Here is a 68,169-nt window from a genome sequence, read left to right as displayed (position 1 = left end):
TAAACTTTAAGCTAAACCTCCAAAAAAGACTCTAACAATTTTCACAAAATTCTAAAAATAGTTAATTTTCTTTTAAATTTATGTAAGTCCAAAAAATTGCTACATTAACCATTTAAATAGATTTATTTTACTATTATTTAAGAATCTTCAAATTCAAGTGTTTTCTTATTTGTCTTTACATTCAAATTTATTTATTTCTTTAGATTTGTATAAGATTCTATTTGAATATTCGATAACACTTTAAAACATTTTATTTTCAACACATAAAGAGGCCTAAGTGTACCAGCCAGCCAGCATACATAAGCTCAAGTAGTTTCAAGTAATAGTTGTTGAATGATGACTGCAACATATTCTATACATTTTTTTTGAAATTGTTATTTTTTATCATTATTATTGTATATATGCAGTATATATACATAAATACATACACTACACACATGTGTTTTTTTTTTTCATAGTTTAAACACAATTCGTTTTCATTAAAGTACAAGAAGAAGAAGAAGCAGAAAATATATTAATTTAAATAAGACTACATACAGATAGTCATGAAATTTCAAATTACTTTAAGAGTTAAACATTTTAAATTGATGAGGTCATTTGCCTATTTCTATATCTATAAGACATACAACAACAACAAAAATGTGTAGAAAAATTATAATTATTATCGAAAAGTAAAGCAGTAAAGAGAACATTAAATGTAGACAAATTTATGTTTCCCAATGAAATTAATTTTATTTTGGAATTTTGCAGTTACGCCTTTAAATATTGAAGGTGGGAGTTGAAAAGTAATTGCGGTTTATAGGAAATAGACGAAAGCAAATTCTATGAAGATTTAAACAAAAATTCTGATTTTGTGCAAAAACTACAAACAATAAGTTTCTGTTTATTACTTTAGGTACAACAGTTTTTGTATAAAAACCGAGTTTTTGTGTTAAGTTTTTGTATTAATAATAAAATTTATCCCCCTGGTAAAGAATAATAAAAAAATTATTATGGAACACCCTTAAAACAGATAAAATTATGAAGACTATGCAACATATAAAAGTACAAACTGGTATCTTTGTAATTGTAACTTTATACAACCAAAGTATTAACAAAATAATTGTGTCATAAGTATCAAATTGATAACAAAAGAAAATGGTATAAATAAATATAAATTTAAAACCAACAGTTATGATTGACAAGAAATTAATAATAATAAATTAAAAATAAAAAAATTAAAACACTTTCTTAACACTTTTTCTAAAATATTGATTTAAAAAAAAATAGAATAATGAATACAATATAAAAATAACAACAATACCAAAACATAATTAGATAAAAATCTTTTAAAACATTTGTTTAACAAAAAAAAAACACCCTCCCTTACTTTTATCATATTAAACAATATGGTTATTTTCACCTCTCTACCACTTGAAAATGTTTTGAAAATCATGTTTTTGTTTTTGTTTTTAAAGAAGTAACGGAAATGGTTTACATTTCCAACATCCGGAAAATTTAAATTGTATATAAATATACACAACATATGAAAACTAATCAAACAAAAGGTATTGTCTTCTTTTTTTTAATATAAAACAGAAGATATATAGTTTTAAAAGGCAATAATGTTGTTGGTGTTGTTGAGGATGATGATGATGATGATGATGTCATATGTGTTAGATATCACGTGCCACGGTTTTATTAAAAAAAAAGAGCTGCTGCTGTTAGATTAATTTATACATTTACATATCATTTTTTGAAATATCTATTCAATATTATGGTAATATTTTACAAAAGTGTCCAAACTCACACCTATTTTTTTTTGGGGATTAGCAAAAGGTTACCGTTAGTCATATGGTATTTGATGATATTCTATTTCAGGCTTGGAAAATTATGTACTATTGAAGTTTTTTCTGTGCCACAATACAACGACGTCTAGTCAAAAGACCTATCGACAGACTGGTCAATAGACTAGTTCACAGTCTGTTTAACAGTCTAGTCCCTAGACTAGTTCAAATAGTCTATGGATTAGTCTATAGACGGGTTCACATACTACTCAAAAGATGACTTGTCAAAAGTCTAATCCAAAGACTAGTCAATAGACTACTCAATGGACGAGTAAATGGACTAATCTATTGACTGGCCAATAGGCTGTTTAATAGACCAGTCAAGTTACTAGTTAATAGACCTGTGAATAGTCTATTTTCTACACTAGTTAATAGCCAAGTCAAGTAATAAGTTAATTGTATAGTCCCAAGACTAAGCAAACCCCAAGACCTTTAAGTCACAACAGTTAGCAAATAGACAGATCCACAATTTGGTCAACAGACTGGTAGATAGACTAACTTACGGACTAGTCTATGTAGACTAGATAAATCCGTAGACTAGACCATATAATAGGCAATACACTAGTCGATATTATTACCTAATAGATTACTCAATAGACAAGTCAATGGACTTGTGAAAACACTAGTCACTAGGGTTCTATAGTTCAAACAAAGTCGACTTTTCGACTTTTTGCATTTTATGAAAAGTCGATTTTTCGACTTTTCAACTTTTTTCATTTAATTAAAAGCCGACTTTTAGACTTTTCGACTATAAGTATTTTATAAATAGTAGATTTTTCGATTTTTTTCGACTTTTCGACTTTTTCCGACTTTTTTTCGACTTTTTCGGACTTTTTGAATATTTTCGACTTTCTTCCGACTATTTTTTTACTTTTTTCGAGTTTTTTCGACTATTTTAGAGTTTTTGACTTTTTTTTCCACATTTTTAAAATGTTCGACTATTTTTGACTTCTTTCTACAATTTTCGAGTTTTTGACTTTTTCCGACTTTTTTTGACTTTTTCCGACTTTTCGACTTTATTCGACTTTTTACGACTTTTTTCGACTTTATTCGACTTATCGACTTTTTTCGACTTATCGACTTTTTTCGACTTATCGACTTTTTTCGACTTATCGACTTTTTCGACTTTTCGACTTTTTTCACAGACGATAGTCGAGTTATCGACTTTTTTGGAACAAAATAGTCAACTTCGACTTTTCGACAAAAAGTTGATTGTTCGATTATTCGAAAGTCGATTTATAGAACCCTACTAGTCACTATAAAGTAGTAAAATAAGACCATAGTCTAGTCAATGAACTGGCGAATACACTAGTGACTATAAAGTAGTGGAAATAGTCAATAGATTAGTAGTAAAGTAGTCAATAGACTAGACGCTAAAAAGTTGTAAAAATAGTCCATATTCTAGTCAATAGACTACTCAATAGAATAGTCAGTAGACTAGTCAATAGACTAGTCAGTAGACTAATCAGTAGACTAGACAACAATCTAGTCAGTAGAATAGTCAATAGAATAGTCAATAGACTAATCAGTAGACTAGTCAATAGATTAGTCAGTAGACTAGTCAATAGACAAGTCAGTAGACAAGTCAGTAGACTAGTCAATAGACTAGTCAATAGACTAGTCAATAGACTAGTCAATAGACTAGTCAATAGACTAATCAGTAGACTAGACAACAGACTAGTCAGTAGAATAGTCAATATACTAGTCAGTAAAATAGTCAATAAACTAGTCAGTAGAATAGTCAGTAGACTAGACACTAGTCACGCTAAAAAGTTGTAAAAATAGTCCATATTCTAGTCAATAGACTACTCAATAGACTAGTCAGTAGACTAGTCAATAGATTAGTCAGTAGACTAGTCAATATACAAATCAGTAGACTAGACAACAGACTAGTCAGTAGAATAGTCAATAGACTAGTCAGTAGAATAGTCAATAAACTAGTCAGTAGACTAGTCACTAGTGGACTAGTGAATACACTAGTCACTATAAATAGACTATTCAGTAGACTAGTCAATAGACTAGTCAGTATAATAGCCAATTGTCTACTAGCCATTGACTGGTCATTATACTGGTCCCTAAATTTGCCAATAGAGCAGAGAACTGACTGGTCATTATAAGCTAATATAAATAGTCTAGTCAATGGACCAGTTAATAGACTAGTAAATATAAACTAGCAACATAGTCCACAACCTAATAATTATACTAGTCAATACACCTGTCAAAAGACTAGTCCCAAAACTTGTTATTATAAAAGACAAAGACTAGTCAATAAACTTGTCAATAGACCATACTCTATATAAAGTCTGACGACTAGTCTATGGACTAGTTAAAAGATTAAAAAGAATTTCAATTTTCCAAGTCTGTTCTCTTCTATTTGGTCAATCCTTAACTATCCCATATTAATTATGTGATTCACGTTAAAGCTTTTTTGTTTGTTTGTTTGAAATGTGTAAAAACAAACAACAACAAAAAAGAAAAGAAATTTTGCCGGAAGAAAACCACAAAATTGTTCTAATACTTTAACGTATGTATGTATGTAAGTTGAAAAACACATTTATAATGTGTTTAGTATAAGAAAAATTTATGAATATGGATATATTGCACGCAAACGTTTAATGAATTTGTTATCGAAAGTAAATACTAAACTAGACGAAGACAAAAGACAACGACCACACCTTTCTTTAAAAAAAGAAAAAAAAAACTTTAGAAGCCTTTGGATAAATAAAAATTAAAGAAAACTAAATATAATTTATTTTAACTATAATTTAGTTACACTCTACAATAAACAAAAAGTATTAAAAGCGAAAAATAACTAACGCCCACAAAGTAACATATATTTTCTGTTTAAATAACATGCCAACATGAAATTGTAACCAATTTGTTGTTATTTTTGTTGTTGTTAAAGTATTCAAAATATGGTTATAAATAAAAGTAAATAAAATATGTAAAAGTACCTCGTCTCTACTTAGTGGTAGCTGCATTTATGTGCAGTATGAATATGTAAAAATGTTGCAAAACTTGTTTTTACCTTTAGTTGCAGCCGCAACAACAATTGCTATAAGCCTGCAACATACACATTATATTAAACTATAATGTAATACAATCTTATTTTGTTATAATTAATTATTATTCTTTATTATTTATATAATTTTTAATGATAATTTTATAAAAAAAAAACAAAAACAAAAAGGTTTGTTTAAAAAGTGAGCTCATTACATGTTTTTCTTTTAATTTGTGACAAGATAAAAAACCATTTCGAAATTGTAAAAAAAAATATTCGAATACAAAACAGTAAATGAGGTGAAATGTTGTTGCTGATAAGAAGATAATGAAAGAACTTTACGTTTTGAAAACATTGTATAAACCAGGCATGGCAAATTCGGTACTTTAGTACTTTTTTCAGTACATTTCGATATATGTATAGTCTATATGTAGTTTTTAGTCTAGTCTATAGTCTAGTCTATAGTCTAGTCTATAGTCTAGCCTATAGTCTAGTCTATAGTCTAGTCTATAGTCTAGTCTATAGTCTAGTCTATAGTCTAGTCTATAGTCTAGTCTATAGTCTAGTCTATAGTCTAGTCTATAGTCTAGTCTATAGTCTAGTCTATAGTCTAGTCTATAGTCTAGTCTATAGTCTAGTCTATAGTCTAGTCTATAGTCTAGTCTATAGTCTAGTCTATAGTCTAGTCTAGTCTAGTCTAGTCTAGTCTATAGTCTAGTCTATAGTCTAGTCTATAGTCTAGTCTATAGTCTAGTCTATAGTCTAGTCTATAGTCTAGTCTATAGTCTAGTCTATAGTCTAGTCTATAGTCTAGTCTATAGTCTATAGTCTAGTCTATAGTCTAGTCTATAGTCTAGTCTATAGTCTGTCTATAGTCTAGTCTATAGTCCTAGTCTATAGTCTAGTCTATAGTCTAGTCTATAGTCTAGTCTATAGTCTAGTCTATAGTCTAGTCTATAGTCTAGTCTATAGTCTAGTCTATAGTCTAGTCTATAGTCTAGTCTATAGTCTAGTCTATAGTCTAGTCTATAGTCTAGTCTATAGTCTAGTCTATAGTCTAGTCTATAGTCTAGTCCTATAGTCTAGTCTATAGTCTAGTCTATAGTCTAGTCTATAGTCTAGTCTATAGTCTAGTCTATAGTCTAGTCTATAGTCTAGTCTATAGTCTAGTCTATAGTCTAGTCTATAGTCTAGTCTATAGTCTAGTCTATAGTCTAGTCTATAGTCCTAGTCTATAGTCTAGTCTATAGTCTAGTCTATAGTCTAGTCTATATGTCTAGTCTATAGTCTAGTCTATAGTCTAGTCTATAGTCTAGTCTATAGTCTAGTCTATAGTCTAGTCTATAGTCTAGTCTATAGTCTAGTCTATAGTCTAGTCTATAGTCTAGTCTATAGTCTAGTCTATAGTCTAGTCTATAGTCTAGTCTATAGTCTAGTCTATAGTCTATAGTCTAGTCTATAGTCTAGTCTAGTCTATAGTCTAGTCTAGTCTATAGTCTAGTCTAGTCTATAGTCTAGTCTAGTCTCTAGTCTAGTCTATAGTCTAGTCTATAGTCTATGTCTAGTCTAGTCTGTAGTCTAGTCTGTAGTCTAGTCTATAGTCTAGTCTATAGTCTAGTCTATAGTCTAGTCTATAGTCTAGTCTATAGTCTAGTCTATAGTCTAGTCTATAGTCTAGTCTATAGTCTAGTCTATAGTCTAGTCTAGTCTATAGTCTAGTCTAGTCTAGTCTATAGTCTAGTCTAGTCTATAGTCTAGTCTATAGTCTAGTCTATAGTCTAGTCTATAGTCTAGTCTATAGTCTAGTCTATAGTCTAGTCTATAGTCTAGTCTATAGTCTTCTATAGTCTAGTCTATAGTCTAGTCTATAGTCTATAGTCTAGTCTATAGTAGTCTAGTCTATAGTCTAGTCTAGTCTAGTAGTCTAGTCTATAGTCTAGTCTAGTCTATAGTCTAGTCTATAGTCTAGTCTAGTCTAGTCTATAGTCTAGTCTATAGTCTAGTCTATAGTCTAGTCTATAGTCTAGTCTATAGTCTAGTCTATAGTCTAGTCTATAGTCTAGTCTATAGTCTAGTCTATAGTCTAGTCTAGTCTAGTCTAGTCTAGTCTATAGTCTAGTCTAGTAGTCTAGTCTATAGTCTAGGTCTATAGTCTAGTCTATAGTCTAGTCTATAGTCTAGTCTATAGTCTAGTCTATAGTCTAGTCTATAGTCTAGTCTATAGTCTAGTCTATAGTCTAGTCTATAGTCTAGTCTATAGTCTAGTCTATAGTCTAGTCTATAGTCTAGTCTATAGTCTAGTCTATAGTCTAGTCTATAGTCTAGTCTATAGTCTAGTCTATAGTCTAGTCTATAGTCTAGTCTATAGTCTAGTCTATAGTCTAGTCTATAGTCTAGTCTATAGTCTAGTCTATAGTCTAGTCTATAGTCTAGTCTATAGTCTAGTCTATAGTCTAGTCTATAGTCTAGTCTATAGTCTAGTCTATAGTCTAGTCTATAGTCTAGTCTATAGTCTAGTCTATAGTCTAGTCTATAGTCTAGTCTATAGTCTAGTCTATAGTCTAGTCTATAGTCTAGTCTATAGTCTAGTCTATAGTCTAGTCTATAGTCTAGTCTATAGTCTAGTCTATAGTCTAGTCTATAGTCTAGTCTATAGTCTAGTCTATAGTCTAGTCTATAGTCTAGTCTATAGTCTCTAGTCTATAGTCTAGTCTATAGTCTATCTATAGTCTAGTCTATAGTCTAGTCTATAGTCTAGTCTATAGTCTAGTCTATAGTCTAGTCTATAGTCTAGTCTATAGTCTAGTCTATAGTCTAGTCTATAGTCTAGTCTATAGTCTAGTCTATAGTCTAGTCTATAGTCTAGTCTATAGTCTAGTCTATAGTCTAGTCTATAGTCTAGTCTATAGTCTAGTCTATAGTCTAGTCTATAGTCTAGTCTATAGTCTAGTCTATAGTCTAGTCTATAGTCTAGTCTATAGTCTAGTCTATAGTCTAGTCTATAGTCTAGTCTATAGTCTAGTCTATAGTCTAGTCTATAGTCTAGTCTATAGTCTAGTCCATAGTCTAGTCTATAGTCTAGTCCATAGTCTAGTTTATAGTCTAGTCTATAGTCTAGTCTATAGTCTAGTCTATAGTCTAGTCTATAGTCTAGTCCATAGTCTAGTCTATAGTCTAGTCTATAGTCTAGTCTATAGTCTAGTCTATAGTCTAGTCTATAGTCTAGTCTATAGTCTAGTCTATAGTCTAATCTATAGTCTAGTCTATAGTCTAGTCTATAGTCTAGTCTATAGTCTAGTCTATAGTCTAGTCTATAGTCTAGTCTATAGTCTAGTCTATAGTCTAGTCTATAGTCTAGTCTATAGTCTAGTCTATAGTCTAGTCTATAGTCTAGTCTATAGTCTAGCTGAAAATTGCTTTAGTACTGTAAAAACTAAAAAAGTACTACTTTGTGTTATAAGTTACTATTATTTTAAAATTACAATTTTCCAAACCTGGTATAAACAAAAATTATATAAAATTTTTTATTTAGAAATCGAAATTTGTTTTATTATTATATGTGGCGCATTAAATGAAAATACGATAAGAACTATTGGAAAAGTGAAGTCATTGATAGGGCAAAAAATGAGTAATATTATGTTATTCAGAAATGGTATCTTAATAGTAGTCAGGTTTGATTTTAACTGTATTAAAGCAACCAGTCTTCGCCTGTTTTATTATAATAACGAATGCGATTTTATTATTTTCGAAATTTGTATATTCGAAATTATAAATCCCGACAAATTCACCAAACACTTAAAATTCCATAATATTTAAATCAAATCATTTTGGAAAAAACTTACCTTTCTATATGCAAACAATTCCTTTTGTAAACGTTGCCTTTCAGCCGAAGGTTGTTGTCCTTTGCCACGTATAAATTTCAACATGTTGTCAGTTCCAGTTCTATTAATAAAATATTATAACTTTTGGTTGTTGTTCTTTTTTTTTTTTTGTTTTTAATCTCAATAAGAGATTTTCTAAAATAATGGCAGTGTTAACTATTAATACTAAAAATAGAAAAAAAGAAAAATACAAATATTAGTCATTTTATAGAAAATTATTTTTAATTTAAGGAATAATTTACTAAAACAACAAACAAACAAACAAAATCTGTAGGATGAAAAAAAAATATATAACAAGTAATATTATTACAAATAAATCTGTAGGCGTTAAATGTATTTTATAGCAAGTAGTTACTGTTTTTAAAACTAAATGTAGCATAAATTGTATAGCAGCAGCAACAGCAGTCGTAGTCTTAAACCACAGCCATATTAAACAATATGTTGGTATGGGTATCAAAAGAACCACTAAAAAAGAAGTAAGTAAATCCCAAATACTATTTTCTATTCAATTGAGTTTTTTCTTTACTTTTTTTTATTTAATCTATTCAAAGAAACTGGTTTTTTGCAAAACTTGTCTATGCTATCGAATTTACTTGTTACATACACCTTTATTCTGTTTTTTTTTATATTTTTTCTATATTGTTTCTTGAGTTGACTTATTGGTGGTTAACTATTTATGTACCACTCTAACATTATATATAGTGTCTTTATTTCTTTAATATAATTTTATACAATCTTTTTTTTATTGTGCAGATGAAAAAAAAACACAACCAAAATTGTGTTATAATGTGGTTTTATTGTATAATATTATGTAGATATTCAAAATGCCTTAATATGTCAATTGTAAGTTAGATAAAATAAAGTTTATAGTTACAAGAAAATGTCTTTTAGTTTGCTGTGTAATATTTCAATTAAGAATGTTAATTATTTGTGTAGTTTAATTGATACATTTGTTAAATTTTGAAATAAAATTTCAAAATTTTTAATTTGAGATTAAGGAATGGCTAAAATAGTCCAAATTTTTTGATAGAAAAATTAATTTGGAACAAATTTTTCTATACAAAATTTTATTTGGGACAGATTATTCTATAGACAAATTCATTTGGGATAGATTTTTTTGCAGAAAAACTAATTTGGGACAAATTTTTCTAAGGAAAAATTCATTTGGAACAAAATTTTCTATAGAAACATTTATTTGGGAAAATTTTCTATAAAAAATATCATTTGGGACAAATTTTCTATAAAAAATATAATTTGGGACAAACTTTTCTATAAAAAAAATCATTTGGGACATATTTTTCTATAGAAAAATTAATTTGGGACAAATTTTTCTATAGAAAAATTCATTTGGGACAAATCTTTATATATAAAAATTCATTTGGGACAAATTTTTCTATAGAAAAATTCATTTGGGACAAATTTTGCTATAGAAAAATTCATTTGAGACAAATTTTTCTATAGAAAAATTCATTTGAGACAAATTTTTCTATAGAAAAATTCATTTGGGACAAATCCTTATATAGAAAAATTCATTTGGGACAAATTTTTCTATAGAAAAATTCATTTGGGACAAATTTTTCTATAGAAAAATTCATTTGGGACAAATTTTTCTATAGAAAAATTCATTTGGGACAAATTTTTCTATAGAAAAATTCATTTGGGACAAATTTTTCTATAGAAAAATTCATTTGGGACAAATTTTTCTATAGAAAAATTCATTTGGGACAAATTTTTCTATAGAAAAATTCATTTGGGACAAATTTTTCTATAGAAAAATTCATATGGGACAAATTTTTCTATAAAAAAATTAATTTTGGACAAATTTTTCTATAAAAAATTAATTTGAGACAAATTTTTCTATAGAAAAATTCATTTGGGACAAATTTTTCTATAGAAAAATTCATATGGGACAAATTTTTCTATAAAAAAATTAATTTTGGACAAATTTTTCTATAAAAAATTAATTTGAGACAAATTTTTCTATAGAAAAATTCTTTTGAGACAAATTTTTCTATAGAAAAATTCATTTGAGACAAATTTTTCTATAGAAAAATTCATTTGGGACAAATTTATCTATAGAAAAATTCATTTGGGACAAATTTTTCTATAGAAAAATTCATTTGGGACAAATTTTTCTATAGAAAAATTCATTTGGGAGAAATTTTTCTATAGAAAAATTCATTTGGCACAAATCTTTCTATATAAAAATTCATTTGGGACAAATTTTTCTATAGAAAAATTAATTTGGGACAAATTTTTCTATAGAAAAATTAATTTGGGACAAATTTTTCTATAGAAAAATTAATTTGGGACAAATTTTTCTATAGAAAAAAATAATTTGGGACAAATTTTTCTATAGCAAAATTAATTTGGTACAAATTTTTCTATAGAAAAATTAATTTGGGACAAATTTTTCTATAGAAAAATTAATTTGGGACAAATTTTTCTATAGAAAAATTAATTTGGGACAAATTTTTCTATAGAAAAATTAATTTGGGACAAATTTTCTATAGCAAAATTAATTTGGTACAAATTTTTCTATAGAAAAATTCATTTGGGACAAATTTTTCTATAGAAAAATTCATTTGGGACAAATTTTTCTATAGAAAAATTCATTTGGGACAAATTTTTCTATACAAAAAATCATTTGGGACAAATTTATCTATAGAAAAATTCATTTGGCACAAATCTTTCTATAGAAAAATTCATTTGGGACAAATTTTTCTATAGAAAAATTCATTTGGGACAAATTTTTCTATAGAAAAATTCATTTGGGACAAATTTTACTATAAAACAAATTCATTTTGGACCAATTTTTCTATAAAAATTCCTTTGAGACAAATTTTTCTATAGAAGAATTCATTTGGGACAAATTTTTCTATAATAAAATTCTTTTTGAACAAATTTTTCTATAAAAAATTCATTTGAGACAAATTTTTCTATAAAAAATTCATTTGGAACAAATTTTTCTATAGAAAAATTCATTTGAGACCAATATTTCTATAGAAAAATTCATTTGGGACAAATTTTTCTATAGAAAAATTCATTTGGGACAAATTTTTCTATAGAAAAATTCATTTGGGACAAATTTTTTTATAGAAAAATTCATTTGGGACAAATTTTTCTATAGAAAAATTAATTTGGGGCAAATTTATTTTCTCTATAGAAAAATTAATTTGGGAAAAGTATTTTTTTCTAATGAAAAATTAATTTTAGTCCCAATTTTCTATAGAAAAATTTACTCGTTTCAAAGTTTTCTATAGACACTTTTAGTTCAGACTAATTTTTTTATAAAACAATTTATTTAAAGCAATTTTATTTAAAAAAAATTGATTTTGGAACTTTTTTCTATAAAAAATTTTATTTATGAACAATTTTTCTATAGAAAATTTTTGTGGTATGAAATTTTCCTATAGAAAATTTTATTTGTGTCACATTTATTTATAGAAATTTAGTATAAATTTTTTATAGAAAATTTCATTTGGGACTAAGTTTTCTTTAGAAAAAAATTATTTCTGGTGGATTTCTCTATAGAAAATTTCATTTGGCACAAATTTTCTGTAGAAAAGTTTACTTTTATTCTTTCTGGGGATAAAATTTTCTAGGAAAAATTCATTCATTGAATGGCAAACATACAACAAATATCAAAAACTAATCATTCCATTAACAAACAAAAACATCAATAAATCTCCGCCATTCTTAATCAGCTGGAAGTTTTGCCCCAACTTCAGCAACAACAATGTATACAAGTAAGAATGATGTATCCCAACTGAATGAATGCAATGCCCGCAAGTCAGAAACTATTGAAACAACCAACTAATTTATTTACCTCTAGATTAGAATATTTATATAATAAGCATGATGCACTTTCTTTGTAAATAAGTTTACAGTTTGTTGTTGCATTTTCAAAATGTATTTAAATTTTAAATAATAACTAAACTTTAAAGCAAGAAAGGTGTAAAAATACTACAACAAACGTTTTTGTTTTGCATTTAAAAGGTTTCTTTTTTAAAAATGCCGGTTAGCAAACGTTTAGCAATCAATACTATAATATAAACAAAATAATTAAGTGCTTTTTGCATTAAATTAAAACTTGTCCATATAAAAAAGGAAAACATTGATTTAATCTATAGATAGTTAAAGCCTACAACTTGTAAAAATTCTCAGAATTAATCCTAAACACATTACTTTACGTGTCAATAATTAAAATGTTGTTATTTCAATGCTACTTGCTAATTATTAAAATAGTTCTTGTCTGACAGTTTAAACAGTTGGAAAAACAACAATAACAAATCTTTTTCATAATGACCTTGACTTATGAATAAGTATGTATTTTTAGTAGTAGGATTTAGAGAACAAATGTGTAGACCTTTTTTTGGAAAAGTAAGTAAAGAACACGTAAAAGTAGTTACGGCACAAGGTAATGTGTAATAAAAAACAAAAATAAACAAAACCAAAATAAGCAGTCAGCAACAGGTGCCCAAAGAAGTAAAAGGGAAAAAAGTACCAAAAAAAACAAACTATAATGATGAAGACGAATAAGGTAAGAAAACAAAATGTAACAAAATAATGACAAGTAGAAGTGTATGCATATTTGTTTTTGTACAAGAATGTTTTTAACACGCAGCTAATATTACATATGCATTTTTCACGTACCTTTTAGAAATATTATATATTTTATACTATTTTAAGGTAAATTCTTTAATTTCCGCTTTCTAAACTATTCAGCACTAAAAAAATAACAAAAAAAAAATTATAAACATGAAGACCACACCCACTTTTAGAATTAACATAATAACAAAATTGACATTACTAATATGGGCAATATTGTAATAATATTAAATGCAAATAAAAAAAAAAAAACAACAAAATAAACATAAAAAACTTTTTATATTTATTTTAACAAATTCTGTAATAATATTTGCATATATAAGAAAAAAATAATAAAAAAATTTAATGTTATTATTCTTTCACGCACTGAAATGGAAAAATGCAAATGCATTTACATTGAAAAAAAAAACCGACACACACATACACTCAGTAAACACCCTGTAGTTGTTGTAATAATAAACGAAACGAACTTTATTGTTTTAATGAAATGCACCAACAACAAAAGCGAAAACAAAAAAAAAAAGAAGACCCAGCAAAAGAAAAGGCCGAAAAAACACTGAAAATTTATAAGAACAGCATCGGCGACGCTTTCAATACAACTTAAAATAAATATAAAAAAAATAATAAATAGCAGCATATTGGTCGATGACGTTTACTTTTAAATTGTTTTTTTTTAATGAGTCACAAGATATTCTTATTTAGTTTTGCAAAAATAACTATAAAAAACCAACCACTGGCTTATTTTAAAACAAACACTTTAATTATGCAAAAATATTCATGGCACACAACTTTTTTTTTCTGTTACAAGCGCGCTTTTTCTTTAAGGCTCACATTTCTTTTATCACTAAAACTCAAAATTAAATAACTTGGTCTTTTATTTCCTCTAATTACCATTTAATTTAAAAGTTTTTTGTTTATTTTCCAACAATATTTGTTAATTACACTTTAATTTTATCGGCCGCGGCTATAATTGTTTGTTTTATTCACTAAACTCGTTTTTTTCACAGCGTTCTTGCCAAAGCCACTTTTTATTTGATCTTTTTCCTCGTAGTTTTCGTTTTGAACTGAAAATTTTCTTTGGGTTAAAAATGAAGTAATAAAAAAAAAGCCGATAGTTACGGTGTAGCAACGGCCCAAGTGATGACAACATAAACAAAGAATGTTAATGTTATGGGAATTTTATGCCGGTCGAGTTTTTTATAAAAACAAATTTTTTATGCATATATTGTTATAAACATTTATTTAATATTTAATTTTAACATTCTCATTTTGTTTGAAATTGTTTAATAATAAAAAATGTGTAAAAATTCCTTAACATTTATATTGGCGTTTTTATAGTGCTGCCAAGTTTAATATGCATTAGGTTTGGGTGTCAAATAGCAGAAAGTAATGCCAGATGTACAAAAACAATTGTCAGTAGGGTTCTATAAATTGACTTTCGAATAATCGAACAATCGACTTTTTGTCGAAAAAAGTCGAAAAGTCGAAGTCGACTATTTTGTTCCAAAAAAGTCGATAGCTCGACTATCGTCTGTGAAAAAAGTCGAAAAGTCGTCTTTGTGAATAAAAGTCGAAAAAAGTCGAGAAGTCGAAAAAAGTCGAAAAAAGTCGAAGAAAGTCGAAAAAAGTCTAGAAGTCGTAAAAAGTCGAAAAAAGTCGAAAAGTCGGAAAAAGTCGAAAAGTCGGAAAAGGTCGAAAAATCGAAAATTGTAGAAACAAGTCAAAAATAGTCAAAAATTTAAAAAAAGTGGAAAAAAAAGTCAAAAACTCTAAAATAGTCGGAAAAACTCGAAAAAAGTCAAAAAATATTTGGAAAAAAGTAGAAAGAAGTCGAAAATAGTCAAAAAGTCGAAAAGTCGAAAAAAGTCGGAAAAAAGTCGGAAAAAGTCGAAAAAAGTCGAAAAGTCGGAAAAAGTCGGAAAAAGTCGAAAAGTCTAAAAGTCGACTTTTATTTAAGTGAAAAAAGTCGAAAAGTCGAAAAATCGACTTTTCATAAAATGCAAAAAGTCGAAAAGTCGACTTTTAACTAAATGAAAAAAGTCGAAAAGTCGACTTTTCAGTCAGTATTATGTCATGTTCACACGAACACTTATACTGGCCGTTGAATTACAATAGCCAATTAACCCATTTTTACAACACATTTGAAAATTGTTTTGACAGTTCATCGCCATGTTGTTTTTTCTTTCCATATTTCGTTATATTTTGGAATACATGTGTGTGCCTAATAAAAAATACCTTTCGTTACGTTATTTAAACAAATATGAATGTATAGTCGGTCTTGGCCGACCATATGATACCCTACACTATTGAGTATGTTAAAAATGTGGATTATTTTTTTAAATAATAAAGCATTTAATTTGTTTTTTACTCTAATTCGAAAATATAAGATAGATTTTCTACAAGGATAAATATGAGTCTATTCTTCTATATTTTGGTAGTCGAATTTACGTCTACATTGAAGTTATTTATGCAGAATTCCATCGTGTTTTTAGTGTTTGTAAGTGAATTTAGACCTTCAAGTCATTTTCAGAAGGAGAGTTTATATAAAGGCTTAGGTCATCATTGGGTCAAAAAAAGAGTATGGCAATTATATTGATAATTGTGAATTGTGGCGGACACACAATCCATGTAAACAATTGAAAAAAAAAAAAAAACAGCTGATTATGATAAATACCCGATAATAATTAGAGATGACACCCATTCATTCATAATTCGTGAACTACGTACAGTTTGTGTAATTCTCAGTTGAAGTTTTGTATAGCGAATCAGTAATTCGGTTCGTAATTGGTGGTTGAATGACTAATGAGAGCATGAATGACGAATAATTGCTTCATGTGACGAAAGCTTCAATATCGAATTTTATAACAAAATACTTAAAAATTTTTAAAATTTTGACAGCTGTGGCCATCTGACTAAAATGTCAAGAAATTAGTAAAATTAATAACAATTTTCAAATTTAAAACTTAATAATTTTTCAGAAAAACATAAGAATTTTTTATTTCGACCAACATCACATCGAAATATTGATCATGGACTCACAAAGTTATATGTATTCTTAATATTCTTAATTAATTCCTGTCTGTTGAAAGCACAATAAAAAGGATAGAGCTATAGAGTTAAAAATTTTTATATTGCTTTTAAAAGTGGTCAATATCTGTCCACTTTTTTGATTAAAAATATATATATACAACTGAAATTCAATATAAATAAGTTCTTTACAACCCAATTTTTTCAATTAATATCTAAAACTTGAAGGTATTTTACATTACGCGATTTTGTATTAATACAAAGTATTATTTGAAAATGTATTGTAATCTGAAAATCTAAAAAGTTTTTTTCCATTTTCTTAAACCTAAAAGTAACGAAAATAACATCTGGTAACACTAAACTTATAAAATATATAAAAAGTGCTACCAAGTTTAATGTTGCTCAATGCCATTTAAATATAACTGTCAAAGAACAAAAAGGTAAACAACAGCTGTTTTTATTTATCTGTTTTAAGCAATTGACAGTTACGTTTAAAAAGTAGAAAACAACATGAAATAGTATGTATGCTTAACAATCAAATATTATTGAATTAAGGAAACATTTGTACAGCAATAATTAATTTATATGTATTATTTATATTGTGTTGAAAAATTAAATGATTTCTTCTTAACCTAAGAAAATTATGTATCAACAAATGTTGATAGCAATTGTTTAAGATCTGGCAACATATACTTTTAACCAGGGGCGTGTGGATTTGTATTTATTGTGAAAAAATGTTTTAACATTAAAAGTACCACAACCTATATATAGTAATAGCAATTAACATATATAAATTACGTGAATTTATCAATTATTTTGTGGCAACTACAATACAAAAAACAAATTCGGGGCATACGATATAGCTTTTTGCAATTTTTATTTAAAAATTAAGTTAATTTCTGAAATGTTTTACAGAGTATTTTCTTAAGGTACATTTTTGTACCATTAGTACTAAATACATGGACAAAAAGTATCTCTTAACTGAAAGAAACTTAGTTTGCAACTAGTTTGAGATACTTTAACTTATTGAACACAGAACTCAGTTACTACTCAGCAATGATCGCGTAACGTTTTATATGATCGTGTCGGCTTTTATTAACGGAAAATCTCTACCATATATGAATGCGTAAAAGGTGAATAAGAAAAAAAAAAATTATATTAAATAAAGAGTAAAGAGCGCAATTCAATCCCGATTGAGGTTTGAACAACTACATTCAAACACGATTTTATATATACCAACAATAACAAAAAAATACACAAAAATAACAAAAACATAAATGCAAAGATACATACTAAAGGTACATACACACAACCGGAGCGAATAAATAACGTCTGCAAAAACTAAAGTAAACAGAATAATAAATAATTTTTGTTTAATTTTTTTTTTTGTGAAATTGAAAAAATTCCTGATTGGTGCTATATTTAGAACACCAGAAGATTTTTTTTTTATTTCAAAAACAAGATCCAATTGAAAAGTGCGTTCGCCTGTCAATTGGAGTAATTAGAAAAATAACAAACAAAAATAAATAAATAAAAAACTAAATACAAACACGTACTTACTTTGTTTATAATTACTTTGCAATTGCGTGGTAAAGTTCGGTGTATCTGTGTATCTGTAGAGTGAAATATCCATCCATTCTTTAAACATTTCGGAATGTTGATGCTTATTATTGTAGCCGTTGTTGTTGTTTTTGTAGTTGCTTAATATTTGTACGTGAGATGATCGTGTTCAGTTGATCTTGTGTAAAATGTTTATGATCGCTGTGCGTGTTTAAGTGTTAGTGCAAATATTGTGGTGGCCAAAATAGTTTCCTGTTTAAGTAGAATAATCTGTTTTGTTAATAATTTTAAAAATTATAAATAAATATTATATTAAACAAAGTGGCATTTATTTAAAGAACGAAAATATAAAGTGTATCCCAAAAAAAAAAAAAACCTTGAAAACGAGTAAAAGAAAATTCCTTAAATCTAGAAAAATTTCAAAACTTCTTAAAAAACGAAGCAAGGATTGTGTTGGCATTGAAAAAAAGGCTTGAAAAACGAGCAAACAAGCGAGCGATCTGTAAAGAACATGAAACAAAAGAGTGAGTTAGAGTAGAGAAGCGCAGGAGCAGTGCAGGGTACCATAAAATTCCAAATTACTTGTTATACAAGCAGATCACATAAAAGAAGTATTCTACAAAATTCTACAACTACAATAACAACGTTGTAATCATCATCATCATCATCATCGTCATTGTGCAGCACCTAGTTAAGGGATCTCTCTGGGAAAACGACCAGGAATTTCGTTAATTTTGTTCTTGTTTTTAGTTTTTTGTGTGTTGTTGTTGTTCTTTTTTTATTTAAACAGGTAAGCCAGTTTAGTTATTATGTATTATTTTTTGGTTTTTCTTTAAAGTTAATTTTAAAAAAGTGATTTTGTGTGAAAATTTTTAGTGAATGGACAGTTTTTTTGAATGTTTAAGGACATCGAATTACACAGGCCTATGGAATGTAGTGCACATAGTAATGAACGGACCAGTTTGTAGTCTATTATAATCTATAGTAAAGTCTAATCTATTGACTAGTTTATAGTATAGTCTATGGTCTAGTCTATTAACTAGTCTATAGTCTAGTCTATAGTCTATTGACTAGTCTATAGTCTATTCTATAGTCTAGTCTGTAGTCTAGTCTATAATCTAGTCTATAGTTTAGTCAATGGTCTACTCTATAGTCTAGTCAATAGTCTTGTCCATAGTCTTGTCTACAGTCTGGTGTATAGTCACGTCTATAGTATAGTCTGTAGTGTAGTTTTTTTAGTGTATAGTCTAGTCTATAGTTTACTCTATAGTCTAGTCTATAATCTAGTCTATAGTCTAGCCTATAGTCTAGTCTATAATCTAGTCTATAATCTAGTCTATAGTCTAGTCTATAATCTAGTCTATAGTCTAGTCTATAATCTAGTCTATAGTCTAGTCTATAGTCTAGTCTATAGTCTAGTCTAGTCTATAGTCTAGTCTATAGTCTAGTCTATAGTCTGGTCTATAGTCTGGTCTATAGTCTAGTCTATAGTCTAGTCTATAGTCTAGTCTATAGTCTAGTCTATAGTCTAGTCTATAGTCTAGTCTATAGTCTAGTCTATAGTCTAGTCTATGGTCTAGTCTATAGTCTAATCTATAGTCTAGTCTATAGTCTAGTCTATAGTCTAGTCTATAGTCTAGTCTATAGTCTAGTCTATAGTCTAGTCTATAGTCTAGTCTATAGTCTAGTCTATAGTCTAGTCTATGGTCTAGTCTATAGTCTAATCTATAGTCTAGTCTATAGTCTAGTCTATAGTCTAGTCTATAGTCTAGTCTATAGTCTAGTCTATAGTCTAGTCTATAGTCTAGTCTATAGTCTAGTCTATAGTCTAGTCTATAGTCTAGTCTATAGTCTAGTCTATAGTCTAGTCTATAGTCTAGTCTATAGTCTAGTCTATAGTCTAGTCTATAGTCTAGTCTATAGTCTAGTCTATAGTCTAGTCTATAGTCTAGTCTATAGTCTAGTCTATAGTCTAGTCTATAGTCTAGTCTATAGTCTAGTCTATAGTCTAGTCTATAGTCTAGTCTATAGTCTAGTCTATAGTCTAGTCTATAGTCTAGTCTATAGTCTAGTCTATAGTCTAGTCTATAGTCTAGTCTATAGTCTAGTCTATAGTCTAGTCTATAGTCTAGTCTATAGTCTAGTCTATAGTCTAGTCTATAGTCTAGTCTATAGTCTAGTCTATAGTCTAGTCTATAGTCTAGTCTATAGTCTAGTCTATAGTCTAGTCTATAGTCTAGTCTATAGTCTAGTCTATAGTCTAGTCTATAGTCTAGTCTATAGTCTAGTCTATAGTCTAGTCTATAGTCTAGTCTATAGTCTAGTCTATAGTCTAGTCTATAGTCTAGTCTATAGTCTAGTCTATAGTCTAGTCTATAGTCTATTCTATAGTCTAGTCTATAGTCTAGTCTATAGTCTAGTCTATAGTCTAGTCTATAGTCTAGTCTATAGTCTAGTCTATAGTCTAGTCTATAGTCTAGTCTATAGTCTAGTCTATAGTCTAGTCTATAGTCTAGTCTATAGTCTAGTCTATAGTCTAGTCTATAGTCTAGTCTATAGTCTAGTCTATAGTCTAGTCTATAGTCTAGTCTATAGTCTAGTCTATAGTCTAGTCTATAGTCTAGTCTATAGTCTAGTCTATAGTCTAGTCTATAGTCTAGTCTATAGTCTAGTCTATAGTCTAGTCTATAGTCTAGTCTATAGTCTAGTCTATAGTCATATAGTCTATAGTCTAGTCTATAGTCTAGTCTATAGTCTAGTCTATAGTCTAGTCTATAGTCTAGTCTATAGTCTAGTCTATAGTCTAATCTATAGTCTAGTCTATAGTCTAATCTATAGTCTAGTCTATAGTCTAGTCTATAGTCTAGTCTATAGTCTAGTCTATAGTCTAGTCTATAGTCTAGTCTATAGTCTAGTCTATAGTCTAGTCTATAGTCTAGTCTATAGTCTAGTCTATAGTCTAGTCTATAGTCTAGTCTTAGTCTAGTCTATAGTCTAGTCTATAGTCTAGTCTAGTCTATAGTCTAGTCCTATAGTCTAGTCTATAGTCTAGTCTATAGTCTAGTCTATAGTCTAGTCTATAGTCTAGTCTATAGTCTAGTCTATAGTCTAGTCTATAGTCTAGTCTATAGTCTAGTCTATAGTCTAGTCTATAGTCTAGTCTAGTCTATAGTCTAGTCTATAGTCTAGTCTATAGTCTAGTCTATAGTCTAGTCTATAGTCTAGTCTATAGTCTAGTCTATAGTCTAGTCTATAGTCTAGTCTAGTCTATAGTCTAGTCTATAGTCTAGTCTATAGTCTATTTTACAGTCTTGTCTATAGTTCAGTCTGTGGTCTAGTTTATAGGGAGTCATTACAAATCATCTCCTCTTACTTTGTTTATCTTTGACTTCACCCAGATTCCATACTGACAAAAATATTTTCTGATTCAAGCTATTCCTTCCTTTTTTCGGGAAATCTACTAAAGATAAAACTCCGAAATCTATGTGATGATTTCAGCTCTTTTATGAATGTTGTTCTGAACAGTATATGCAGTTTAGCTTCGATCTTGTGTTGCCTTTCAGCGAAAACAAATGCAGTCTCGGCATATTCGCTTTTAAGACATTTAGCGATTTTTTTTATCAAATACTATGCACTGATCTCAGGACTAACCTGGACTTGTCTATGTAGTAGACGACATACAGAATCTATATATTTAAAAATTATACCCTATTTTTGATTTAAATGCGGCGAATTTTGACTGATTTAATTCAAAAGGTAAATTTGATTAATTTCTTTCCGCTAAATTAAAATAAAATCCCAAAAAGAAAAACAATTCGGAAATAAATTGTACATCTCTTTTCTCCTCTAAACTTCCATGTGTTTAATTAGTTTCTTTTCATCATTTGAAATTCCAAAAAAAAAAAACTGCAACAACCTGTTAAAAAGTCACAGCAACACCCAATGCAGCAACATGTAACCAGAGTATGAATGCATCAGCAGCAGCAAAATTGCTGCTACTGCTATCAAACACTATAAATAACAAGCCCTTTCTTTCTTCATACTATGTACATGTGAATCTCCATGTCATCATGCAAAGCCATAAAGTCCACGCACTTCAAAAGCCCAACAACAGCAGAAGCATCATCAACCACATTTCACATCAGTGCTCTGCGTCTTTGAAAATAACAAAAATTCGAAATTTCTTGTTTTTTTTTTTTCAGTTATTTTTATTTTATTTCAGCTTGATATGCAAAGTTCGTTGCCGTTTGATTTGATTATTGTAATGTTGTTTCTGTTATTGTATTTAAATGTTTATTTCTTCATACCGGCACCAAAAACCGTAGGGAATAAGTATATAGTTATAGATTTATTTTGTCATTTCGTTTGTAACACCTTTCACTGTTGAATTTGCCGCATGGGTTAAAGAAAATTTCAATAGGTTTTTTTTCCTCTAATTTACATAGAATTTACATTAATTTCAATTTGGGTAGGTGGTAGGTAGGTGTAGCTATGTAGTTAACTTCTCTTTTCCAGAAATATATACATACATATGTATATGTAATGTTGGAATGTGATTAACATACATATATCAGAGGAAATTTTTCGTATTTGGAGATTTGTTTCTTAAAGAAGTCAATGTTCTTTCAATGTATCATCCTTCGATTTTCTGCTCACAATTTTCTTTCAAAATTTAATTGTAGCAAAAGAAAATGGCATTCAATTGATTGGTCTTACTTTATTTAGGGAACAAAATATTGCCTATAGACTAGACTGAAGACCATAATATAGACTATTAAGGCTATACACTGAAGAATAGACTATAGACTGGATTATAGACTAGACTATACTCTAGACTATAGATTAGACTATAGACTAGACTACAGACTAGACTATAGACTAGACTATAGACTAGACTATAGACTAGACTATAGACTAGACTATAGACTAGACTATAGACTAGACTATAGACTAGACTATAGACTAGACTATAGACTAGACTATAGACTAGACTATAGACTAGACTATAGACTAGACTATAGACTAGACTATAGACTAGACTATAGACTAGACTATAGACTAGACTATAGACTAGACTATAGACTAGACTATAGACTAGACTATAGACTAGACTATAGACTAGACTATAGACTAGACTATAGACTAGACTATAGACTAGACTATAGACTAGACTATAGACTAGACTATAGACTAGACTATAGACTAGACTATAGACTAGACTATAGACTAGACTATAGACTAGACTGTAGACTAGACTATAGACTAGACTATAGACTAGACTATAGACTAGACTATAGACTAAACTATAGACTAGACTATAGACTAGACTATAGACTAGACTATAGACTAGACTATAGACTAGACTATAGACTTGACTATAGACTAGACTATAGACTAGACTATAGACTAGACTATAGACTAGACTATAGACTAGACTATAGACTAGACTATAGACTAGACTATAGACTAGACTATAGACTAGACTATAGACTAGACTATAGACTAGACTATAGACTAGACTATAGACTAGACTATAGACTAGACTATAGACTAGACTATAGACTAGACTATAGACTAGACTATAGACTAGACTATAGACTAGACTATAGACTAGACTATAGACTAGACTATAGACTAGACTATAGACTAGACTATAGACTAGACTATAGACTAGACTATAGACTAGACTATAGACTAGACTATAGACTAGACTATAGACTAGACTATAGACTAGACTATAGACTAGACTATAGACTAGACTATAGACTAGACTATAGACTAGACTATAGACTAGACTATAGACTAGACTATAGACTAGACTATAGACTAGACTATAGACTAGACTATAGACTAGACTATAGACTAGACTATAGACTAGACTATAGACTAGACTATAGACTAGACTATAGACTAGACTATAGACTAGACTATAGACTAGACTATAGACTAGACTATAGACTAAACTATAGACTAGATTATAGACTAAACTATATACTAGACTATAGACTAGACTATAGACTAGACTATAGACTAGACTATAGACTAGACTATAAACTAGACTATAGACTAGACTATAGACTAGACTATAGACTAGACTAGACTATAGACTAGACTATAAACTAGACTATAGACTAGACTATAGACTAGACTATAGACTAGACTATAGACTAGACTATAGACTAGACTATAGACTAGACTATAGACTAGACTATAGACTAGACTATAGACTAGACTATAGACTAGACTATAGACTAGACTATAGACTAGACTATAGACTAGACTATAGACTAGACTATAGACTAGACTATAGACTAGACTATAGACTAGACTATAAACTAGACTATAGACTAGACTATAGACTAGACTATAGACTAGACTATAGACTAGACTATAGACTAGACTATAGACTAGACTATAGACTAGACTATAGACTAGACTATAGACTAGACTATAGACTAACTATAGACTAGACTATAGACTAGACTATAGACTAGACTATAGACTAGACTATAGACTAGACTATAGACTAGACTATAGACTAGACTATAGACTAGACTATAGACTAGACTATAGACTAGACTATAGACTAGACTATAGACTAGACTATAGACTAGACTATAGACTAGACTATAGACTAGACTATAGACTAGACTATAGACTAGACTATAGACTAGACTATAGACTAGACTATAGACTAGACTATAGACTAGACTATAGACTAGACTATAGACTAGACTATAGACTAGACTATAGACTAGACTATAGACTAGACTATAGACTAGACTATAGACTAGACTATAGACTAGACTATAGACTAGACTATAGACTATAGACTAGACTATAGACTAGACTATAGACTAAACTATAGACTAGATTATAGACTAAACTATATACTAGACTATAGACTAGACTATAGACTAGACTATAGACTAGACTATAGACTAGACTATAAACTAGACTATAGACTAGACTATAGACTAGACTATAGACTAGACTAGACTATAGACTAGACTATAAACTAGACTATAGACTAGACTATAGACTAGACTATAGACTAGACTATAGACTAGACTATAGACTAGACTATAGACTAGACTATAGACTAGACTATAGACTAGACTATAGACTAGACTATAGACTAGACTATAGACTAGACTATAGACTAGACTATAGACTAGACTATAGACTAGACTATAGACTAGACTATAGACTAGACTAGACTAGACTATAGACTAGACTATAGACTAGACTATAGACTAGACTATAGACTAGACTATAGACTAGACTATAGACTAGACTATAGACTAGACTATAGACTAGACTATAGACTAGACTATAGACTAGACTATAGACTAGACTATAGACTAGACTATAGACTAGACTATAGACTAGACTATAGACTAGACTATAGACTAGACTATAGACTAGACTATAGACTAGACTATAGACTAGACTATAGACTAGACTATAGACTAGACTAGACTATAGACTAGACTATAGACTAGACTATAGACTAGACTATAGACTAGACTATAGACTAGACTATAGACTAAACTATAGACTAGACTATAGACTAGACTATAGACTAGACTATAGACTAGACTATAGACTAGACTATAGACTAGACTATAGACTAGACTATAGACTAGACTATAGACTAGACTATATACTAGACTATAGACTAGACTATATACTAGACTATAGACTAGACTACATACTAGACTATAGACTAGACTATAGACTAGACTATAGACTAGACTATAGACCAGACTATAGACTAGACTAGACTATAGACTAGACTAGACTATAGACTAGACTATAGATTAGACTATAGACTAGACTATAGACTAGACTATAGACTAGACTAGACTAGACTATAGACTAGACTATAGACTAGACTATGGACTAGACTATAGACTAGACTATAGACTAGACTATAGACTAGACTATAGACTAGACTATAGACTAGACTATAGACTAGACTATAGACTAGACTATATACTAGACTATAGACTAGACTATAGACTAGACTATAGACTAGACTATAGACTAGACTATAGACTAGACTATAGACTAGACTATAGACTAGACTATAGACTAGACTATAGACTAGACTATAGACTAGACTATAGACTAGACTATAGACTAGACTATAGACTAGACTATAGACTAGACTATAGACTAGACTATAGACTAGACTATAGACTAGACTATAGACTAGACTATAGACTAGACTATAGACTAGACTATAGACTAGACTATAGACTAGACTATAGACTAGACTATAGACTAGCCTATAGACTAGACTAGACTATAGACAAGACTATAGACTAGACTATAGACTAGACTATAGACTAGACTATAGACTTCATTATAAGATAGATTATAGCATTTTAAAGAATTACCAGTTATTTACTGCAGGGTATTACAGAAGTCAGCTTAAACCGTATAACATACGATTACTAATTGTTTTTGCTTTTTAACCTTCTTTTATCTTTAACTATCTTGTTTGTTTGCTGCTGCTGTTGCTGCGTTTCTAGCTGGATTTGTCAATGAAATAATAGTTAACTTTCTTTTCTGCTCACATGCATAGTACTGGTACACAAAGCTCTTAATACAAAGTTTTCAAAAGTTCAAATTTCAAAAAAAAAAAAAAAAAAATTTAATTGTTTTCTTTAAAATTACAAATATAAGATATTTATTTAAGCTAAACATAATTTATACAGAAAATGTGTATTTAATGAATAAAAGTCGCAGAAAAATTAGCTTATTTAATTAAGTCAAAAAGAAATTTAAATTTTTTAAATATTCAGCAAATTCTTTAAAAATTCCCCACAATAAACTTGTTTTTTTTTTTTTTTTTGTAAAATAAACTTAATTTTCTAACGTTTTTATGATAAGTTAAACGCATGACATTTAAAATGCTAGAAATTAGTTCCAAAAACAACTAAGCTGATGGATTAGCTTATGACTTACATTGGAACCATTTATTTGTTTACGCCAAATGTGTCATATGGTGTTGGTGTTCCAATGTTAAGCAATGTTTTGATGCCAAATGAAATCAAAATACAAACAAAAAACCATGATTTCCTCCACTTATGACAGCAACAGCCACCATGTACTTTCTAATTTCTAAAGTTTTTGCCTCTCGAAACAAAAAAAAAAAAAAAAAAAAACAAGTTCCTCAGTTTTTGTGCTGAAATCTTCTAACATTAAACTCTAAGTTGAGTTTATGTAGAACAATTTCTCAACAACAAACCGCTTTGTTTTTTTATTATTTTATGTTGTTTCTTTTTTATGTTTTTATTATTACTATTTTGTTTTTTTTTTATTAATCTAACATTTTGCTGCGCTGATGTTGTTTTTTTTTTTGTATTTTTGCTATTGTCGTTTGTTAGGAATCTAAAAGATATAGAAGAGATCCATACATTTATAAAGACATATTACGAGCATATCAATAGAAAAAAACCCCGGTTTAAAAATACATAATAACAACAATAGCGCAGTAACGGAAGCATCGTACACCTTTAACACTTTTTACAGTATTTATATACTAGACTATACTTTGTGTTAGAGCCACGTTTGGAGAGTTTAAATTGTAAGAAATTTTTAATTCTTTTGTTTTGTAATTAGATCTTTAGAGGAAGAGAAACAAAGAGGAGGAAAATGTTAATCAATTATGTGTTTTAAAATTAGTATTTATGGTTTTAAATTGTAATAAGTATATACTAAACTAGTATCTGGAACAAACATGGAAAATATAAACTTTAAAATGTGTTTTAACGTATAAAAAACCGAACTTTTTTAAGTTTTAAAGAACTTAACTAGACTAGACAATAGACAAGACTATAGACTAGACTATAGGGTAGACTATAGAATAGACTTAAGTAGATTCTAGAACTAGACTATAGACTAGACTATAGACTAGACTATAGATAGACTATAGACTAGACTATAGACTAGACTATAGGACTAGACTATAGACTAGACTATTAGACTAGACTATAGACTAGACTATAGACTAGACTATAGACTAGACTATAGACTAGACTATAGACTAGACTATAGACTAGACTATAGGACTAGATACTAGACTAGACTATAGACTAGACTATAGACTAGACTATAGACTAGACTATAGACTAGACTATGACTAGACTATAGACTAGGACTATAGACTAGACTATAGACTAGACTATAGACTAGACTATAGACTAGACTATAGACTAGACTATAGACTAGACTATAGACTAGACTATAGACTAGACTATAGACTAGACTATAGACTATAGACTAGACTATAGACTAGACTATAGAACTTAGACTATAGACTAGACTACTAGACTAGACTATAGACGACTATAGACTAGACTATAACTAGACTATAGACTAGACTATAGACTAGACTATAGACTAGACTATAGACTAGACTATAGACTAGACTATAGACTAGACTATAGACTAGACTATAGACTAGACTATAGACTAGACTATAGAACTAGACTATAGACTAGACTATAGACTAGACTATAGACTAGACTATAGACTAGACTATAGACTAGACTATAGACTAACTATAGCTAGACTATAGACTAGGACTATAGAATAAGACTATAGACTAGACTATAGACTAGACTATAGACTAGACTATAGACTAGTACTATAGACTAGACTATAGACTAGACTATAGACTAGACTATAGACTAGACTATAGACTAGACTATAGACTAGACTATAGACTAGACTATAGACTAGACTATAGACTAGACTATAGACTAGACTATAGACTAGACTATAGACTAGACTATAGACTAGACTATAGACTAGACTATAGACTAGACTATAGACTAGACTATAGACTAGACTATAGACTAGACTATAGACTAGACTAGACTAGACTATAGACTAGACTATAGACTAGACTATAGACTAGACTATAGACTAGACTATAGACTAGACTATAGACTAGACTATAGACTAGACTAGACTAGACTATAGACTAGACTATAGACTGACTATAGACTAGACTATAGACTAGACTATAGACTAGACTATAGACTAGACTATAGACTAGACTATAGACTAGACTATAGACTAGACTATAGACTAGACTATAGACTAGACTATAGACTAGACTATAGACTAGACTATAGACTAGACTATAGACTAGACTATAGACTAGACTATAGACTAGACTATAGACTAGACTATAGACTAGACTATAGACTAGACTATAGACTAGACTATAGACTAGACTATAGACTAGACTATAGACTAGACTATAGACTAGACTATAGACTAGACTATAGACTAGACTATAGACTAGACTATAGACTAGACTATAGACTAGACTATAGACTAGACTATAGACTAGACTATAGACTAGACTATAGACTAGACTATAGACTAGACTATAGACTAGACTATAGACTAGACTATAGACTAGACTATAGACTAGACTATAGACTAGACTATAGACTAGACTATAGACTAGACTATAGACTAGACTATAGACTAGACTATAGACTAGACTATAGACTAGACTATAGACTAGACTATAGACTAGACTATAGACTATAGACTAGACTATAGACTAGACTATAGACTAGACTATAGACTAGACTATAGACTAGACTATAGACTAGACTATAGACTAGACTATAGACTAGACTATAGACTAGACTATAGACTAGACTATAGACTAGACTATAGACTAGACTATAGACTAGACTATAGACTAGACTATAGACTAGACTATAGACTAGACTATAGACTGGACTATAGACTGGACTATAGACTAGACTATAGACTAGACTATAGACTAGACTATAGACTAGACTATAGACTAGACTATAGACTAGACTATAGACTAGACTATAGACTAGACTATAGACTAGACTATAGACTAGACTATAGACTAGACTATAGACTAGACTATAGACTAGACTATAGACTAGACTATAGACTAGACTATAGACTAGACTATAGACTAGACTATAGACTAGACTATAGACTAGACTATAGACTAGACTATAGACTAGACTATAGACTAGACTATAGACTAGACTATAGACTAGACTATAGACTAGACTATAGACTAGACTATAGACTAGACTATAGACTAGACTATAGACTAGACTATAGACTAGACTATAGACTAGACTATAGACTAGACTATAGACTAGACTATAGACTAGACTATAGACTAGACTATAGACTAGACTATAGACTAGACTATAGACTAGACTATAGACTAGACTATAGACTAGACTATAGACTAGACTATAGACTAGACTATAGACTAGACTATAGACTAGACTATAGACTAGACTATAGACTAGACTATAGACTAGACTATAGACTAGACTATAGACTAGACTATAGACTAGACTATAGACTAGACTATAGACTAGACTATAGACTAGACTATAGACTAGACTATAGACTAGACTATAGACTAGACTATAGACTAGACTATAGACTAGACTATAGACTAGACTATAGACTAGACTATAGACTAGACTATAGACTAGACTATAGACTAGACTATAGACTAGACTATAGACTAGACTATAGACTAGACTATAGACTAGACTATAGACTAGACTATAGACTAGACTATAGACTAGACTATAGACTAGACTATAGACTAGACTATAGACTAGACTATAGACTAGACTATAGACTAGACTATAGACTAGACTATAGACTAGACTATAGACTAGACTATAGACTAGACTATAGACTAGTCTATAGACTAGACTATAGACTAGACTATAGACTAGACTATAGACTAGACTATAGACTAGACTATAGACTAGACTATAGACTAGACTATAGACTAGACTATAGACTAGACTATAGACTAGACTATAGACTAGACTATAGACTAGACTATAGACTAGACTATAGACTAGACTATAGACTAGACTATAGACTAGACTATAGACTAGTTCAACGAATTACCGACTTCTGTCAAATTTTTATTTAACTTCGGAAGAGAATATCAAAGAAATCTTCTTTTTATTCTCTCATATTGTTAAGAAACCTGGAAGAGATTATAAATATGTATATGTTATGACTCATGGCTCATATGTACATAATACTGAGTGATACAATTAATTTTTACATTTGTTCCCTTTTTTTTAAACGGAAGAATTATTGGCATTTATTTTAAGTCTATTATTTGAAATAATCTGCTTGTATTTCCGCCAATTAAGAAAAGTGTTTTTAATGTTATGTACGATTATAAGAAATAACATAAACGTTCGAATACGATACAATATATGCATGTAATGCGAAATATATTACGTATTAACAAATATATCTAGAAAATAGAATCAATTTGAGAATTTGTATCAGTTTTATATAACTGTTAAAATGTACGTTTGCTTCAACAATTTTTTCAATTAAAATCTAAACGAAATTTATGATAGCTACATAATTTAAAATTTTATAACTTTTTTTGTCAATTTTCTTTTATAACATAACATAGCCTTTGTCTATTTTTCTTTTCAATAAAACATAAAATATTCCTATAAAATGAGATATGATGGACGTAAAAATATATATTTATGTAGATTGTAATTTGGAAAACAAAACTCCCACTAGCGCCGGAAATGTGACACTAAGTCTTTCCACCTACACTCTCTCACCAACTAACACACACACATAGAGATTTACGGGTACATCATATTTGTATAAGTATGTACTTTGATCAGTTTCCTTAATGCTCCATTAACTCTTTGTTTTGATCATATTGAATCTGTATTATTTTTTTTTTTTTTTTGAAAATTGTATGCATCATACGAAACATTACAAAAGCTTTAGTTTTTTTTTGTAAGATTCGAAACAAAAGACAATATGTCACTCAGATATTCAGTCAGTCAGAGAGAGAGAAGGATTTGAAGCATAATAATGTATAAAACAGAGAAGTACCCAACAGTTTTACAAGGAGTCAAGGTATACTTTTTTGAGAGTATTGGTAAGAAATCTTAATCGGCTTTAATGTTTTCAGTAATCTAGGTTAGTGTCATTTCAAATCAGGAATGGCAAATGGATTCCCAAATTTGTATAAAAAAGCATTAGTTTTCTGATTCTGATTGTATCAAACCATTTTTTCCTAACTTATAGCAATCCACTAATCCATTTATGATTTGTGAATATATTAATCAGTAAACTAGTTAACGGACCTGTCCAGAAATCCATTAATGTAGCATCGACTAGTCTATAGAAGTCAATAAACTGGTCTATAGACTCGTAAATAAACTAATCTATGGACGAGTTCCACGAATAAACTGTACTAGTCCCAAGACTAGTCAATACACTAACCCCAAGACTAGTCAATAGACTAGTGCCAAGACTAGCCATTATACCGTTCCCAAGGCCAGTCAATATACTAGTCCCAGGACTAGTCAATGTACAAGTCTCAAGAGTAGTGAAAAAACTAGTCTCAAGACCAGTCAATAGACTAGTATTTAGCCTAAGCCATAGACTATTCCCAAGAATAGTCAATACACTAGAATAGACTGGACTAGCCAACAAACTAGTCCCAAGTATAGTAAAAAAAAACTCGTTCCAAGAATAACCAAAAGACTATTCAATAGACTAGTCCCAATATTAGTCAATAGACTGGTCCAAAGACTAGTCAATAGACTCGTTTAAAGGATAGTCCACAAGTTACATAATAAACTTGATCTTCGACTAGTTAAAAGTTTAAACTAGACTAGTTTCAAGAATAGTCAATAGACTATTTCTAAGAATAGCTCCAAGACTAAACCCAAGACAAGTCAACAGACTAGTACCAAGACTAGTTCACAGACTAGTCCCAGGACTAGATAAATGCACTCTTCTGGAATTACACTCTATATAAATATTGATCGCTGCTTGCTTTATTTACCTAAACTAAGAATACTTTGAATCTGCTTCTCTATTCCATTTATCTCCTTTCAGAATTACTCTCACTATTCCCGATAAGTGATCGATCTCTTGTTATTTTAGTGTCCTGATGTAAGTCTGATGTAACTCTTTGAATCTGTTTCTATATTAAAATTCTTTTGTTATTCACGATAACTGAACGATCCAAGAATTTTCGATAAATATTTAGTCCAAACTTTACGGCATTGTCGTTAGAAAGATTTTGATAAGTAATTGCAGGGAATCTACGTTTCCCGGTAAAATATATCACTTCTCGCTACGGTCCCCTTTTGGAGCTCAACAATCCTTACATATATGCTTTTTAGTAGTTGTTTCATCACTCATCGAAATATAGTACATAATGACTACTAATAGTTTTTAAATCGGTTGTTCTATTTCAATACTTTGTTCCAGAATTACTCTCGATATTCAAAATAATTCAGCGATCTTCCATTACGACACTAATGTGGATCAAAATTAAGAGATCTTTAAATGTAGTACAAACCTTATAGTGTTTTCTTTGGAACACCAATGAAAAACGAACTGCAGGGTAATAACTATACACAGTCATACGATCGTTATACAAAACATTCCTTGTTGGTGTTTGTTGCTGTTGTATATTATTGTGTTTGTTGCCTTCATGGTTCGATCAAATGACAAATGATACAAGACGGTGTTGACTTTGTATGACAATCGTGATGAGGATGACGGTGATGATTCAGTTAAAACGATATATAATAGTATAACATTTCATGAATGAAACCCAACAATCCATAAGAAAACACAAAAACAACTAAACAAACGAACGAACAAACATACATAAATGAAACATAATTAAATGAAGGAAAAAGTATTGTTGCTGTTTTGAAAGTTATAAAGCGAATACAAAAAAAAAAAAAAAGACTCATATTACTTTTTTTAAGCCTTTTAGGCGTTTTTTTGCCTTATTTTGTGTTGGTAAATTATATAAATAATTCTTTACTTTTTCAAAATCAAACAACTTTGAGTCAGAAATTCTCCATGACTTAAAACGATTATAAACATTTATCATTATGTTGTAGGTTTAAAAAGTCATTCATTCCTTTCATTAGAAAAAACTAAAGCAAACAAGCTGATTAGTTTAAGTTGCACGTGACATTTAAAGAACCCACAAAAAAAAAAAAAAAACATATGGTCAAAATGTTTGTTCAAATATTTTGTTATTAATTAGTTAAAAGAAATTTAAATATATGTTATATTTATAAAAAAAAAATCGTTTACGCACAGATCTTGCTGAAAGTCTAAATAAAGCACACTTAGCCATGAGACCGGAACAAGCCCATAAAAACAAACTACTAACTAAACAAAAAAGAATCATTTGTTTTAGCAAAGTAGAAGAAGAAAAAAAGTAGTTTTAAAAAATACAGCAGACAATTAATCATTTACATAATACGAAATGAGAAGAAAACGTATTAAAAAAAAATCACATACACACATACCGCTATAAAAGTCAAAACCGGCAAATTGTTAAAAAAAAAATTATCTTAAATGAAATTGCGAAAAACACCCAGGCACAATATAACATGCATGCTAGAACAATCAAAAGTTTATTAAGCGATTAAAGTCGACTTATAGGCACTACATAGTTACCGGTTAATAACTACTGTTGTAGTGAATACAGAGATTTTTGGGATCAGAAACGTTTCCTTATCGTTTTTAAATACAGAATTTCCATTGCAGACGAAATGTTTATTTAAATTCTATTTCAAATTTCGACCGAATACCCTTATTAGCATTAAAATTGCCTGTATCGATCTTGATCAAGGTATGACTAGATCGTGAATACTCTAGAAAGTCCACAAATAACCGACTCTTGTTGCGAAATAAGAGTGATCACAAATCGAGTTTCTATTCTCGATTATAAACTAAGGGTTATATTCCTAAATCAAAAGGTTCATGAATAAGGCCCTAAGTATTTGGCAAATTTATTGACGTTCTAGAAGTTTTTAGTTATTTCATGGATTAAGCCTATATCTACTTAGTCAACACTGATCACAGATTTTGATTTTTTTCTCAATTGGAGCGTTATTTAAGAATCTAAGCCCGGTTTTAGTTTTTTCATACAAAAATTGATATTTGGTGGGAAATATGAGTGATCAGTTAATTTTCGAAGTATGATAAATCATTAATTCTTTAGCATTAAGAAAATCGTATCCAAGTATTAAAGATCGTAGATCAAATCCTTTTTTCCTATCTGAGGATTATATTAAAAATTGTAAAGAAGCACAATTTTTCGGGTTTTCTATTAAATAACTTTTATACTAATACTATTCAAAGGTCTAATAAATGATTAAGTCCGAGTAACTTTTACTTTTCTTTATTCTTTAAAAACATCATAGATCAAACCTTTTTTCCCTAGCACAGTTTCTAATTCAATGATCGTGTTCGAGTTACTTCGTTTTTTTAATTCTTAAAAAAACATCATAGATCAAACTCTATTTCGAATGTTCACATATCATATTCTATGTTAGAGATCGGGTTATTTCAATGTTTTTAACTGTTAGTTAGAAAATTTAAGTGATTGATTAACTTTGGAAGAGCACTAGATAAAGATCATCTTTCAATTAAACACGTATTTAGAAAGTTTATGTAGACTAAAGACGCTTTGAGTTTTTTTGCTTTTTTTTCTCGATAAGTTTTTAATCGACTAAATCCATTGTGTATTTATATGTATGTAAAAGGGGCAACTGAATCGGAACTACTTGTGTGTACAGTAGTTTAAAGGTGGAGACCGCTACCAGTCTTAATATTTTAATTGAGGCAGTCTTTCTACCATCTTCACTGGACTATTGGCAGGTCTATTCACTAGTCTATGGACTGCTCTTTATGCAAGTATATTATCTAGCCTATTTATGAAACTATGGACTAATCTATTGACTAGTATATAGACTAGTTGACTATTATATTAAGTAATAATTCTATGAACTAGTATATTGATTAGTGTATTGAGAAGTCTTTTGACTTCTTATAGTTTATTGACTAGGGTATGGACTAGTCAATTGACTTTAACTGTTCTTTTTACGAGTCTATGGACTAGTCTTCGCACTAGACTATGGACTGATCTATTGACTAGTCAATTTGCAAGCCCATTCGAAAGTCTATGGATTAGTCTATGGACTAGTCTATTGACTATTATATAGTATATGGACTAGTATATAGACTAGACTATGGACTCGTATATAGACTATTCTATGGACTCGTATATAGACTAGCCTATGGACTAGCATATAGACTAGTCTATGGACTAAACTCTTGACTAGTGTGTGCACTAACCTATTGACTAGAGTATGGACTAGTTGACTATAATATTAACTATTTTATGAACTAGTCTATTGATTAGTATATTGGTTAGAATTTTCACTAGTCAGGACCAATTGACTAGCGTTTAGATTGGTCTATGCACTACTCTTTTGATTACTCAATTTACGAGTTTATGGATTAATCTCTTGATTATACTATGGACTGATCTGTGGACTAGTTTATGTGCAAGACCATGGACTAGTGTATATGCTAGTCTATGGACTATTTTTTCGACCTGTGTTTACACTATTCTTTTAACTAGTCTATGGACTAAACTATCTGGTATATGGACTAGTTGACTTTATTATTCTACTATAGTAGAATCAAAGAATAACTAGTGCTCTTAGGTCGTACTTTAGAATCACAAGAACGTAAAGTGATTCATTTTGGCACAAGTTCAGTAAGAACTCCATTTTAAACAAATTCTTCAATTCTTCTTTTGATACATATTAGCCCTAGGAAAGAAAATAATCCTTCCGAATTATAAATTATATTCTTGGAAGTTTAGTTGTATGGCCAGATAGGTACTGCAAAAATTTAAATTATAAAACAGAACTAATTTCCAAATGAGTCCCACCAATCGACTATGCCAACGAAAAACTACACTGTACCAACTAAATGGCAAAACAATTTTAAATCTCCAACTACTGGTTTACAAAATCGAAAGTTACCACATACAAATAATATTAGTACTTATAAATGTACAGATATATGTATATACTTACATTCATATACATATGTACATATGTATATGCTGTATGTATAGGTAAATATATACAATATAAATTGACTAAGAAGTACTTAGACAAAAAATTATAAAACACATACATACATACATACATATGTATGTACTTATGTACGTATAAATAATGATGTATGGATACAGATTTGAAGTTTAATATATACATAAGAGTTTATACGTTTAAATTTATCTTATATGTTCAATTACTTAGTCTATTCAATTATAGAATCTATTGGTTTATAAGCCAAGAGATGGCGCCCACTTTACTTTTGAATTTTTAATTAAATCTACTTTTTTTCCTCCATAATTATTGACTGAAAGATAAATATCAAATTTATTGTACGCTTTTCGCCAACATTATTTTTGGTAATAAAAAGTTTTAAGATAATTTCTTAAATTTTACTTTTATTTCATAAAAATTCCATGTACCCTACACATTGGGGGCAAACGATCCTCCTCTTAGTGATCATAGAGAAAAATTATTATATTCATAGGTTTTCTAAAGTAACAAGGACTTACATCTTTCACTAACGTATTTCTTAAAATTTTAAAATTTTCTTCAACATTGAAAGATCAGTGATCATTGCATTCGACAGCTCTGCAATTTAATCTGTTAATTTTCTTACTCGTTGATCGTTAAACGCTGTTAAGCATTGAAAGTATCTCTACACTTTTTATCGGTTTAGACAATCTACGTTGTATATATGTATTAATTTAAAAAAAATTCTCAGTTTAATTAACGAGGAAGCCCTATAATGTATTATGACTTTGATATTTATATGATTGCTTTGTTAGTAATTTATTTTTCTTTAATAATTCATTTATTCCATTATTTATTATTATTTTTTGTTACTTACAATAAACCGGCATAAAAAATTGTACGATAAAAAAAAAAAAAAAAAAAAAAAAAATTAAACTTAAAAACGTTCAACCTTGAACATTATAAAAAATAAATATTGTTTTTGTAATAAAAACGCATGTGTGTTTTGAACGTCATGTCGTTTTTCCTTAATTAAAATCTTCTCTTTTAATGGGTTGTTGTTTCGTTAGAAGCCATTATAAAATTTATAAACAATTATGTATTTTCGTTATTAAATTTTGTTCACAAAAAAATGGGAGTTAAAGTGTCAAAATGAACAGCAGTCAAATTAGTCGTCTGTCTGATTTTAATTGAAATTATTTAAAGACAAGGTTCAGGGCTATTACCCTTCAAAACAAATTGCAAGGAAAATTTTTTTAGTGCCTTTCTACTAGACTAGTCTATAGTCTACTCTATTGACTAGTCTATAGCTTAGTCTATTGACTAGTCTATAGCCTAGTCCATAGTCTACTCTATCCTACTATCTATCTAGCCTAGTCTATAGTCTAGTCTATAGTCTAGTCTATAGTCTAGTCTATAGTCTAGTCTATAGTCTAGTCTATAGTCCTAGTCTATAGTCTAGTCTATAGTCTAGTCTATGTCTAGTCTATAGTCTAGTCTATAGTCTAGTCTATAGTCTAGTCTATAGTCTAGTCTATAGTCTAGTCTATAGTCTAGTCTATAGTCTAGTCTATAGTCTAGTCTATAGTCTAGTCTATAGTCTAGTCTATAGTCTAGTCTATAGTCTAGTCTATAGTCTAGTCTATAGTCTAGTCTATAGTCTAGTCTATAGTCTAGTCTATAGTCTAGTCTATAGTCTAGTCTATAGTCTAGTCTATAGTCTAGTCTATAGTAGTCTATAGTCTAGTCTATAGTCTAGTCTATAGTCTAGTCTATAGTCTAGTCTATAGTCTAGTCTATAGTCTAGTCTATAGTCTAGTCTATAGTCTAGTCTATAGTCTAGTCTATAGTCTAGTCTATAGTCTAGTCTATAGTCTAGTCTAGTCTAGTCTAGTCTATAGTCTAGTCTATAGTCTAGCCTATAGTCTAGTCTATAGTCTAGTCTATAGTCTAGTCTATAGTCTAGTCTATAGTATAGTCTATAGTCTAGTCTATAGTCTAGTCTATAGTCTAGTCTATAGTCAAGTCTATAGTCTAGTCTATAATCTAGTCTATAGTCTAGTCTATAATCTAGTCTATAGTCTAGTCTATAATCTAGTCTATAGTCTATAGTCTAGTCTATAGTCTAGTCTATAGTCTAGTCTATAGTCTAGTCTATAGTCTAATCTATAGTCTAGTCTATAGTCTAGTCTATAGTCTAGTCTAGTCTAGTCTATAGTCTAGTCTATAATCTAGTCTATAGTCTAGTCTATAATCTATAGTCTATAGTCTAGTCTGTAGTAGTCTATAGTCTAGTCTATAGTATAGTCTATAGTCTAGTCTATAGTCTAGTCTATAGTCTAGTCTAGTCTATAGTCTAGTCAAGTCTAGTCTAGTCTAGTCTAGTCTAGTCTAGTCTAGTCTAGTCTATAGTCTAGTCTATAGTCTAGTCTATAGTCTAGTCTATAGTCTAGTCTAGTCTATAGTCTAGTCAAGTCTAGTCTAGTCTATAGTCTAGTCTATAGTCTAGTCTATAGTCTAGTCTATAGTCTAGTCTATAGTCTAGTCTATAGTCTAGTCTATAGTCTAGTCTATAGTCTAGTCTATAGTCTAGTCTATAGTCTAGTCTATAGTCTAGTCTATAGTCTAGTCTATAGTCTAGTCTATAGTCTAGTCTATAGTCTAGTCTATAGTCTAGTCTATAGTCTAGTCTATAGTCTAGTCTATAGTCTAGTCTATAGTCTAGTCTATAGTCTAGTCTATAGTCTAGTCTATAGTCTAGTCTATAGTCTAGTCTATAGTCTAGTCTATAGTCTAGTCTATAGTCTAGTCTATAGTCTAGTCTATAGTCTAGTCTATAGTCTAGTCTATAGTCTAGTCTATAGTCTAGTCTATAGTCTAGTCTATAGTCTAGTCTATAGTCTAGTCTATAGTCTAGTCTATAGTCTAGTCTATAGTCTAGTCTATAGTCTAGTCTATAGTCTAGTCTATAGTCTAGTCTATAGTCTAGTCTATAGTCTAGTCTATAGTCTAGTCTATAGTCTAGTCTATAGTCTAGTCTATAGTCTAGTCTATAGTCTAGTCTATAGTCTAGTCTATAGTCTAGTCTATAGTCTAGTCTATAGTCTAGTCTATAGTCTAGTCTATAGTCTAGTCTATAGTCTAGTCTATAGTCTAGTCTATAGTCTAGTCTATAGTCTAGTCTATAGTCTAGTCTATAGTCTAGTCTATAGTCTAGTCTATAGTCTAGTCTATAGTCTAGTCTATAGTCTAGTCTATAGTCTAGTCTATAGTCTAGTCTATAGTCTAGTCTATAGTCTAGTCTATAGTCTAGTCTATAGTCTAGTCTATAGTCTAGTCTATAGTCTAGTCTATAGTCTAGTCTATAGTCTAGTCTAAAGTCTAGTCTATAGTCTAGTCTATAGTCTAGTCTATAGTCTAGTCTATAGTCTAGTCTATAGTCTAGTCTATAGTCTAGTCTATAGTCTAGTCTATAGTCTAGTCTATAGTCTAGTCTATAGTCTAGTCTATAGTCTAGTCTATAGTCTAGTCTATAGTCTAGTCTATAGTCTAGTCTATAGTCTAGTCTATAGTCTAGTCTATAGTCTAGTCTATAGTCTAGTCTATAGTCTAGGCTATAGTCTAGTCTATAGTCTAGTCTATAGTCTAGTCTATAGTCTAGTCTATAGTCTAGTCTATAGTCTAGTCTATAGTCTAGTCTATAGTCTAGTCTATAGTCTAGTCTATAGTCTACTCTATAGTCTAGTCTATAGTCTAGTCTATAGTCTAGTCTATAGTCTAGTCTATAGTCTAGTCTATAGTCTAGTCTATAGTATAGTCTATAATCCAGTCTATAGTCTAGTCTATAATCCAGTCTATAGTCTAGTCTATAGTCTAGTCTATAGTCTAGTCTATAGTCTAGTCTATAGTCTAGTCTATAGTCTAGTCTATAGTCTAGTCTATAGTCTAGTCTATAGTCTAGTCTATAGTCTAGTCTATAGTCTAGTCTATAGTCTAGTCTATAGTCTAGTCTATAGTCTAGTCTATAGTCTAGTCTATAGTCTAGTCTATAGTCTAGTCTATAGTCTAGTCTATAGTCTAGTCTATAGTCTAGTCTATAGTCTAGTCTATAGTCCAGTCTATAGTCTAGTCTATAGTCTAGTCTATAGTCTAGTCTATAGTCTAGTCTATAGTCTAGTCTATAGTCTAGTCTATAGTCTAGTCTATAGTCTAGTCTATAGTATAAGTCTATAGTCTAGTCTATAGTCTAGTCTATAGTCTAGTCTATAGTCTAGTCTATAGTCTAGTCTATAGTCTAGTCTATAGTCTAGTCTATAGTCTAGTCTATAGTCTAGTCTAAAGTCTAGTCTGTAGTCTAGTCTATAGTCTAGTCTATAGTCTAGTCTATAGTCTAATCTATAGTGTAGTCTACAGTCTAGTCTATAGTCTATAGTCTAGTCTATAGTCTAGTCTATAGTCTAATCTATAGTCTAGTCTACAGTCTAGTCTATAGTCTAGTCTATAGTCTAGTCTATGGTCTAGTCTATAGTCTAGTCTATGGTCTAGTCTATAGTCTAGTCTATAGTCTAGTCTATAGTCTAGTCTATAGTCTAGTCTATAGTCTAGTCTATAGTCTAGTCTATAGTCTAGTCTATAGTCTAGTCTATAGTCTAGTCTATAGTCTAGTCTATAGTCTAGTCTATAGTCTAGTCTATAGTCTAGTCTATAGTCTAGTCTATAGTCTAGTCTATAGTCTAGTCTATAGTCTAGTCTATAGTCTAGTCTATAGTCTAGTCTATAGTCTAGTCTATAGTCTAGTCTATAGTCTAGTCTTTAATCTAGTCTATAGTCTAGTCTATAGTCTGGTCTTTAGTCTAGTCTATAGTCTAGTCTATATTCTCGAAAATGGTTAAAACTACGTACCTAGACAATGAATTGTAGGGCCAGATAGACATAAATTATAAGAAAACATACCATTCATGGAAAAATGTATTTCCTTTTCATGTAAAAAATAAGACTAAAAATGTATACAACTATGAGAATTGCAAGTAAAAATTGAATAACTCTTCTCCCCCGTTTGTTATAAGATCTTTCATATAAATAACAGACCAATCGCAATCATTATTAATAAAACAACAACGAAAACAAACAAACAAATAATAATACTAAAAAATCCCACTCAATAAGAACCATCATGAATCAAAGAATTTCAGACACGTTAAAATACTTAAACATACATATTTACATAGGTATGGATCTGTATTCAATGCTAAATAATTACAAACATATAAATTATATTGCTGTAAGTATGTATGTATGTTCATTTTTTTGATTGTTTTCTTTTTATTTTGACATTATGTGAACAACATATTTTGGGGTTTGTTTTCACATTTCCGCACTATAGTACCTAAATATTTAGCAGTTGTAGTATGTAATATGTACTCTATAGTCATTTGTATATTGCAAATCATACACGAAACTGAATGCCTTCAAGTCAAGCCGGGTAATCAATGTAGCATTACTGCTCATTAACCGTAACTCAGATACACGAAGTTATTTTTTGGCGTTATTTCGATTCGATTTTCAGTCTTTTTTTTTTGTTTTTGTTTTTTGTTGCCTTTGTGAATTTTTCTTCTTTTTGTTTGTTTTGGTTAATTTTTGGGTTGGTATTTTGCAATTTGTGTGGCGGCACAGCTCGATCCCTTGACAGATTTAGATTTGTGTTTTGTGGCGTTGATGATATTATTGTTGTCGTTGTTGTTGCTGCTAATGATGACGTTGTTTTTACCAAACATTGTAACTGTGTGATGATGATGACTTTTCACATGGTTTCGGTTTTATTTTCTGTTCACTTTTATATTCAATAGCTGATTTTTGTTCTTTTCATGTTTCTCTAATGTTCTGTTGCGGAATATGGTGTGAAATATGAGTACATAAAGGGGTTTAAGATTCTTTCAAAGAATTGAAAAGTGTCTTCATAAATATGTATATTTTAAAGGAAATACTTAATAATATTTAAGCTGATCGTAAGTCTGACTAACGATGTCATTGTAGAGTTATTGAAAACTCTTGGATGTCGAAATTGATGAACTATCAAAAAATGTACTTTAGTACGATTTACACTTCGACTTTAAGATTGTTTGGATCACATCACTATCTCGAGATATTTTAGAAATTTATTGCGGCAAAAATCGGTTCATTTTTAATCCTAGTTGCGGTATAATGTCCCAGCTTACGAAAACTACTTTAAATTTACATTTTTATCTCTTTTTTATATTTTTTTTTTACACATGGACCCATGCATACATATATCCTGGGACCTTATTAAATTCTAAAATGATTTAGCCGGGTCCGTTCATCTGTCTGTTGAAATCACCATGGAGACTACTACTAAAGAGGTATAATTTTCGTATTGAAAATGAGAGATATGATATACATATGAGCAATATCGCTCTTTTGTTGACCCTACCCCCCATATAAGGTCCCCTTCCGGAAATTAGTTTATGGCTCATAATTGACTTAAAACTAAAAGTATAGGGATGAAATTCGACAAAAAAAAACAAGTTTTATAGGAACTAAAACCTTTCTACTAAATGTTACAAGGGTCGGTCCATTATTGACTCTATTCCTCATCAGAAAATGACTTTAAAGCTCATAATGGGTTTAATAATAGCTATGAAATTCGACAAAAAATCTTTCTACCAAATGTTATGAGGATCAGTCCATAATTGACCCTACCTTCCATATAATGTCCTCTTCGGAAAAAGACTTTGTGGCTCATAACTGGAGGGGTAAATTTCGAAAAAAATAGTTTTATGAGGATCGGTCCATTATTGATACTACTCTCTCTTTCTCTCTTGGAGTCTATCTAATCAATAAATCGTTCAAAATTATACTTCGAATTGACACTATTTTAAGTTCTGTAGAGTTCGGTCCATAACACAGGCCGTCAAATGTTTAACCCAGTGACCAAAGTGTACTTTTCTAAAGCATTGATCTGCGCTGAATCCGAAACTGGCCTCTGAATTTTTCCATCACATCTGGAATTCGAGATTCCGTGTCCTGAAATTTGAAATATTAAATTTTGGCCCTTTTTGAGATGTTATAACAGCGCTAAGACAACTTTATTTATATAATGTTATATGTCATCTGAAAGTCTATTCTGTTATAAAGGCTTTTGATATATCTTTATTCATCATCGAAATAACTTCACCTAAGGCTTGAAAAACTCATGGTGCACGGTATTTTAAGTGGAACTTCAGATGACATATACATATTTCATAAACAATTTTGTCTTGTCACTGTTATAACGTTTCAAAAGGGACCAAAAATTACGTTTTTTGAAACTTCAGTACACGATATCTCAAATCCGACATGTGATGATGAAAATCGGATTCGGATTTAGCGCTGCTCAATACTTTAGAAATGTATCTGGATTTTAAATTTTATCCTATTTTGTCTGCAAGTCCATTCTTTCATAAAAGCTTTTGACATATCTTCTTTCTTCATAGTTGTCTTGTCGCTGTTATAACGTCTCAAAAGATTTCAAAAATTACGTTTTTTGAAACTTCAGTACACGATATCTCAAATCCCACATGTGATGATGAAAATCAGATTCTGATTCAGCGCTGCTCAAAACTTAAAAGTTTACTTTTAACTTTTATCCTATTTGGTCTGCCTGTGTAATTGACGTACGACTTCAACTTCTAAGTTCTTATATAGGAGTCCTTATATAGGACCACTTTTGACGGTGGCTATAAAAGACACTCTTACTTGTTATGAATGACAAAGGATAGAGGTAGAATACCTACTTCAGCTTAAACAAACTGAAATCCGACTTTTGCCTACACTCTCTCCAACTCTCTTTAAAAGTACTGAAACATTTACAATATCTGCTTAAGGGCCCTTCAGACGATCAAACTTAACGTACGACAAGTCTGATGAAAAAGTAAAATGAAATTCCATCCGTATAACAAAAAAGAAAATAAAAGTCGTATGATTTATATATTTTGTGTTTACACGATTGCTATTAAACAATAACAAAGTAAGATGGAAACAGCTGTTTCACTTTTGTATGTGTTTATATAAAAATACATCCCTGATCAAATGCGATTTGCTTGTTTTTTGAAACATTTAAAAAAATGAAGAGAGCCATTCGACTGTCAAAATTTCCATCCGTATTTTCTCTCAATGTGTGATGGTTTCATTACATATTGCGTTTAGACGATCCCATCCGTTCTCTTCTACAAAAAAATTTTGACAGATCATATTACTTGTGTGCTCGTGTGAAGGGGACTTTAAAACATTCAATTGCTGAAAATTTTGGCAGATCATATTACTTGTGTGCTCGTGTGAAGGGGGTTTTAAAACATTCTATTGCTGTTAATTTTGTATTTAATGTAATTTTTATCTCTAGTTGCTTTTCTTGTAAGCTGCACAAAAATGACCAAAAATTTCAATGAAACCCAAAAAAAGGGCTTAAAAAAACCTCTGCTGTAGGTAGTAGTTTATTGCTTAAAGATTTTGTTTGTGTAACAATTTGTGCTAGTAAGACGAGTTGCAGCTAAAACTCTCTAATCTTGTTGGTTAAATCTATAATTATGTGGTAATAAATAGAGATTGTTAGAAACATAGTTAACACCAGTTTGATATGTTAATCATTAGTTTCATTATTAGTAATTTTTATAGAAATAATTTGAAATAAATTTTTCACTTTTGCTTTGGTTTCTTGCAAAAAAATTTCACTTTAATTTAGTTACTAAATTGAAACTGTTTAGTTAGCAATAATTTGATTTTATATATAATTTGGAACATTTTAAGTTTGTCAACCTAATTTTTATGGTTGGCTTTGCATGATGTTAGTGACACAACCATTTATATGCAATCTGTCTAGTATTTCACTTTCTACTATTTTAAGTACATACTATACATATACACGTAAGTATACATATGTATATAAGTATTATAAATGTATATGTAAAGTCATGATGACAATTTAATTACGATAAACTATGTAATAATAACAACTAGAGTTGTATAAATTATAAATTTTTACAGTCAAAAAAACAGTAACGAATAAAATAGGTTAAAGAAAATTGTGGAAATCAAAAGTTTTATTAGATGGATCATTAATACCGTTTGACATTTAAGCAGGATCATTCGAAAATAAAGAGTCTTGGTTCAATATAGATTTATACATCTACGATATAACTACCGATAAAGTGCTAATTACTTGAATATTTTCCTATAATTGACTTGAACATTTAAAAATCTTAGGAAAACTTAAAATTTTTATTTCTTTTGTCCCACACTGTACAAATTTATGCATGCGTGCAAGTGGAAAATGTAATATAATAAACAAATTTTGCAAAACAATGAAAACTTTAAAATTTAAAATAAATTGAAATATGAGATAAAAAATTTAAGAAAAAACTTGCTAATTACATAAATCTATTTTGCAGATAAATTCTTCACTTTTAAGGAGTTTTGCATAAAATTAAACTACAAACAAGCAAAATGTTTTGCAATAAATTATTTTAAGGTGGATTTTCATTAAGGAAAATCCTTAGCACTATTGCTTTATGACAGCACAGCAGTGAAACGAATACGAAGACAATGTCCGCCGTTACAAATACACATAAAATTAATGGAAATTTGATTGTTAGTGCGAATACTCCAACATCTAATATATCAAATACAACCACAGCAGGAACTATTACTACTACTACTTCCACAAATATAACACACAGTAAATCCTTGACACCTAATCCTCACCGTAATCAAACACATCATCATAGCTACCAACAGGAGCAGGAGCAACAACAACAGCAACTACAGAAATCATATAATAATTTACAAGCAGCACAGCAACAACATTCCTCAAAATTATCAACAGTGACAACGAAATTGCAAGCACCACAACAACATCAAAAACGTTCATTAATTCCATCGGTGGCGTTACAGCAACAGCAACAACAACATCAGCAACAATCACAAACCATATCCATACTTAATACAACATCAACCACGGCTACAGTTCCAACACAAGCCAACCAATTGCAAACAATAGCTACCATACATCAGCCTTCCTCACAGGCGCAACAACGTAACGCTCCCTCAACGCTAACAGAGTCGAATAATACAACTGCTGGAGGTGTTAGTGAAAATCCTATAACAAGACGTAACTTTTATCATTTACAAACCCTTAAAACTGCAGGCAATAGTCTTAAAGCGCCCGCACATTCTATACCGCCACGCTATCAACCACCACCACAACCGCAAAGTCAATCAAATCCCACTACTGGTATTTTGAAAAACCTAAATACACAAAGATTAAGTAGCGGCGCAAAAACTGCCTATCCTTCATATTTCTCAACTGAAACAACGGGAAATCATTTGAATAATCTTAAATATCCGCCAGATATTCCACAGCTTTCGAGTGTTTTCATACCAGATTCTTTGAAAAATCCAACAAATTCCTCGCGTTACAGTTTGCAACAACAGCGTCAGCAACAACAACAACAGCAGAATAATCATCAGGCTCAATTACAACAGCGTTTACGTAGCATCAATCAAACCACAACAAACGGACATTCTACGCAACAGCTGTCAACGGCCGAACAACAGCAGCAACAACATCAGGATATGTTGAAATTTGTACGAAAACCCGATCAAGATCATCCTTCACCAAATGCTTCGGTTACATCGAGTGGTACTGGTGGTGGTATACCACCAGCAGCTGGTCGTTTAACAGCCGAACAAAATCGTCAACTACAGTCCTTGATAAATGAGTTACGTTCGCTTAAGGAACAGAATCAACGACTCATGGATGATAATCAAGAGCTGAGAGATCTGTGTTGTTTTTTGGATGATGATCGTCAAAAGGGAAGAAAACTAGCTAGAGAATGGCAAAGATTTGGCAGATATACAGCAAGTGTTATGCGACAAGAAGTGGCTGCTTATCAGGTGGGTTTCCAAATGAGTTTTTTGTTTCTAAATTAAAATACTAATCTTGTTCCCTTTTTCCAACTATTCCAGAATAAATTACGTCAATTGGATGATAAACAACAAGAGCTTATCACCGACAATTTGGAGTTGAAGGAATTGTGTTTGTATTTGGATGAGGAGAGGGCCCATATAGCTGCCAACTCTATATGTGTTAATTGTGGAGCTAGTACCCGTAATACGTTGAGAGATGATGGTGATGGTTCTAGTTCAAGTACGAATGCTGATGAGAATATGACCGCTTTGAGAAACTATGAAAGTCAATTGCCGGTAAGTGAAAGTGAAGTCAAATGGGATTTGAAAGTTCCTGGACTCCTTTTCCAATAGAACTTACGTTTCCATGAGAAAAGGACCATCATTGAATATGTAAAATGAATTTTCGCGAACGTTCCCCCAACAATTTAACATTTGCTCCGGAATGACTCGATTCACACTCGATAAGGGAACAAACGATAGTTTTATTAAAAGGGAAAATTTTCGGCAAAAGCAGACCTTTTCGATAGTCTATGTTAGTTTTCAATTGCTTTCTAATGACCTTGGATCGTTTCCTAAGTATTATGACATGGAGATACTTCCGATTAATCTATATAAGGGAAAATTTCCTCAAGATTCCAGATTTGATATACCATGTTTCATTTTATTTTCATAAAATTTAATTAGATTTCGTAAGAATAACCAGTTCGTTGTTCTGTCGATATTCCTGGATTAAGTCTACATCAGCATAGTTTTCGTGGGTAGAATGTAGACCATCGGAGTACTATTCTCAATCAAGCTAGTCACTCAAACTTTCAAGTGTTTCAATTGGGTTAAAACTTCTTTTCTACAAACGAATAGTTTGGGATTCTTACTGACAGTCAGTATTTCGAATACAAAAAATCTATCAGTTTCAGAATATCATATATTTTAAGAAGATACTATTTGGTCCAATCTATTGTATGATGTTCCGAATTTCTCCATCTTTATATATTTAGAATATCTACTTTCAACCAAATCTATTCTAATCAATTTCTTCATTACCATTACAGGATCTACACTTACGATCAACACTGCAAGATCAAACCCTACAGTACGTACGATCCCTTGAACGACGTATACAACAGCTGGAAAAAGAACGCAACGATACCAATGTGACATCAAAAACCCCAACACCCACAGCAAATATACTAAGTCCCCAGCAGCAACGTCGTCAAATACAAGCGCCGCAACAACAGACACCATCAGCACATTTATCAGCCTGCCTAACAGCGGCAACGTCAAACACACACAACCAAAAAGCACCGCAACCAACATCTGCCCTAAACGATGCCTTAGTTGATCCCATTTCTGGACGTCCTGAAGCTGTAGTACGAGCTCTGCAAGTTTTAGAAGTACGCGAACAGTTAGAACGTGATCGTTTGGGTAATTTGACGGGACAAACTATAGATCAGATGGACGATGGTGAAAAGGCATTAGTGCGAGAAATGTGCAATGTGGTATGGCGTAAACTAGAGGGAAGTCCAAATGGTCCCACTGCCTTGGAGACACTTTAGAATTACGGTTTTAATTTTAAACATTCACTATTCATTACACATTGACATAAACATATTTCACACTACATATTTTTATGAATGTCTAGATTGAACTTGTTTTTCTCTTTTGGAGAAAAATTTATGTTACAATTTCTATTTGAGAGTTTAGTGTTTTGATGCCCCTACTAAGTAGTTTTAGTTTAGCATTTGTACAAAATATTTAATTTCTTTTCTCATCCTAGAATGCACTAATACTTTATACATATCTAATACTTTTAAATATAATCAGTTGTAAAAGTTTTATAAATCAGCTGACTTTCTCTCTGTAGCATATGAATCTCTAAAGAGCAAGACTTGCTAATTTTGTACTCTTATCAGAGAGAAAATGTCAGTGAAATTTAAAAATTTTTAACTGTTTGTATTTGTTTTATGTAAGCTTTAACAATAAAATTTTTCTAAATAAGTATTTATGTAAGTTATTAACTAATACATTCTTCTTTACATTTCAATAAAGACTTTAATCGGTTATATATTTTGACAAATATATAAATTTGATTCGATGTCTAATTATGTACATTTATTTAGTTTTTCTAAGCATTTAACTATTTTTTTCTTATTATTTTATTAATTTATTTTTTATAAATCTTTTTTTGAATAACCAGAAGAAATAAAAAAACATTCATAATAAAAAAATTTAAGAAAGTTTCTTATTATTTATTTTTTACCTTTTAGGGTTAAATGGTATTAGGTTTTTGAAAACTCAGCATAATTTTTTTATTTATAAAAAGTGTGTTCAGAGATCTTTTAGTTGGAAAGATCAGCTGATATGGTTTTGCTATTGAAATTTCTTACCAAAAAGCTGATTCATTTCCGATTTTTCATTAAAAAAAATTAAGAAATTCTTCAGTAGAAAATCGATCTTTTGAAATTAAAGCGATCTGTCACTAGAACATCAATATTTGACTACCAAACGGATCTTTCTTTTAGATAAAATCACTATTTCAGTAGCAACTTTTTCTCTCGAAGATGAATAGAAAATCGCTCTTTCTTTGATTTTGATTTTGGAATTTTTTACCAAAAAGCTGATTCTTTTCCGATTCTTCATTCAAAAAATAAAAGGAGAAAGAAATTTCACTAAAAACCACATTCTTTACAATAAAATTAAGAAATCTTTCAATAGGAAATCGATCTTTTGAAAGAAAAGCGATCTGTCAGTGAAACATCAACATTTGACTAACAAATCGATCTTACTTATATAGAAGATCGTTTTCTTTCAAAAAGTCAATCTGACAACTTATTACTTTCCGAAAAACAATTTTTCACTTAAAACTTTATTTTTCGTTACTATAAAAAAACTTTCAATAGAAAATCGATCATTTAAAAGAAAAGCGATCTGTCAACATTTGATTACGAAATATATATATATTTTTTTATAGAAGATCGTTTTTTTCTGGAATCAATAACTAAAACATCTAGAGATCGACCTTACACTAGAAAATTATTCTTTCTTTGGAAATCCATTTTCTCAAAAAATCTATATTTGTCAAGAAAATGTTTTATACATTAGAAGATAGATCTCTACCATGGGGATCATTTTCTGTAAGATCAAAAATTCTGTCCAAATCGCTCTTTATCTAGAATAATGAAATTTCTCTATAAAGTCGGTCTTTATAGAAAATATTGAAACTCTCTCTCTCTGTTTCTCTTCCCAGAAAAAATCGATCTTTCTCTGGAAGATTGATGCAAATATTTGTCTTGAAGATCGATATTTGTTTAGAAAATCGTACATTCAGTAGTAATTGAAATCTCTAAAATATGAATATTTTTCTAAACATCAATCATTCTCTATCAAATGGATCCTTAAAGGAGATTAAAATTTCTTTGAAAAATCTAACTTTTTAGAAGATCAAGCAAAAAAAAAAATTCTTTTTCTCTAGAGGATCGACATTTGTCTAGAAAATTCGTCCTTTTTCATTTCAAATATATCAGATATTTCTTTTGGAGATCGATATTTGTTTAGAAAATCGATCTTCCACTAGAAATCGATCTTTCTGTGGAATATGAATATTTTTCTTAAAATCTATCATTATCTCCCAAATCTCGATGTTTTTCTAGAAAATCGATCTTTCTCTAGAAGATTAATATTTGTCTGGAAAATCGATATTTTCCTGGAAATCTTTCAGTCATTGATCTAATGACAATTTATCTAGAAAAATATTATTTCTCTGAAAAAAATTATTTATAAAGAATCGATTTTTTCTTAGCAAATCGATATTTCTCTAGAAGATCGATATTAGGGTTCTATAAATCGACTTTCGAATAATCGACTTTTTGTCGAAAAAAGTCGAAAAGTCGAAGTCGAAAAATCGAAAACTCGAAAATTGTAGAAACAAAAAAAAAAAAAAAAGTCAAAAACTCTAATATAGTCGGAAAAACTCGAAAAAAGTCAAAAACTAGTCGAAAAAATCGAAAAGTCGGAAAAAGTCGAAAAAAGTCTAAGTCAAAAAAATTCGAAAAGTCGACTATTTATAAAATACTTATAGTCGAAAAGTCTAAAAGTAGACTTTTAATTAAATGAAAAAAGTCGAAAAATCGACTTTTCATAAAATGCAAAAAGTCGAGAAGTCGAAAAGTCGACTTTTAACTAAATGAAAAAAGTCGAAAAGTCGACTTTTCGTTTCAACTATAGAACCCTAATCGATATTTGTCTAGAAAAATTTTCTTTTTTTTGGAAGCGGATATTTCTCTTGGAGATCGATAATTGTTTAGAAAATCGATCTTCCACTAGAAATCCATATTTCTGCATAATATATCTAAATAATAAAAATCGATATTTTGCTAGAAGCATATCGAGGGACTATATTCAATAGTCTCTATCTAAAATAACACAAGTTTTCAGGAGAGCAAATAAACTGTTTATTTAGCTAGTTCGTGAAGATTTTTGAATTTTTTCTTCTACAATATATTTTTAAGACCATATTCTAAATCGTTATATAAAAAGAATTTAAAATTTTGCATTATTTGCAGAATTATTCACAACTTTATATCAGATAGAGCTTTTTTCTACGAAACATTTTTTTTTCAGCCTTCAGATAGAGAGTTTTTCATAGAAATATAATTTTTTTATTCGATTTAATATCAATAAATATTATATTTTATGCAATTTAATGAAATAATAGAAACCAAATTGTTGAAAAAGCAACAGATTATAAGGTTTTAGTCCAAAATCAATGTTATATGGTTAAATACGGCGATAAAATTAATCAAATTAGTATCATAATGTGCGATATCTCGAAAACTATTAAACCGATTTCAAAAATTTTTGCGGATTTGTGTTCAGTATGTCCAAATTAGTAAAAACACTTGTTTTGCAACAGAAAATTATCCAAAATAATAGAGTTTGAAGCAATTTTTGGATGAGATAGAGAGTTTTGCATTCAGAATTTTTCTTTTTATAAGATAGAGAAATTTAAAAATTGCTATAAAATTGCCAAAAACATATTTTTTTCTTTTGAAATTTATTACACTGATGCGGGATAGTTTGCTGGATATTTTGCCATCAAAATCTTATTTTCATGAAAATGACAGATAGAGACTATTGAATATAGTCCCTCGATATCGATTTTTGTCTAAAAAATAATTAATATTTCTTTAGAAAAACTAAATTTTGTTTTTCCTGAAAATGATCCTTCTCTAGATGATCTATATGTGTTTAGAAAATCGATATTTATGTTGAATTTTTCTACATGATCGATCATTCTCTATTTTTTTCGATATTTCTCTAGAAAACGTATATTTCTCTATCTATATTCTCGATCTATCACTGGAAGAAATAATCTTAAATAATATTAAATCTTAGGAAATTAAACTTTCTGCAGAAAGCAAATCTTTCTTTAATCTACACTACAAATCTATATTTTTCTCTATAATCAATTTTTTCCCCCAAACCAGATAAGACTCTACTTATAAACGCTAATACCGGCAAATTTATCTTTAACAAATTAAATTTGTTATACATTATAAAAAAGCACATAATTTCCTTTATATAGATATATAATTTGTCTGGCTTATTTATTCCACCTATCAAGTTAATAGCCGCAAATATTATACAGCATCTTTGCCATTTATATATTTTTGTTGTGTTCCAATTTAACGGTTTTGAGACAAGGAGTAAAACTATTTTCACAATAATTACTTAGAAAACTATTCATAGTGTAAATTCATTTATAAATGTCATTGGAAAATAAGGTTTTTTTTTCAGTTTTAAATTATAAAATGTTCATGCTAATAAGCAATTGCTGGCAGCAGTGCATCATTGCCTTGCCATGCAAGCAAGTTAATCTTTTGTTTTCCCACTTTTCTTTTTTTTTTTCTAGTTTTTAATGTTTATTTTTCCCATCTCAAACAACATTTAATTACGTACGAGCTGATCTTTTTTTGTGTTGTATTGTGCTGTGTGCAGTAATCGTAATCACATATCGAACGTCGTAATAATTGCTGGCTGGGTTATTTTCATCGCTTTTTATTTTCATTCATTTAGTATTTCATTGTTGTAACAACAATTTGTTTGAATTTTTATAAGTTTTACTTTCATTGATTGTTTGTTGTTGCTGTTGTTTCTTTAGTTTCTTTGTTGCATACATCTCTTGTATGAACTTTTATGCTGCCAACAACGGATGTTCCCACATACAAATAATTTTACAAACAATATAACTCCATTCAATACGAAGTACAATATAATAAATGGAAAACTATAGCTCATGAGTTTATATATCTTTCAGGTTTATTTAAAAGCTGCTTACATGAATGCTAAGTCTTTCTTTTTTCTTTTTGGATTAAAAACTCCACCAAAAATATTTCATTTATTATAGTCACACTCAAACCAAGTAATTTCAATTTTTATTTTCGTTACTTTTTTTTTGAAAACATTTAAGTTTAACATTTAAATATATATTTAGTACTTATGTATGAATGTATTTGTTATCTTTTGTGTTCTCATTCTTTTGCTTAATTTTTTGTCATTGCCATTCATGCAACAAGATGTCATGGATGGCGGGGAAAATCAGGTTAAACAACTTGTTGCTATAACAAGACCATGGAATGAAAGTTTATTTTTGCATCGTCCATATTGCAGTGTATGGGATATTGTGTGCAACTCTTGCTCTGTTTACTCTATCGAGATGCTATTGCAGCAAGTTGCCGCCGCTCTTGCAACTCGCGAATGTGGTCAAGTTGACATAGATAAATATTAGAAAAAATGGGTTTTTTTTTTCCAACAGCTAACTATTATCAATATTGTTAGTTTCTTAAAATGTAGAACATATGATGACTGGTATTTTAAATATTCAAACTGATTCTAATTATCTTAAAGATTAGTATGAGATTAATGTTTATTAAATTATTAAATTTTTAAAAAAATCTGGACTTAATTGCAGTCGTTTGTTTATATAGTAGCGGATAGTTGTAACAACGTTTAAGCCTTAAAAAGTTTGTTTCTTAAATCTTTCGTATAAAATGTATGTAATTGAAAAAGAACCCTATTCTGTGATCATTCCATAGTTCTAGTTCAGTTCTAGTTCAGTTCTAGTTCAGTTCTAGTTCAGTTCTAGTTCAGTTCTAGTTCAGTTCTAGTTCAGTTCTAGTTCAGTTCTAGTTCAGTTCTAGTTCAGTTCTAGTTCAGTTCTAGTTCAGTTCTAGTTCAGTTCTAGTTCAGTTCTAGTTCAGTTCTAGTTCAGTTCTAGTTCAGTTCTAGTTCAGTTCTAGTTCAGTTCTAGTTCAGTTCTAGTTCAGTTCTAGTTCAGTTCTAGTTCAGTTCTAGTTCAGTTCTAGTTCAGTTCTAGTTCAGTTCTAGTTCAGTTCTAGTTCAGTTCTAGTTCAGTTCTAGTTCAGTTCTAGTTTAGTTCTAGTTCAGTTCTAGTTCAGTTCTAGTTCAGTTCTAGTTCAGTTCTAGTTCAGTTCTAGTTCAGTTCAGTTCTAGTTCTAGTTTCAGTTCTAGTTCAGTTCTAGTTTAGTTCTAGTTCAGTTCTAGTTCAGTTCTAGTTCAGTTCTAGTTCAGTTCAGTTCAGTTTAGTTCAGTTTAGTTCAGTTCTAGTTCAGTTCAGTTCTAGTTCTAGTTCAGTTCAGTTCTAGTTCAGTTCTAGTTCAGTTCTAGTTCAGTTCTAGTTCAGTTCTAGTTCAGTTCTAGTTCAGTTCTAGTTCAGTTCTAGTTCAGTTCTAGTTCAGTTCTAGTTCAGTTCTAGTTCAGTTCTAGTTCAGTTCTAGTTCAGTTCAGTTCTAGTTCTAGTTCAGTTCTAGTTCAGTTCTAGTTTAGTTCTAGTTCAGTTCTAGTTCAGTTATAGTTTCAGTTCTAGTTCAGTTCAGTTCAGTTTCGTCAGTAGTCAAGTTCTAGTTCAGTTCCAGTTCTAGTTCTAGTTCAGTTCAGTTCTAGTTAGTTTCAGTTCTAGTTCAGTTCTCGTTCAGTGCTAGTCAGTTCTAGTTCAGTTCTAGTTCAGTTCTAGTTCAGTTCTCGTTCAGTTCAGGTTCAGTCTAGTTCCGTTCTAGTTCAGTTCTAGTTTCAGTTCTAGTTTCAGTTCTAGATTCAGTTCTAGTTTCAGTTCTAGTTCAGTTCTAGTTCAGTTCTAGTTCAGTTTCTAGTTCAGTTCTAGTTTCAGTTCTAGTTCCAGTTCTTAGTTATTCAGTTCTTAGTTCTAGTTCTAGTTCAGTTCTAGTTCAGTTCTAGTTCAGTTTCTAGTTCAGTTCTAGTTCAGGTTCTAGTCATTTATGTCAGTTCCAGTTCAGTTCTAGTCAGTTCTAGTTCAGTTCTAGTTCAGTTCTAGTTTCAGTTCTAGTTCAGTTCTAGTTCAGTTCTCGTTCAGTTCCTAGTTCAGTTCTAGTTCAAGTTCTAGTTCAGTTTCTAGTTCAGTTCTAGTTCAGTTTCTAGTTCCGTTCTAGTTCAGTTCTAGTTCAGTTCTAGTTCAGTTCTAGTTCAGTTCTAGTTCAGTTCTAGTTCAGTTCTAGTTCAGTTCTAGTTCAGTTCTAGTTCAGTTCTAGTTCAGTTCTAGTTCAGTTCTAGTTCAGTTCTAGTTCAGTTCTAGTTCAGTTCTAGTTCAGTTCTAGTTCAGTTCTAGTTCAGTTCTAGTTCAGTTCTAGTTCAGTTCTAGTTCAGTTCTAGTTCAGTTCTAGTTCAGTTCTAGTTCAGTTCTAGTTCAGTTCTAGTTCAGTTCTAGTTCAGTCTAGTTCAGTTCTAGTTCAGTTCTAGTTCAGTTCTAGTTCAGTTCAGTTCTAGTTCAGTTCTAGTTCAGTTCTAGTTCAGTTCTAGTTCAGTTCTAGTTCAGTTCTAGTTCAGTTCTAGTTCAGTTCTAGTTCAGTTCTAGTTTAGTTCTAGTTCAGTTCTAGTTCAGTTCTAGTTCAGTTCTAGTTCAGTTCTAGTTCAGTTCTAGTTCAGTTCAGTTCTAGTTCTAGTTCAGTTCTAGTTCAGTTCTAGTTTAGTTCTAGTTCAGTTCTAGTTCAGTTCTAGTTCAGTTTAGTTCAGTTCTAGTTCAGTTCAGTTCTAGTTCTAGTTCAGTTCAGTTCTAGTTCAGTTCTAGTTCAGTTCTAGTTCAGTTCTAGTTCAGTTCTAGTTCAGTTCTAGTTCAGTTCTAGTTCAGTTCTAGTTCAGTTCTAGTTCAGTTCTAGTTCAGTTCTAGTTCAGTTCTAGTTCAGTTCTAGTTCAGTTCTAGTTCAGTTCTAGTTCAGTTCTAGTTCAGTTCTAGTTCAGTTCTAGTTCAGTTCTAGTTCAGTTCTAGTTCAGTTCTAGTTCAGTTCTAGTTCAGTTCTAGTTCAGTTCTAGTTCAGTTCTAGTTCAGTTCTAGTTCAGTTCTAGTTCAGTTCTAGTTCAGTTCTAGTTCAGTTCTAGTTCAGTTCTAGTTCAGTTCCAGTTCAGTTCTAGTTCAGTTCTAGTTCAGTTCTAGTTCAGTTCTAGTTCAGTTCTAGTTCAGTTCTAGTTCAGTTCTAGTCTCAGTTCTAGTTCAGTTCTAGTTCAGTTCTAGTTCAGTTCTAGTTCAGTTATAGTTCAGTTATAGTTCAGTTCTAGTTCAGTTCTAGTTCAGTTATAGTTCAGTTCCTAGTTCAGTTCTAGTTCAGTTCTAGTTCAGTTCTAGTTCAGTTCTAGTTCAGTTCTAGTTCAGTTCTAGTCAGTTCTAGTTCAGTTCTAGTTCAGTTCTAGTTCAGTTCTAGTTCAGTTCTAGTTCAGTTCTAGTTCAGTTCTAGTTCAGTTCTAGTCAGTTCTAGTTCAGTTCTAGTTCAGTTCTAGTTCAGTTCTAGTTCAGTTCTAGTTCAGTTCTAGTTCAGTTCTAGTTCAGTTCTAGCTCAGTTCTAGCTCAGTTCTAGTTCAGTTCTAGTTCAGTTCTAGTTCAGTTCTAGTTCAGTTCTAGTTCAGTTCTAGTTCAGTTCTAGTTCAGTTCTAGTTCAGTTCTAGTTCAGTTCTAGTTCAGTTCTAGTTCAGTTCTAGTTCAGTTCTAGTTCAGTTCTAGTTCAGTTCTAGTTCAGTCTAGTTCAGTTCTAGTTCAGTTCTAGTTCAGTTCTAGTTCAGTTCTAGTTCAGTTCTAGTTCAGTTCTAGTTCAGTTCTAGTTCAGTTCTAATTCAGTTCTACTTCAGCAACTTCGTAAAAACACCTTTAAATTGATAAACGAGCACATTATGAGATCACTATTTCCGTGAGGATCAAATTACCCCAACTGAAAGATATGTAGTCAGATCGCCAGTTATATTTTTAAAATCATAACAATTTGATAAGCTCACTGTTGAAATTATCATATCTACCTTTTTGAGGATTTGACCTGTTATAATAATTTTTATATTGTTACCTACATATTCGAAGGAACTTGTTTCTTAACTTTTAGGTCACCAACTTTTTAATCCAACTACTCAACTCCATCGTTAGGTAGAGTTTTAAAATCTTATGTTAATAATATGTTTAAAACCCTTTTAATATAAGAAATATTATCAATTCATAAATCAGGCTAAGTGTATTTTATTACAATTAATGGAATAGTAAATTCTAAAACCCAGATTAATCTCTAATTATTTAAATTTCTAAACAACAACAACCTTTAATCATGGCAATATCCGATCTTTTTTTCCCCGAGAGAAAATCATATTGTATACGATTTAATTTTGTCAATTATTTAAAAGAAATGTGTGCACATTTTATTATTGAATTGAAGTGCAACTCTCTCTTTGATTAAAGTAATTTTGCAACATTTAAAAAAAACTTGTCCGTGGCAAAAACAAAACCCACAAACAACACATATTGCAGCATTGAATTTGTGGCATTATCCAGCAAAGACTTATTTTGTTGTAAACATTAAGACAGAAAGCACATGCAGACGAGTGAATTAAAAATTCTTACTAAACATTGTCACTGATATAGTACGTTAGCGATTCAAAAAACAAAAAAAAAAAAAAAAACGTGAACAATTTTCTAAAGGTTGTAAAACAAAATAAGAAAAACAATGATAAAATTTTTTCAAACTGAATCTTTAAGCCAAAGTGTAATGACCTGAAAACAACAGCACAACATCTTTAAAATCCTATTAAGTATTAGAAAATTAAAATAAATAAATAAAAGCAACAAAAACCGAACAAAATTATGATAATGAAAGTGTTTGTAAGACAAAGCGTTAATGTCAACCATAAAATAATTAGTGTTCCTTTTAAAAACAAAACAACCGCCAAGTGCATACAAATATTCATAGTATTAGAACTGACGTTATTGTTAATGATCGCTACTGAAGTTAGAGCGGCGCCTCATGCTGTTGTTGCTATTGATAACACAACGTCTGTAACGCTTAATCACGCCGTTTGGCCTCCAATGAAACATCATGATATTTGGAATGATGACAAACGTTATTTAAGGAGCGCAAATGCAAGAGAAACAATTTACGAAGATGATGACGAAATGGCTGTTTCAACAAAACAAGAATTGTTCGAAAATATTGAATTCAATTCTAGACAATATTTAAGAAATTTGGCGGTAAATGATATTGATAACAATAATGACTCAATTAATTTTGTCGAGGATTCAAAACGACAAAGTAAAGGTATGTTATCATGTGAAATATGTAGAGTAATTATCAAGTTCTTACTAATTGTTATGTTAGTTATACATTTATTTCCGGTTCCTGTTGATGGCGAATGTTTATCGGATGATGGTCGCCGCACTGGCACCTGTTTTAATGCCTACGAGTGTCGTAACAAGGGAGGTGAAGCAAAAGGCGAATGCGCTTTAGGTTTTGGTGTTTGTTGCATTTGTAAGTGAAATTTAAATAATTCCAGAATACAGAGATAATTGCTTTTGCCATTACTTTCAGTCATCGCTAATTGCAATGAAACCATTAGCAATAATATAACATATTTGGTGTCGCCTCATTTTCCCAGTTTTATGCCCAACAATGTCACCAACTGCAGCTTAAAAATAAAGCTAATGAATGATGACATTAGTCAATTACGCATTGATTTCTATCATTTCATTTTGGGTCAACCCAATAGGCGTAATGGAGTATGCGATGGTGATGTCTTTAGTGTTTCAGGCGGCCCGGGAGGCACCATTTCGTTATGTGGCCAGAATAGTGGACAGCATAGTAAGTAAAACGAATGCAATCGAACTGAACTAGAACTAAACTAGAACTGAACTAGAACTGATCCAGAACTGAATTAGAACTGAACTAGAACTGAACTAGAACTGAACTAGAACTGAACTAGAACTGAACTAGAACTGAACTAGAACTGAATTAGAACTGAACTGGAACTGAACTAGAACTGAATTAGAACTGAACTGGAACTGAACTAGAACTGAACTAGAACTGAACTAGAACTGAACTAGAACTGAACTAGAACTGAACTAGAACTGAACTAGAACTGAACTAGAACTGAACTAGAACTGAATTAGAACTGAACTGGAACTGAACTAGAACTGAACTAGAACTGAACTAGAACTGAACTAGAACTGAACTAGAACTGAACTAGAACTGAACTAGAACTGAACTAGAACTGAACTAGAACTGAACTAGAACTGAACTAGAACTGAACTAGAACTGAACTAGAACTGAATTAGAACTGAACTGGAACTGAACTAGAACTGAACTAGAACTGAACTAGAACTGAACTAGAACTGAACTAGAACTGAACTAGAACTGAACTAGAACTGAATTAGAACTGAACTAGAACTGAACTAGAACTGAACTAGAACTGAACTAGAACTGAACTAGAACTGAACTAGAACTGAACTAGAACTGAACTAGAACTGAACTAGAACTGAATTAGAACTGAACTAGAACTGAACTAGAACTGAACTAGAACTGAACTAGAACTGAACTAGAACTGAACTAGAACTGAACTAGAACTGAACTAGAACTGAACTAGAACTGAACTAGAACTGAACTAGAACTGAACTAGAACTGAACTAGAACTGAACTAGAACTGAACTAGAACTGAACTAGAACTGAACTAGAACTGAACTAGAACTGAACTAGAACTGAACTAGAACTGAACTAGAACTGAACTAGAACTGAACTAGAACTGAACTAGAACTGAACGACGAACTAGAACTGAACTAGAACTGAACTAGAACTGAACTAGAACTGAACTAGAACTGAACTAGAACTGAACTAGAACTGAACTAGAACTGAACTAGAACTGAACTAGAACTGAACTAGAACTGAACTAGAACTGAACTAGAACTGAACTAGAACTGAACTAGAACTGAACTAGAACTGAACTAGAACTGAACTAGAACTGAACTAGAACTGAACTAGAACTGAACTAGAACTGAACTAGAACTGAACTAGAACTGAACTAGAACTGAACTAGAACTGAACTAGAACTGAACTAGAACTGAACTAGAACTGAACTAGAACTGAACTAGAACTGAACTAGAACTGAACTAGAACTGAACTAGAACTGAACTAGAACTGAACTAGAACTGAACTAGAACTGAACTAGAACTGAACTAGAACTGAACTAGAACTGAACTAGAACTGAACTAGAACTAAAGAACTGAACTAGAACTGAACTAGAACTGAACTAGAACTGAACTAGAACTGAACTAGAACTGAACTAGAACTGAACTAGAACTGAACTAGAACTGAACTAGAACTGAACTAGAACTGAACTAGAACTGAACTAGAACTGAACTAGAACTGAACTAGAACTAGAACTGAACTAGAACTGAACTAGAACTGAACTAGAACTGAACTAGAACTGAACTAGAACTGAACTAGAACTGAACTAGAACTGAACTAGAACTGAACTAGAACTGAACTAGAACTGAACTAGAACTGAACTAGAACTGAACTAGAACTGAACTAGAACTGAACTAGAACTGAACTAGAACTGAACTAGAACTGAACTAGAACTGAACTGAAGTATGTTCGAAAACTTAGAATCAGCAGTAAATTCGTTAAAACATTTCTATGATCACTCATATTTCTCGACATACATAAATCCATATTTTGGTCTCACACTTCGTTAAATTGTGTTTAAATTGAAATTGTATTATATATTTTTATTACAGTGTATTATGATGTTGGTGGTCGAATGTTGCCCCGTCATACTCTATACGGTTCATTAAAACCATTACGCTATGAAGATTTATACCCAGGACGTAATGCTACCAATGATACTACCATGGAAATTGATATAAAGCTAAATTTTGCACCAAGATTTTTACCAACCAGATTATGGGAAATACGTATCGCTCAAATACCTTTTAGTCAAAGAGCGCCAGCTGGTTGTTTACAATATTTTACAGGTGCGGAGGGTGTATTTCAGGTAAATTGTGTATTTCAGTTTAATTTTATTGCAGCCTCCAAATAAAAAACGTTATTTTTTTCAGACATTTAACTTTGCCGATAATGGTCGCCATTTAGCCAATCAAGATTATCGTATATGTATGCGTCAGGAGATGGATATGTGTTCCATAGTTTATCAGCCATGTGATGAGCAATCATTTCGCATTGGACCCAGTACTTCCCAGGCAATGTTTAGTAGTTTGAATGATGCGTCTGTAGGGGCTGGGGGTGTTCAAACATTGGCAGATAATGGAGCAAATATAAATGGTGGTAATGGAATGCCACCGCTACAAATGCAAGTTTTAGCAGATGATGCTACAAATGCACAAGCAGGCATGACAATGACGACAACATTTGCCACAAGTAATTCAGCTCAAGAGGCTGTAAGTTTGACCACAACAACACCGTCTACAATTAACACAGCATCTTCAACAGTTAGCAGTAGTGTGCCAGGGAATACAAGTAAATTGAGAAATTATTTATTTATATAAATAAATAAAATTGAAACATTTTATTTCAGCTGTAGCTGCAGACCTTTCCACCGCCTCCTCTTTAGCAGATGACACTGATGGAATGTCTTCTTCTGCTGCTGCTGCTGCTAACAATCCTACTACGGTTGCAGCAACTACGGAATCCACAACTGTCTCCACTACACCTCCAGCCTTAAGTGATGATGTTGAAGGTTCTGGAGGAGATGAAGGAGAAGACACTCGCCTCAGACCAACTGCCTCATCTAGCAATGTTTCGCGTAGACCCCGACCAACTAGAGGAGGCTTTGATTTATTAGGTTTTTTGAGAAGTGCTTTCGATTTTGGATTTCGATCTGGTAAACAAATGAGACCATTAAGTGAAAGCCAAATGCGACAATTTTATAGCAGTTGCAGGGATCGCATTACAATGCCTTGTATTATAGAAGATTTCATAGGCACCGGTTTGGGCCCATTACCCGGTTGTGAACCTATCCACTGTGGCATGCAATTCTGTTCGAATGGCATTTGGCCATGTCGAATTGAATCAACCGTTACACCATTTTATGTGGGTATACATTTTGGTGATGGAGCCGGTAAGGGAAGTCCTGAAGATAATATTGGCGCATGTTTACGTTATCAACAGGTACAATGTATGTGATGTGAAGGGAAATAATAAAAAGTATTTTAAATGTAAACAAGGGGATTTTGTCTGCATTTTATTATTCCTAATCATTTCAGTGTCAAGTAAAAGAAAAGCTAATATGTTCTTTAATATGTAGCCTCAAAAAATATACAATTACCTGTTTACATTGAGAGGAACTTTATAAAGTTTTCTTCGTCTTTTGTTTGTTAGAAAATCAATTTTCAACAAATTAAAAGTATTTAGAAACATACCTGATCTTCGCTACTGAATAGTTTAACAAATTTTCACAATTAAAACCATTAACTAAAAAACACCGAAAAATAAATATATTGGCGGATATAATTTCTGGTATTGCCATATTAAAATAAAGTACCTTCAACATATCCGTTAGCATTTCAAGGTATGACCATATTAAAAATGTTTTATTTAAAAAAAAAACATAAAATAACATTAAGAATTCTAAAATAGAAAGCAAAATGAAGAAAATGAGTTAATATTTAATTAAAAACTTCAATTTTCTAACAATAAAAACTACAAAATCACCAAATGAATGCTTTTTGTTATTGCCTTAAACATATGGCAACATTATTTACCAATGACAGCCAATTGTTTACAACAACCCTGTATTGTTGGCATCACTGTTCTCTCTCACGCTCTTTCTCTTATTGACATATAGTTTTTTTTTGAGCTGTGAGTGAAAAAGTACCGCATCAGATTTTTGTCGTGTATTTTCCTCAGAAAAAGAAAATTTTAGTAAAATTTTCTAAAAATTATTGTATTTTTTCCACATAAATTAAGTTTTAAACATAAAAACTTGCTGCAGTAATTGTTTTGCCAGCGAAAGAAAAGCCGAAAAATTAAGATTTTCTGCGGGCATTGAGGTTATGATAAGTTTAATAAAAAGCAATATTGTTTGTGAGAGTGAAAATAAATATTAAAGTATTTCTGTTGGTTGAGTTAAATTAAAACTAAAAATGAATGTACCACCAACTGCTGGCGCTCCAGCAGTACCACCTGCCTTGGGTGGCTTAGGTTTTCCACCTGCCATAGTGCCGCAATTCAATATACCACCACCCGGGTTTGGTGGCCCACCACCTGCTGAATTGGCGGCAGCATTTGGTTCTGCTCCGCCCAATACAGAGTGGACGGAACACAAGGCACCCGATGGCAGACCTTATTTCTACAATAACATTACCAAACAAAGTTCATGGGAAAAACCTGAAGCTTTAATGACACCCATAGAACGTTTGCAACATCAATGCCCCTGGAAGGAATATCGTTCAGATGCCGGTAAGGTTTACTATCACAATGTAACAACAAAAGAGTCTCGTTGGGAGCCCCCACCAGAATTTTTAGAAATGCAAGAAAAAGTTAAAGCCGAAGAGTAAGTAAAACATAAAATCGAAAATAAAAAGCGTATTAAAAGTTTTTTTTTTTTTCAAAGAGCTGCGGTGGCAGCCAAGCGTGTAGCTGTTATGACTTCAAGTTTTGCTGGTATAGTTCCTCCTGCCGCCTTAGCAACTGTATTGCCCGCTACTTTGCCAACTATACCAAAGATACACACACCCGATATACATTCGCCTTTGACACCGGGCAGCAATGAAAATTCCTCCTCAGCTTTGGACCAGGCCATGGCGGCCACTCTGGCTTCTATAGAAATACCCTCTTCCAATAAAGAAGACAAAGAAAGTAAGTGGTTGCTATAATAATTGAAAATATGCTTATATAAAAGGTATTTTGTTTCCAGGCAAAAGAGAAGCAGCCGACGAACCCAAACTGGTATTCAAGGATAAAAAGGAGGCTATAGAAGCTTTCAAGGAATTGTTACGTGAGAAGAACGTACCTTCCAATGCCAATTGGGATCAATGTGTCAAGATTATATCCAAAGACCCCCGTTATAATTCTTTTAAAAACCTAAACGAAAAGAAACAAACCTTTAATGCCTATAAAACACAAAAACTAAAAGATGAAAAGGAAGAGGCTCGTCTTAGGGCTAAAAAAGCTAAAGAAGATTTGGAAAAGTTTCTAATGACCACAGATAAAATGAACTCCACTTTGAAGTATTACAAATGTGAAGAAATATTTGCCAATAATAAAATTTGGACTTCGGTGCCGGAACAGGATCGCCGTGATATCTATGAGGATTGTATATTCAATTTGGCCAAGCGGGAAAAGGAAGAATCGCGCATGATGAAAAAGCGCAATATGAAAGTTTTAGGTGAGCTATTAGAGTCCATGACTACCATTACCTATTCCACCACCTGGGCTGAAGCTCAAGTTATGCTGTTGGAAAATTCTGCTTTTAAAAATGATGTCAATCTTTTGGGCATGGATAAGGAGGATGCACTAATAGTTTTCGAAGAACATATTAGAACTTTGGAAAGAGAAGAAGATCAAGAAAAGGAACAGGAAAAGAAACGTTTAAAACGTCAACAGCGCAAGAATAGAGACAATTTCCTAACACTACTCGATTCTTTGCATGAAGAAGGCAAATTAACTTCCATGTCCTTGTGGGTGGAATTATATCCCATCATTTCAGCTGATATACGTTTCTCCGCCATGCTGGGACAAAATGGTTCTACACCTTTGGATCTATTCAAATTCTATGTTGAAGATCTAAAGGCACGCTATCACGATGAAAAGAAGATCATACGAGAAATTCTCAAAGAAAAAGATTTCAGCGTTAAGGCCAACACAACATTTGAAGATTTCGCCACTGTGGTGTGTGAGGATAAACGTTCGGCTACACTTGATGCTGGCAATGTTAAACTCACCTACAATGCTTTACTAGAAAAGGCTGAAGCTATTGAAAAGGAACGTGTAAAGGAAGAAACCAAACGTTTGCGTAAATTGGAAAATGAAATCAAGGCAGCCTGGTTGGAGGCCAATGTTTCACCTCATGAACCCTATGAATCGGCTCAAAAACTAGTAGAACATTTAGAGTCGTATGCTATTTATGAAAAAGAATTGGGTGTGCATAAAATTTGGGAAGATTTTGTGCGTGAAAGTGAAGATGCGTGCACACATCATCACTCCAGATCAAAGAAATCGAAAAAGAATAAAAAACACAAGAAACGTTTGCGATCAAGTTCTAGATCGGACATAGAAAACGATCCTATGGAAATGGAGAGAGCGCGTAAAAAGAAATCGAGATCAAGATCGGTGAGTTTTATAGAGAAGAACTTATTATTACATATTAATTAAACATTTCTTTTACAGCTTTCGGTTAGCTCTAGCCTAAGCAAAGAAAGCGATCGTCTGTTGAAAAAGAAAAAGAAGAGAAAGAACAAAAAATCTTCAAGAGATGTAAGTGTGGAACAAATTTAAAGCTAACTTTAATAATTAAAACAAAATTTCATATTTAAGTCCTCCTGTGAATCAGAACGACAACAATCTATAGATGGAGGCTCACCCTCAGCCATGGCAATTGATGAATTCTGCTCTGCTCCCAGCAAAAAGAAGAAAAAAGAGAAAAAGAACAAAAAGGATAAGGAGCGCAGACATCATCATGATAAGCAACGTTCTGCCACACCACTCAGCCCCATTGCTAGTAATCAATCAGATGCGGGACATTCTCCTTCCAGCCAACGCAATGATCCCGATGAGCAGGCTCTAAGTGAATCAGAACTAGAATCGAAACGAGCCGCATTATTGGCACAATTAAACGAACAGATGGAAGAATGATACAAGTGAAGGAATGAATGAATACTATTGTAAAAATCAAATTACTATTCTTTAGGTTTACAAACTATTTAGGATCTTTTTTTATTATATTATTCTTTTTGATCTTTTGATATGGACAGACTACAAAAAAACTGAACTTGTATACATTTGTATGTGTAATTTGCAATAATTTGTTCTTTTACTTAAATGTTTTCAATTTGATTTTCGTACATTTTTTTGCGCTAATTTTTAGTTTAAATTTTAACTAAAGGATTTATAATGTTTTGTTTCTTACTCTTTCTTTGAAGCTTAGTTTGGTAATAATATCTGTTTTAAATTATATTTTTACAAACTATAAAAAGCCTGTAATTTACAAAACAGTCTATATAGTTCAGTTTAAAGAAGTTAATTGAGAAAAAAAGAAGTATTTTAAGCTAAATACATACATATAAAACAAAATTCATATTGGAAATGTTATTGAAAACTTTATTATTGTGTTCTCCGCCATTTGAGATCTTACGATTCCAGGTGACGGTTACTTATTTTTTTATTTAAAAAAATGAAAGTTTAGCATTAGATAATTTTAAATTAAACTTACTTCAACTCAAGTACAATCTAAAATTTGAATTCTTTATATTTTTTCGTAGTCTTGGCTGGATCGGCTTGTTGGCGTTTACGTTTTGATTTTTGACGTGCCACATGTTCGGCCAACATATCAGAAAGATCTTCTTTTTGTAGATGATTCTGTTGTTCACGCATTTGTTGTTCATAGCGTTGAGCCATGGCTTCATTATCCATATCGAGTTCAGAAGGATCTAAAGCCAATTCTACGGTACCTTCGCGATCGGCGGTAACTGCTGTTCTGGTGGCTGTCTGTTTTACGCTACCCACATCATAGACATGGGTAGAGGCCATCATAGAAGCACCAATGCGATCAGTACGTTTTTCAGGCAAAACATGGTACAGGACGGGTGTTTCATTGCTGTGAAAAAGAGAAATTATTAAGTATAATTTCATTAAATTTTCCTCGTAAAATACTTACTCCTCCATTTCTTGTTCAATTTTCTTTTTACGCAATTCAATGTTTTCGGGAGTTTCCATGCCCGCTGGCACACTCGTTAGACCTGAGGGTGTAACTAAGCCTTCGGCCGGTGTCACTAAACCGCTTTCATCCACAGGATTAGCCATATCTTCACCTTCTTCCTCCTCTTC

General features: G+C 30.9%; 4 protein-coding genes and 1 long non-coding RNA gene across 6 annotated transcripts in view; 3 read left to right on the top strand and 2 right to left on the bottom strand.

The window, feature by feature from the left end:
* Positions 1 to 8,676: 8,676 nt before the first annotated feature.
* LOC119612859 lies at positions 8,677 to 14,412 on the bottom strand. Its single transcript, XR_005232181.1, has 2 exons — positions 14,211 to 14,412; positions 8,677 to 8,873 (listed from the first exon to the last, which is right to left on the bottom strand). It is a non-coding gene; the product is annotated as an uncharacterized LOC119612859 (long non-coding RNA).
* Positions 14,413 to 17,399: 2,987 nt separating this feature from the next.
* LOC119612860 (basic-leucine zipper transcription factor A) lies at positions 17,400 to 50,057 on the top strand. 2 transcript variants are annotated; one of them, XM_037968742.1, is made up of 5 exons: positions 17,400 to 17,479; positions 18,591 to 18,696; positions 46,324 to 47,827; positions 47,900 to 48,136; positions 48,892 to 50,057. In XM_037968742.1, the coding sequence occupies exons 3-5, from the start codon at positions 46,478 to 46,480 to the stop codon at positions 49,393 to 49,395; spliced, it is 2,091 nt and encodes a 696-aa protein (XP_037824670.1). In that variant the 5' UTR covers positions 17,400 to 17,479; positions 18,591 to 18,696; positions 46,324 to 46,477; the 3' UTR covers positions 49,396 to 50,057. The 2 variants fall into 2 exon arrangements, with proteins under 2 accessions (XP_037824670.1, XP_037824671.1); XM_037968743.1 differs by lacking the exon at positions 18,591 to 18,696 and having other exon boundaries at positions 17,408 to 17,479.
* Positions 50,058 to 59,111: 9,054 nt separating this feature from the next.
* LOC119612858 lies at positions 59,112 to 63,311 on the top strand. Its single transcript, XM_037968741.1, has 6 exons — positions 59,112 to 59,433; positions 59,494 to 59,643; positions 59,704 to 59,973; positions 61,905 to 62,161; positions 62,226 to 62,643; positions 62,702 to 63,311. The coding sequence occupies exons 1-6, from the start codon at positions 59,112 to 59,114 to the stop codon at positions 63,307 to 63,309; spliced, it is 2,025 nt and encodes a 674-aa protein (XP_037824669.1). The 3' UTR covers positions 63,310 to 63,311.
* Positions 63,312 to 63,931: 620 nt separating this feature from the next.
* LOC119612855 (pre-mRNA-processing factor 40 homolog A) lies at positions 63,932 to 67,416 on the top strand. Its single transcript, XM_037968737.1, has 5 exons — positions 63,932 to 64,678; positions 64,739 to 64,983; positions 65,042 to 66,456; positions 66,514 to 66,600; positions 66,661 to 67,416. The coding sequence occupies exons 1-5, from the start codon at positions 64,269 to 64,271 to the stop codon at positions 66,976 to 66,978; spliced, it is 2,475 nt and encodes an 824-aa protein (XP_037824665.1). The 5' UTR covers positions 63,932 to 64,268; the 3' UTR covers positions 66,979 to 67,416.
* Positions 67,417 to 67,419: 3 nt separating this feature from the next.
* Positions 67,420 to 68,169, bottom strand: part of LOC119612856 (splicing factor 3B subunit 2) — a 2,926-nt gene continuing 2,176 nt past the window's right edge. The window contains exons 4-5 of the mRNA XM_037968738.1: positions 68,000 to 68,169; positions 67,420 to 67,939 (exon numbers count right to left, since the gene is read on the bottom strand). The exon at positions 68,000 to 68,169 is cut by the window's right edge and continues 75 nt beyond it. Coding sequence (XP_037824666.1) covers positions 67,573 to 67,939; positions 68,000 to 68,169 — 537 coding nt within the window. The 3' untranslated portion in view covers positions 67,420 to 67,572. The remainder of the gene's footprint in view (positions 67,940 to 67,999) is intronic.

Source organism: Lucilia sericata, unplaced genomic scaffold (genome assembly GCF_015586225.1).
Source record: "Lucilia sericata isolate MDLA Ls3-8-SP2 unplaced genomic scaffold, ASM1558622v1 Contig001850F_arrow, whole genome shotgun sequence".
NCBI classification, from domain to species: Eukaryota; Metazoa; Arthropoda; class Insecta; order Diptera; family Calliphoridae; genus Lucilia; species Lucilia sericata.
This window is presented reverse-complemented; position numbering and strand designations above follow the sequence as displayed.

Bases quoted from the DNA above. Each gene is read 5' to 3' on its own strand.
- LOC119612858 (XM_037968741.1), top strand. From the start codon at position 59,112: ATGATCGCTACTGAAGTTAGAGCGGCGCCTCATGCTGTTGTTGCTATT. The intron at 59,434-59,493 runs GTATGTTATCAT...TTGTTATGTTAG, and splicing joins TTCAAAACGACAAAGTAAAG to TTATACATTTATTTCCGGTT. The intron at 62,162-62,225 runs GTAAATTGTGTA...TATTTTTTTCAG, and splicing joins GTGCGGAGGGTGTATTTCAG to ACATTTAACTTTGCCGATAA.
- LOC119612855 (XM_037968737.1), top strand. From the start codon at position 64,269: ATGAATGTACCACCAACTGCTGGCGCTCCAGCAGTACCACCTGCCTTG. The intron at 66,457-66,513 runs GTGAGTTTTATA...TTTCTTTTACAG, and splicing joins AGAAATCGAGATCAAGATCG to CTTTCGGTTAGCTCTAGCCT. The intron at 66,601-66,660 runs GTAAGTGTGGAA...TTCATATTTAAG, and splicing joins ACAAAAAATCTTCAAGAGAT to TCCTCCTGTGAATCAGAACG.
- LOC119612860 (XM_037968742.1), top strand. From the start codon at position 46,478: ATGTCCGCCGTTACAAATACACATAAAATTAATGGAAATTTGATTGTT. The intron at 47,828-47,899 runs GTGGGTTTCCAA...CAACTATTCCAG, and splicing joins AAGAAGTGGCTGCTTATCAG to AATAAATTACGTCAATTGGA. The intron at 48,137-48,891 runs GTAAGTGAAAGT...TTACCATTACAG, and splicing joins ACTATGAAAGTCAATTGCCG to GATCTACACTTACGATCAAC.